The sequence below is a fragment of the Phyllobates terribilis genome, unplaced genomic scaffold (assembly GCF_046119375.1).
Source record: "Phyllobates terribilis strain yellow unplaced genomic scaffold, ASM4611937v1 Scaffold_12__6_contigs__length_324123572, whole genome shotgun sequence".
Lineage (NCBI taxonomy): Eukaryota > Metazoa > Chordata > Amphibia > Anura > Dendrobatidae > Phyllobates > Phyllobates terribilis.
Window position 1 is genome coordinate 12,225,189 of NW_027362772.1, and position 72,089 is coordinate 12,297,277.

General features: G+C 48.2%; 1 pseudogene; it reads right to left on the reverse strand.

The window, feature by feature from the left end:
• Positions 1-5,921: 5,921 nt before the first annotated feature.
• On the reverse strand, positions 5,922-36,005 carry LOC141171907 (uncharacterized; annotated as a pseudogene).
• Between the last annotated feature and the right edge of the window lie 36,084 nt (positions 36,006-72,089).

A 72,089-nucleotide genomic window follows, 5' to 3' on the forward strand; every position in this document is an offset into this window, starting at 1 on the left:
GTCTTACTGAATAGACTGTTAGAATTTGTATTATGGCAAGAAAAAAGCAGCTAAGTAAAGAAAAACGAGTGGCCAACATTGCTTTAAGAAATGAAGGTCAGTCAGTGCGAAAAATTGGGAAAACTTTGAAAGTGTCCCCAAGTGCAGTTGCAAAAACCATCAAGCGCTACAAAGAAACTGGCTCACATGAGGACCGCCCCAGGAAAGGAAGACCAAGAGTCACCTCTGCTTCTGAGGATAAGTTTATCCGAGTCACCAGCCTCAGAAATCGCAGGTTAACAACAGCTCAGATTAGAGACCAGGTCAATGCCACACAGAGTTCTAGCAGCAGACACATCTCTTCAACAACTGTTAAGAGGAAACTTTGTGCAGTTGGCCTTCATGGTAAAATAGCTGCTAGGAAACCACTGCTAATGACAGGCAACAAGCAGAAGAGACTTGTTTGGGCTAAAGAACACAAGGAATGGACATTTGACCAGTGGAAATCTGTGCTTTGGTCTGATGAGTCCAAATTTGAGATCTTTAGTTCCAACCACCGTGTCTTTGTGCGACGCAGAAAAGGTGAAGGGATGGACTCTACATGCCTGGTTCCCACCGTGAAGCATGGAGGAGGAGGTGTGATGGTGTGGGGGTGCTTTGCTGGTGACACTGTTGGGGATTTATTCAAAATTGAAGGCATACTAAACCAGCATGGCTACCACAGAATCTTGCAGCGGCATGCTATTCCATCCGGTTTGCATTTAGTTGGACCATCATTTATTTTTCAACTGGACAATGACCCCAAACACACCTCCTGGCTGTGTAAGGGCTATTTGACCAAGAAGGAGAGTGATGGGGTGCTACGCCAGATGACCTGGCCTCCACAGTCACCAGACCTGAACCCAATCGAGATGGTTTGGGGTGAGCTGGACCGCAGAGTGAAGGCAAAAGGGCCAACAAGTGCTAAGCATCTCTGGGAACGCCTTCAAGATTGTTGGAAGACCATTTCCGGTGACTACCTCTTGAAGCTCATCAAGAGAATGCCAAGAGTGTGCAAAGCAGTCATCAAAGCAAAAGGTGGCTACTTTGAAGAAACTAGAATATAAGACATATTTTCAGTTGTTTCACACTTTTTTTGTTAAGTATATAATTCAACATGTGTTAATTCATAGTTTTGATGCCTTCAGTGTGAATGAACAATTTTCATTGTCATGAAAATACAGAAAAATCTTTAAATGAAGTGTGTCCAAACTTTTGGTCTGTACTGTACATATGAAATAGAAGTTGTATTTTTATTAATCACAAGATACCCCTTTATATCCCCTTCAATTTTCCCCTTAAGATCTATAACTTGTAACCAAAAGGGTTTTAATTTCCCTGTGGGTCTGTTCTGCATTGGGAAATTAAGTTTAGGAAGACACAGAGGAGAATGATGGGATAGCGCTCTGGGCAGGAGCTGATGTCAGATATAAGACCCTGCATCAGTTCATTTCCAAGAGCCAAATCCATTCTTGACAAAGAGGAGAATGTGGACGAAAAGCAGGAGTATTGGTATACATTAGGATGACGGGCTCTCCAAAGATCAATTATGACTGTCTTCTTAAGTGACCAAAAGGGATACAATTGCCTATTACCCTCTTAGCTTCATGTCTCCCTCTATCCCAGTGATAAAACCCCAAGCATAAGGCAGATATAAAACACCTTTTTCCGGGTGGGAGACTGGGCGGAGTATTTCCATAGCGGTCGCTTTTAAAGTAGAAAAAATGGCGGCTCAGTCACTGTTGAACATATGGGAGAATTCTGCCTAGAATTTAAGTCTCCTTGGGGGATAATTCAACCCCAATTAGGCAAATATGATACATTTAATGTGAGAAAAACATAATTCGGTTCCCATTGTATCTCTTGAATTAGATGTGTAGAATCTTTTAGATGGCTAGGTAATTTTGACACATGATCCTGCATTATTTTGTCAATATATTCTGTCAGATTGCTAGTCAGAGATCCAATGCCTGATATTTTAGGTCTTCCAGGGGGATTGCTAAGATTCTTATGGATTTTTGGAAGGTAATAAAAAAAGGGAGTAGTAGGATTTTTGATTGAGAAACTTTTTTTATGTTAGATTTAGTATATTTCACTCCATTGCTCTATTGATCAAACTATTATATATTGGTATCACTTTATGTAAAGGGTCTGAAGAAATTTGTATGCTTCCTTGCAATAATGAATATATATATATATATATATATATATATATATATATATATATATATATATATATATATATATAGTACAGACCAAAAGTTTGGACACACCTTCTCATTTAAAGATTTTTCTGTACTTTCATGACTTTGAAAATTGTACATTCACACTGAAGGCATCAAAACTAAGAATTAACACGTGGAATTATATACTCAACAAAAAAGTGTGAAACAACTGAAAATATGTCTGATATTCTAGGTTCTTCAAAGTAGCCACCTTTTGCTTTGATGACTGCTTTGCACACTCTTGGCATTCTCTTGATGAGCTTCAAGAGGTAGTCACTGGAAATGGTCTTCCAACAATCTTGAAGGAGTTCCCAGAGATGTTTAGCACTTGTTGGCCCTTTTGCCTTCACTCTGCGGTCCAGCTCACCCCAAACCATCTCGACTGGGTTCAGGTCTGGTGACTGTGGAGGCCAGGTCATCTGGCGTAGCACCCCATCACTCTCCTTGGTCAAATAGCCCTTACACAGCCTGGAGGTGTGTTTGGGGTCATTGTCCAGTTGAAAAATAAATGATGGTTCAACTAAACGCAAACCGGATGGAATAGCATGCCGCTGCAAGATGCTGTGGTAGCCATGCTGGTTCAGTATGCCTTCAATTTTGAATAAATCCCCAACAGTGTCACCAGCAAAGCACCCCCACACCATCACACCTCCTCCTCCATGCATCACGGTGGGAACCAGGCATGTAGAGTCCATCCGTTCACCTTTTCTGCATTGCACAAAGACACAGTGGTTGGAACCAAAGATCTCAAATTTGGACTCATCAGACCAAAGCACAGATTTCCACTGGTCTAATGTCCATTCCTTGTGTTCTTTAGCCCAAACAAGTCTCTTCTGCTTGTTGCCTGTCCTTAGCAGTGGTTTCCTAGCAGCTATTTTACCATGAAGGCCTGCTGCACAACAGTTGTTGAAGAGATGTGTCTGCTGCTAGAACTCTGTGTGGCATTGACCTGGTCTCTAATCTGAGCTGCTGTTAACCTGCGATTTCTGAGGCTGGTGACTCGGATAAACTTATCCTCAGAAGCAGAGGTGACACTTGGTCTTCTTTCCTGGGGCGGTCCTCATGTGAGCCAGTTTCTTAGTAGTGCTTGATGGTTTTTGCAACTGCACTTGGGGACACTTTCAAAGTTTGCCCAATTTTTCGGACTGACTGACCTTCATTTCTTAAAGTAATGATGGCCACTCGTTTTTCTTTACTTAGAATTTGTATTATGGCAAGAAAAAAGCAGCTAACAGTCTATTCAGTAGGACTATCAGGTGTGTATCCACCAGACTTCTGCACAACACAACTGATGGTACCAACCCCATTTATGAGGCAAGAAATCCCACTTATTAAACCTGACAGGGCACACCTGTGAAGTGAAAACCATTTCCGGTGACTACCTCTTGAAGCTCATCAAGAGAATGCCAAGAGTGTGCAAAGCAGTCATCAAAGCAAGGGTGGCTAATTTGAAGAACCTAGAATATAAGACATATTTTCAGTTGTTTCACACTTTTTTGTTAAGTATATAATTCCACATGTGTTAATTCATAGTTTTGATGCCTTCAGTGTGAATGTACAATTTTCATAGTAAAGAAAATACAGAAAAATCTTTAAATGAGGTGTGTCCAAACTTTTGGTCTGTACTGTAATTGTGTTCTCTTTTTATGTAAACATATTACATATTACAGATGTCAATTCAGAAAGGTTTATTAAATATAATTGAATATGGAACGTGCAGAGCTCTCAGATTTTTTATATCAATGAATCTGGCTCTTTGTTTCTGCACCTCTATAGAATAATCTGGAAAGATCGAGATTTTGGATCCATTGATTATTACATCTGGGTGATCCCTAGCCTGTCGCAGGATAATATCTCTGTCCCGGTAGTGTAAAATTTTAGCCAGTACAGGTCTTTGTGGAAGCCCAGGAGGAAGAGGACGGGTCGGCACCCTATGAGCTCGTTCTACAGCCTATTCAGGGTTTAGGTTTTAAGCCCAATTACTAATTTAAGACAGTTTTCAAAGAATTTAGTAGGAAAGGAGCCTTCTATTTTTTTCAGGCATACTAATAAGTGGTATATCATGGAGCCTTGACCTAGTTTCAAGATCATCTGTTTCTGCCAGCAGTGCTGATATTTGCTGTGCTGCAAGCCTGTTCTCATTGCTTGTATCGGCTATCTGATCCTTAATGGCGCTGACTCTGCCTTCCACTGACCCTGCTATGTTTTCTGCAGTATGTGTTGTATACCTGCTATCTGATCTTTAAGACCACCAAAATGGACATTTAAAGCAGATAGAGAGGATTTACAATGTACCACTGCAATGAAAGTCTTTTAAAGTAGGTTCCTCAGGTACTGTATGTACCATTGGTGCAGATTAGGCCATGGGGCAGCGAGTACTGTCACATGCAGTTTTGTGGTGTTTTCACCTCCTTCAATGCGGCAACCTCTCCCATCTCCTGCTCACCAAACTCTTCCGCTCTGGAGCTTGTGCACAGGTGCGGGGTAGCCGCTATAAGAAGGCCATGGTCACCTCCTGAGACCTGTGTTTCTGTGCAGGCAAATTGCTCCAGCCTGGCCACCACTTCCCTCCCCCTCGTCTCCCCTGCTCAATCTGTCTCCAGCGTGACGACCGTGGTGTCATCCTGGAGCTGAGAGCCTGCTTCTCCCACCATCTTTCTGTAGCTTTTCCTAGTAATTTTTTTCCTTTGAGCAAAGTACCTCCAGACTCAGAAATGTATCCGGAAGATATATAGCGATTTTCAGGATGATCGTCAGGTCCTATATCGGATAAATAGCTAAACAGCTAGATGCTCAGGAAGAGCTCCTACATCTGCTTGTTCACACAAGCCGTCAAGGTTGTTGCCCTCTTATTTGGTCTTCAGGGTGGATACACAAAAGTACTGCTGCTTTCTGTGTGAGTGGTATAGTCGTGCAAGAGAATATCATTACAATAAAAGAGACTGGCCTCTCCAACATTCACTTCAGCAAGGGAGTAAAACTGTCCTGCATGCAGAAGTTGTTGACCCACTTAAGAAATGATGGTAAGAAAATCTTATCAAGTTGGGCCTAATGAAGAACTTTGCAAAGGCAATGGATAAAAATGTAAAAGCATTCATGTAGCTCATTGATACCTTTCCAAGGTTAAGTGAAGCAAATATAAAAGGAGGAATCTTTATTGGACCTCAGATTTGTAAGCTTCTTCAAGATGAGGAGTTTCTTCGTTTGTTGCAGGGCAAGGAAAAGCCTGCTTTTGCATTTGCAGTAACTAATTTTTGGGGAAACTCAAGAGCAGATACAGTAACCATGAAGAGTTGGTGTTATTTCTCCTCAAAAGATATAAGGATCTTGGCTGCAACATATCCTTAACAATTAATTTCTTACATTCTACACTTTTCTTCCACCAAACTGCGGAGCAGTGAGAGATGAGGATGGTGAGAGATTTAACCAAGATATTGCAGCTATGGAGAAAAGATATCAAGGAAAATGGAATCCATCAATGCTTGCAGATTACTGTTGCAAATTGCAAGAGATGATCTGATGCAGGATTACAAGAAACAAGCAAAAAAGAGTTTTTGGACCAAGTTTTGTAGTGCAATTTCTGTAACTGTTTATAATTCGGAATAGTGTTTAGGCAGGTTTTCGTTATTTGAATTCTAGCTAAGTTTTCTCTAAATAAATATCAGAAAATTGGCATGATAAAATATTATGCATCTGTATATTTACAAAAATAATAATGTTTAAAAGTACTGAAACTTTTATGCATTAATTACATGTAGCAGTAAACTCTTTGGCATCATAGAAACAAGAGACAACTAAATATTTTCATTGTCCAATTTGAATTCAGGTCAAACTCATTAATAAATGGCTCCATACATAACTGAACCTGACAATTTTTGAAAATATGTAAAACAGTGTTACAGGATCTGAAAGGTCCTTGAGCTAGTCGGGTGGAAGGTTCTTCACCTGCTCAGTCAGGACGTGCAGCCTCTGTACAAGTCCCCGTACCTTCCTCTCCTGCTCTGCACCAGTTAGATACAGTAAGTGTGGGGGTGGAGGAGAGAGCAGTTCTCTCACTCATCAGGAAGGACACTGCCTCATTGTTCGCAGTCACAGGAAGCTGCCTCCAGTCTATAGAATGTACTCACTTATTAGCAAGATTTTTTCTTGCGAAAAGTGTGTCTTTCCATGTAAAACATTTTCCACATTAAGGATATAATGAAGGCTTTGCCCCTGTGTGATTTCTCTGATGTCTATAAAGACTTGTTTTCTGGTTAAAACATTTCCCACATTCTGAACATGAAAAAGGCTTCTCCCCTGTGTGAGTTCTCTGGTGTATAACAAGACTCCATTTTCGGTTAAAACATTTCCCACATTCTGAACATGAAAACGGCTTCTCCCCTTTGTGAGTTCGAAGATGAATAATAAGAGCCGATTTCACTGTAAAACATTTCTCACATTCTGAACAGGAAAAAGGTTTCTCCCCCGTGTGAGTTCTCTGATGTGTAACAAGAGCAGATTTCTGTTTAAAACATTTCCCACATTCTGAACATGAAAATGGCTTCACCCCTGTGTGAGTTCTCTGATGTGTAGCAAGAGATGATTTCTCTGTAAAACATTTTCCACATTCTGAACAGGAAAAAGGCTTCTCCCCTGTGTGGGTTCTCTGGTGCTTAATCAAATCTGATTTCTGGTTAAAACATTTCCCACATTCTAAACATGAAAATGGCTTCACCCCTGTGTGAGTTCTCTGATGTGTAACAAGAGATGATTTCTGTGTAAAACATTTCGCACATTTTGAACATGAAAAAGGCTTATCCCCAGTGTGAGTTCTTTGGTGCTTAACAAATTGTGATTTCTGGTTAAAACATTTTCCACATTCTGAACACGAAAATGGCTTCACCCCTGTGTGAGTTCTGTGATGTGTAGCAAGAGATGATTTCTCTGTAAAACATTTTCCACATTCTGAACAGGAAAAAGGTTTCTCCCCTGTGTGGGTTCTCTGGTGCTTAATCAAATCTGATTTCTGGTTAAAACATTTCCCACATTCTAAACATGAAAATGGCTTTACCCCTGTGTGAGTTCTCTGATGTGTAACAAGAGATGATTTCTGTGTAAAACATTTTGCACATTTTGAACATGAAAAAGGCTTCTCCCCTATGTGAGTTCTCTGGTGACTAAGAATATTTGATTTCTTGTTATAACATTTTGTACACTTGGAACAAGCAAATCTATTCTTTGCTTTGTGAATTTTTTTATGTTTAAGAAAAGACTTTTTGAGGGGAAAACTTTTTCCATATTCTGACTGTGAAAATGGCTTCTTAGCTTTAGGAGCAGTTTGTTTTTTAATGCTTATTTTGAGACTTTGATTTTCCTTAGCAGTCTGTAATGAATCAGAAGATAGGACCCGTTTCAAAGGATCAGATGACAGGTCTTTCCTGTGAAGGGATGATGGCAGATCTGGAGTAATGGCATTCCCTTCAATTGTATCCTGTGGGATCTCAAGCTCATCTGATTTGAAAATTGAAGATGTCAGCTGTCCCTCTGATCGCCTGGTAGAGTCATCTGCTAAGTAAAAAAAAAATATTATATTTGAATAAAATATTTTCGTAATTTATATTTTTGAACATTTCTACTTAAACTGTCAGTAAAAATGGCAAGTTATGTAAAAATATTGACTATTCACCAAGACAATGACCGTTCACAGTCTAAAGGGCAGAACAGTGGCTCAGTGGTCAGCACTGCAGCCTTGCAGCGCTGAGGTCCTGGGTTCGAATCCCACCAATGACAACATCTGCAAGGAGTTTGTATGTTCTCCCTGTGTTTGCGTGGGTTTCCTCCCACATTCCAAAGACATGGGGACAGTGCCCATAATGTCTGTAAAGCACTATGGACTTAATGGCGCTATATAAGTGAGTAAAATAAATAAATAATAGAAAACCTCATATCATGAACAAGTAGAGCGTGGTGTTTAACTGTTTGTTCATTCTCCTCCCAAATATGGAATAAAAATGCACCACACAATATTATGTAAGCAAAAATAATACCATAAAAACTTCTACTCATCTCACAAAAAAACAAGCCACCACTCAGGTCCATCATCTGTCAATGGAAAAACAGAGGTTTCCACATCATTAGTGTCTCAAAGGCTCTTGATAAGCAACATGGCTTTCATAAACCAATCCAGCAAAATACGCTCTTTTCAGAGTTAAATATGCTCCCTAATTAATCCAAATGGAAAGCATCACACCGTACTAAAGCTGGAAGCATATTGCCAGAAGCTGCCAGATACAGCCTTGTTCTCCTCTGGTTCAGTCCTCTGTGCTCAGCTCCCGGCTTGTGCATTTGTTTCCTATTGTGGCCTCGTCCCGTTTACTGACTACTCTTGTGTCTTCTGATTTTGTATTTTCTCTGCCCTCCTGGTTCTGATCCGGCTACCTGACTATTCTTCTTCCCATCTCACTCCACAGAACAGCAGGTAACACCGTGGCCCAAGCCTAGGGGTCTCTGTGTAAAGTCCAGATCCATGTAGAGGGGTTAAAGGGTGATGGGCAAAACTTGGACTATAAACAATAACACATCTAATGAAAAGATAAAAAAAAAAAACTGTGGTGAAATCTCTCTGGGCTAATTATAGTATGTTTCTTGGTAGCTCCTGGTAATTTAAACAACTATAGTAAGGGCCAATATTTTCTGTCAGATGAGTTTCAAGAAGAAATATACATTTAATGAGAACTTTTTATAATAGTGCAGATCTGAGGTGTCTTAAATTAAGATATCGGGCATTTGGAAGAAGCAATGGAGACTTTTTTTTTAATTTATTTTTTACTACCAGACTACCAGGGAGTTACAGACTCACATAAGTGAGGCCGGCCGATCCCACCACACTTAAACTATCATACAGAATGAACCTGTAAAAAAAGACAGAATAAAAAAATAAAATTAGACTTTCCGGTAATTCGGTTTCTAATAACCCACCACGACAGCACACCGGAGGATGTAACCCCACCCTAATAGGGACAGGAAATATGAAGAGGTTTAAATAGCCCCTCCAACATCCTCCCTCCAGTGTTATTATAAAGGACCACAAGAGTATAGATGCTTCAAATTAATTTTTATTTCTACTGATCCGACTGTCGTAGAAACAATAAGCAAATGGGAGGGAATTACTCGTGTTGTTGTGGTGGGTTATTAGAAACAGAATTACCGGTAAGTCTAATTCTATTTTCTCTAATAACCCCCTACGACAGCACACCGGAGGTATACCAAAGATATACTAGGGGGGGACAACAGCCTGAAGGACCTTCCTTCCGAAGGCCAAATCTCCAACGGACATTAGATCTAGTCTGTAGTGTTTGGAGAAAGTATGAATTGAGGACCACGTAGCAGCTCTGCAAATCTGTTCGATGGATGCACTGGCTTTCTCAGCCCAGGAGACAGATATCGCCCTTGTAGAATGGGCCTTGAGCTTTTCCGGGGGAGGCAGATCTTGGATTTGGTAAGCCTCCGTAATTGCCCTCTTAATCCAGTTGGCTACTGTGGATTTTGCTGCTTTCTTTCCTCTGTTTGGACCTTGTGTATGGACAAATAGGTTCTTGTCTTTCCTTCCTTCTTCTGTTTCCTGAAGATAGTGCAGTACTATTCTCCAAACATCCAGAATGTGGAACTCCATTTCTTTCTCGTTTTTTGGGTTGTCACAAAACGATGGAATAATTATTTCCTGAGATCTGTGGAAATTCAAGACCACTTTAGGTAGAAATGAAGGGTCAAGAAAATTAGAAGATCTTCCAGGATTCTCAGGTAGGGTTCGTTGACCGAAAGGGCCTGTAGTTCACACGCTCTCCTGGCTGTAGTTATTGCTACCTGGAAAGCCGTTTTCCAGGCCAGCCTGTCAAGTCTTAGGCTGATAAGGGCTCAAAGGGTGGAAGGGTTAACAACTTGAGGATAATGTTAAGGTCCCAGGGGGGAATCAAGTCTGTTACTCTAGGGTGGATGCGGGTGGCTGCTGTCATAAATCTCTTCACCCACTGATGTTCAGCTAGGCTTTGATCAAAGTACGAGCTTAGCGCTGCTACCTGGACCTTAAGGGTACTAGGTCTGAGGCCTTTGTCCAGACATTCTTGTAGGAAATCTAGAATTTGTGCTACATCAGCCCTATGAGGGTCTGGGTGAGTAGGCGCACACCACTTTAAGAAGGTCTTCCAGATCTTATGGTAAATGGTGTTCGTTACAGGTTTCCAGCTCTTCTGGAGAGTTTTGATGACTTTGTCTGAGAGGCCTCTTGTTTTTAAAATCAGGAATTCAGAAGCCAGGCACCCAGGTGTAGTCTCTCGGGGTCCGGATGGTGAATCGGTCCTGGAGAAGATGATCTCTGATGGGAGGAAGGATTAGAGGGCCCTCCACACTCAGTCTGGTTAACGTACCGAACCAACTTCTTTTTAGCCAGAGAGGAACCACTAGGATTACTCTGGTCCCTTCGGTCCTTCTCTTTTGCAAGGTTTTTGAAAGGAGAGGCAGCGGGAAGGAAGGGGGGGGGGGGGGGAGAGGCATACGCTAGTTTGAATTCCCATTGGTGAGCGAATGCGTTTACGCCCATGCAAGGGCCGTTTGGATCCAGGGAGAAATATTGAGGTACCTTCGCTTTCTGGTGTCCGACGAAGATATCTACCTCTGGATAGCCTCATCTTTCGATTAACATCTGGAAGATGTCTGGGTTTAGACTCCACTCTCCTGGATGGATCTTTGTTCTGCTTAAGAAATCGGCCTGGACGTTTACTGAACCTTTGATATGAAGAGCCAACAGGGATAGATGTTCTTCTGCCCAGGAAAATATTCTCGCAGCTTTTGTGTCTTGTGCCCCCCTGATGACGAAGGTGGGCTACTGTGGTGATATTGTCTGAAAATATCTGTATGTTGGTTTTCTGGACCAGAGGCTCTGCTGCTTCCTCTACGGCCTTTAATTCTCTGAAATTTTCCAAGCGCTGGCTCACCTCTTTGGACCATATACCCTGGAATAGCTCCTGGGAGACTATGGCTCCCCATCTCTTCCCGCTGGCATCCACTCTTATGGTTACTAGTGGATTCTGGATCCATGGTACTCCTCTGTTAAGATTCTTCATGCTCAGCCACCAGAATAGATAGGTTTTTACCTGTGATGGTATAGGAATTCTCCTGTTCAGAGACCGTGGAGATCCCAATTCATGAGGATGTGGGTCTGTAATGTTCGGGTATGTGCCTGAGCCCAGGCCACCATCTGGATACAGGATGTCATAGATCCGAGAACCAACATGGCATTTCTCAATGATACCAATCTCCGGCTTCTTAGGACATTGATCTTTGCTGTTAGCATGACCTGTTTTTGTTTGGGCAGAAACGACATCTGGCTCTGGGAATCCAATAGTACTCCTAGAAACGTTTTTGCCATGGAGGGAACCATATCCGAATTTTTGTGGTTCACTAACCAGCCCAGAGAAGATAGGATCTAAGTGGTCAACTGTATATGGTCTTGGAGCAATGGTACTGAGGGGCCGATTAATAACAGGTCATCAAAGTATGGTACTATTGAAACATTCTGACCCCTGATATAAGCCATGACTTCTGCCATGACCTTTGTAAATATTCGTGGGGCTGATGATATACCGAAAGGGAGAACATTGAACTGGTAGTGGACTATCTGTTCCCCTTGAGCCACTGCGAATCTTAAGAACTTTTTGTAAAGTGGATGTATTGGGATGTGGTAGTATGCATCCTGGAGATCGATTGTGGCCATGACATGGTCCTGTCCTATCAGAGGGACGGTCGATCTGATGGATTCCATCTTGAATCTCTGGTAGTGGATATACTGATTCAGTGGTTTTTAGACTGATTATAATCCAGTGCGAGCCAATTGTTTTTTTTTTATTAGGAAGAGATTGGAATAATGTCCTCTGCTATCTCCCCTGTAAGAACCAGGGATATCACCCCTGAGGATAATAGGTCTGTTAGACCGGATATCATGGTGGCCAGCAGACTTTGAGAAGAGAGCAGCGTTATCTTTACTCTCTGTGGAGGATAGCAGGAGAATTCTATTTTTACTCCAAACTCGACTGCCCTCAGGACCCGTGGGTCTGAGCAGATTTCTCTCCACTGAGGGAGAAAGTTCGAGATGCGGCCCCCGACTGTCCTGATGTCATGGTTTATTCTACGTTGATTTTGGGAGAGAAAAAGATTTTTGCCGCCTCTTCCTTTTGCGTAGGCTCCACCAACCTGTTTTCCCTTTACCCCTATATTGAGGGGTCTGCTCCTGGGAAGGACGAAAGGGCCTTTTCCTTACATTTCTAGGTTCTGGGAGGGCTTTCTTCTTGTCTGAGGCTTTCTTGAGAAGATCATCTAGGGCTGGCCCGAACATGTATTTCCCTTTAAAGGGGATGGAACACAATTCCATCATTGATGCCACATCACCGCTCCAGGATTTTAACCATAGGCCACGTCTCACAGAGTTTGATAACCCAGATACTCTAGCTCCCATGCTCACCGATTCTGCAGAAGCATCTGCTAAAAACCCCTTATCTTTCTGGAGAAGCGGTAGGGATGCTAAGATGTCTTCTCTGGGGGTGCCCAAGACTAGGTGTTCCTCCAGTTTATCTAGCCAACGAGCCATTGATCGAGCTACGCCCGTAGAGACTGCGTTGGTGCTTAATAGCGCTGCCGAGGTTTCCCAGGACTTCCTGAGTAGTCCCTCCATCTTGCATTCCAAGGGGTCCTTTAGCTGAGAGGAATCTTCAAAGGGCAATGTAGTCTTCTTTGCCACTCGTGCAATCTGGATATCCACTCTTGGGACTTCGGACCACCATTCTGCTCTCTTGTTGACTACAGGAAATCTATCCTTTAACTCCGTAGGGGTATTCAACCTCTTTTCCGGAGACTCCCATTCCTCAAGGACTAAGTCCCGAATACTCTGGTGTATAGGGAACACCAATTTCTTCCTGGAACGAGGGTAAGGAGGATTTGTTTTCTTTACGTACAGTCCCCTTTATTTCTTCCATTAAGGAAGGCTGTTCCTGCCTGATAATTTTCTCCATACAGTCCTTGCATAGGGGCTTTCTATCGGAGGACGATAGCTGTTTTGTACAGATGGGACATCTGCGTGACGGTCTAGCTTTGTCTCCAGATGCAGGTTCCTTGTCCCCCTACAAGAGAGGGGAGAAGGGAAGGGGAGCTATAATCACTACTACCTTCATCTGGGAGATGGACTACTAGTGCCATACTTACTGGGACCAGACCGGGGCTGGGCTCTACAGATGCAGAGTGAGAAGACGCTTCAACAGACATGGTTTTGTCCTACCTGCAGATGTCTTCCTGTCCAGGGCTCCTTTATGGGCGACTGGACCTGCGCCTCTCTCTGATTAGAGGGCTCCTCCCCCGGTGTCCAGGTGAAGATAGGTGTGATCATCGGCGGCTATCGCCGTTTTTTTCCCCCACTGAGCCTGCTGCGTTCCACTGTGGAACGCATGACCGCCGGAAGGGACGTCATCATCCACCGACCGACGTCACCTCTGGCGCAGCGGCGCCCGCTCCACATCCCGGAGACTGGCACCGCCCGCGCATCCAGCAGGGGAGAGAGAAGGAGGAGGAGTTGGGCCGAAGAGCTCAGAGAGGCCTCCGGCCAGAACATCATGCAGACTTTGACTGACGGCGCGGACTGAAGGAGGGGGTCCCGAATCCAGAGGAGACGGGAGCAGCGCATGTGAGGAGAAGTAAACCGCTCGATCCTCCGCTGCCTGGCTTGTAGTTTTCTCCCCAGTGCATGTCGCCGGCCCAGCACACCGGGGATGACCTCTTCATCCCTGACAGGGACAGGAAATACCACTGCAGGGAGGATGTTGGAGGGGCTATTTAAACCTCTTCATATTTCCTGCCCTTATTAGGGTGGGGTTACAACCTCCGGTGTGCTGTCGTGGGGGGTTATTAGAAAAAACATGTTACATCCCCAACAACAATGTATGTTTGGGGGAGAACTCCAACACTAAACCAGTGTTGCACTTATTTATGGTAGACCTGAACAGAAGAGTAGAGAAAGTATTAGTGCCCCCATTTCAGGACAGATTTTACCTGAATTCTTTAGGATCGATAATATAATGTATTTTAGGACGTGGAGTGAATCCATGAAACCAGGGCTCAAGACATGCCACCACATCTCCTGCAGACGTGAATAAATGTATATTACAGCCATCAGCCACGCACAGCTTAGAGATATGTCATGGCACAGGTGTAATGTTTTTAGTATAGTTTATCGTGATCCTGTTTGAAGTTATTTGGTTTAAAAAGAAATTGAAAAGTCAGGATAAAAGGAAACTGTTGTTATTGTACAGAAATTCACACTTGGCCCTCACTGCACATTTAATGTTGTCGATCATAAAAGCGAGGTTTGGTCATAAAGACTGGACCTGGTCTTGTAGAAACCATATGAGCACATTTAGCCGCACAGAAGGGAGAGAAGGTAGATTCATCTAATAAGATATCAGGGATCTAGGAAGCCAACAGCATCATTACCCTCCACTTTCTCTTACAGGCTCATCAGAATATTTTTCTTTAAGTGATTTTCTAACTTGTCAGCACTTTCTACGTACGCTGTCATTTGGATTGGTAGTTTACAGACCTGGGCAGGTAAAAGTCAGGATCTTCTAATTTCAGTTGGTAGGTGGATCTTCCAGGTTGTAAGTTGTACAGAAAAGGACTTTCAATGCCCAAAGTAATTTGAACAGTTTTTGGTGGAGAGAAGGTTTTGGTCTAGATGCAAAATGGTGGTCACACGATTGTGTTATGGCCAGCCTACATGACCGGTAAACCATCCACAGCCTGTGACTGAGAAGAATCTGTGACTTCTCTGCATTTAGTGGTTACTACTCACCTGGGTAGTCATATGTAGGAATCTCCTCTTTATATCGCTCATCACCCCTCATATATGTCTCTGTAGTATTAATATGGGTCAGATCTTCACCCTGAAAAAAATATTGTACAAGTCACAGACAGAAGGAGAAGTCACATCTATGATCAGCTCTAATCCTGCCATCTCCACAGTTCTCATTACACAAGTATAAACCATATAATACTGGTGGATAAAACAAGACCAATAGGGGAGATCTCATGACACCTTCTCTCCATCTACCTGATGATCCTGAGGAACATTGGGATATTCTTGTTTACAGTCTTGTGGAAGAAGAGCACGGGGACATCTCTCAGGTGTTGTCCTCTTACTGGATAGATCTGGAGGAAACACATACAGTGACTGAATTCATTCTTTACATACAGATAATTATAGGCCATGTGTACTCAGTCCTGTCTATTACCTGGTGATGTGAGGGGCTGGGGAACATCCATCATGGTGTCCTTGTACAGATCTTTGTGACCTTGTAAATACTCCCACTCCTCCATGGAGAAATAGACGGTGATGTCCTGACACCTTATAGGAATCTGACACATACAATGATAGAGTCATCCCCCAGATCCCTTCATAGCTTTACTATAAAATGTCCCAGCATTCCCAGCAGTGTCACCTCTCCAGTCAGCAGCTCAATCATCTTGTAGGCCAGATCTAGGATCTTCTGGTCATTAATGTCCTCATGTATCAGGTGATGAGGTGGAAGCCCTGTGCTCAGGGGTCTTTCCCATCCCTCAGACACAGGGTCCTGGCAGTGCTCACTAGAGGTCTTCTTCACTACTGTGTAATCCTGGTTATGGAGAGACACATTAATAAATCTCAGTACAGACATTTCCAGAGTACTCACCTCTCCAGTTCTGTCCATCTGTTATTCCCATAGATAAGAATGATGTAATGTGACGTCATCAGAATCTCTCACCTCTCCAGTAAGCCGGAAGAGGATCTCTAGGGTGAGGTGTAATATTTTCTCTGGTGTCTTGTCTCTGTCGATATCCATCTTTGATGGGTAACTCAGGAAAATTCTCTTATATAGAAGATCTTCACTGAAAGGATCTGATATTGTAGAGACCTGAACAAGAAGATGAGCCAATGTAACGTCATAAAAATATTGTGTAATAATACAATTACTGGAGCTAATAAGGGAAACATTTGAGATTTATTATTTTACAGTATTTAGCTTTCTTCTTTACATCTACTAATAAAACCTATATATTTTAGGCCACAGACAACAAGCAGTTTCTTCCTCGGAGTCTGCAGCTGAATACGTTTCTCAGACTCACCTTCCATAACGCTAATTCTCGTCTCATTTACTGACACTGGAATCGGCATTAGCAATACTGCAGGAGATATTCATTACACGTGACATGAGAAATAACTACTTCATGGGGAGGACCAAATCTTCATCTTCTACTACGGCTCTATAAACATATTTATCTAGAGTTTGTCACAAACTACATCACCACAGGCCGTCTATATGTTTCCCATCCTCACCGGACTGTAATCTTCTAACACATTAGAGCTCAGGTCTGATTCATACACATAAGTTTGAGGCATTTATAAAAGCTTGTTTCTTTAAACAAACACCATGGACAGAAATTATTTGATAGCAGTCTCACCAAGACATGAGTTATTTGATGCCAAAGTCTCCATGAACAGTGTTTTATGGAGTCTATTTCTGGCCTTAGGCTTTCCTATATTACAAGAAAAACTCAATAAAAAAACAGATATTAACATTTTGTTAATTATTTTAAAACCAATGTTTAACATGTTAAAAAGTAACTCTTTGGGGCACCAGAACATAGAAGTGCACCGCAGGGATGGGACAGGTACGGCTGCTACACCAACCCTGGCAGTTTAACCACCTGCTGCTGTCAAGAGCAAACATGGCATCTAAGATGGTTTGACATAGTTCGGCTCAGTGCTCCTCCTCTCCCAAGTACTTGATGGTATGGGGCTTCCTAGTTACTACGATACTTAAATAACCAATAATGGTGTCTGGGCCTGCAATGTAGAAAAGTCTATTAGGCCGGGCCAGAGGCAGCGTCCAATAAGTTACTTATTAATGCCCCCATACATATTAGACTAAAGTTGCATGAAAGCACTGATTTCCGGGATTTGGTCGACTATAATTTATATATGTATTTGGGGGATCTAGCATCCTTAATTTCAGAGGCTAATCAGTTTGTTTTGCCTGTAGATAATCCTCCGATAGAGGAGTCTGGAGGCGACTCTCTCATACAGACCACAGGAAAGCAGGAATATTTGTGTGTATGGAGGAGTCGGAAGAGATGTTTATTTTTTCGTATGTGTGCAGCGTGATATGGATGAGGGGTGCCATGCATACCAGCATTGGGGGGTGAGGGGTCCCATACATACCAAGATTGGGGGGTGAGGGGGTACCATGCATACCAGGATTGGGGGGTGAGGGGTGCCATACATACCAAGATTGGGGGGTGAGGGGTGCCATGCATACCAGGATTGGGGGGTGAGGGGTGCCATGCATACCAGGATTGAGGGGTGACTGGTGCCATGCATACCAGGATTGGGGGGTGAGGGGTGCCATGCATACCAGGATTGGGGGGGTGAGGGGTGCCATGCATACCAGGATTGGGATGAGGGGGTACCATGCATACCAGGATTGGGGCGTGAGGGGTGCCATGCATACCAGGATTGGGGGATGAGGGGGCCATACATACAAGGATTGAGGGATGAGGGGTACCATGCATACCAGGATGAGGGATGGTGTGCCATGCATACTAGGATTGGGGGATGAGGGATGCCATACATACCAGAATTTGGATGAAGGGTGCCATGTTTACCAGGATGAGAGGTACCATACATACCAGAATAGGGATGAGGGGTACCATGCATACCAGGATGATGTATGGGGTGCCATACATACCAGGATAGGGATGAGGGGTACCATACATAACAGGATGAAGGATGGGGTGCCATACATAACAGGATGAAGGATTGGGTGCCATGCATACCAGGATGAGGGATTGGGTACCATACATACCAGGACTGGGATGAGGGGTGCCATGTATACCAAATTTGGGATGAGGGGGCCATGTATACCAGGATGAGAGGTACCTTACGTACCAGAATAGGGATGCGGGGTACCATGCATACCAGGATGAGGGATGGGGTGTCATCCATACCAGGATGGGGTACCATACATACCAGGATGGGGATGAGGGGTACCATACATACCAGGATAGGGATGAGGGATGGGGTGCCATGCATACCAGAATTGGGGGATGAGGAAGCCATGCATACCAGGATGAGGGATTGGGTACCATACATACCAGGATTGGGGGATGAGGGGTGCCATGTATACCAGGACTGGGGATGAGGAAGCCATGCATACCAGGATTAGGGATTGGGTACCATACATATCAGGATTGGGATGAGGGGTGCCATGTATACCAAATTTGGGATGAGGGGGCCATGTATATCAGGATGAGAGGTACCATGCATACCAGGATTGGGGAATGAGGGGGACCATGCATATAAGGATTGGGGGGTGAGGGGGTACCATGCATAACTGGATTGGGGGGTGAGGGGAGCCATGCATACCAGGATTGGGGGGTGAGGGGTGCCATGCATACCAGGATTGGGGGGTGAGGGGTGCCATGCATACCAGGATTGGGGGGTGAGCGGTGCCATGCATACTAGCATTGCAGGGTGAGGGGTCCCATACATACCAAGATTGGGGGGTGAGGGGGTACAATGCATACCAGGATTGGGATGAGGGGGTACCATGCATACCAGGATTGGGGCGTGAGGGGTGCCATGCATACCAGGATTGGGGGGGTGAGGGGTGCCATGCATACCAGGATTGGGGGGTGAGGGGTGCCATACATATCAGGATTGGGGGATGAGGGGTACCATGCATACCAGGATTGGGGGGTGAGGGGACCATGCATACCAGGATTTGGGGGTGAGGGGTGCCATGCATACCAGGATTGGGGGGTGAGGGGTGCCATGCATACCAGGATTGGGGGGTGAGGGGTGTCATGCATACCAGCATTGGGGGGTGAGGGGTGCCATGCATACCAGCATTGCGGGGTGAGGGGTCCCATACATACCAAGATTGGGGGGTGAGGGGGTACAATGCATACCAGGATTGGGGGTGAGGGGTGCCATACATATCAGGATTGGGGGGTGAGGGGTGCCATGCATACCAGGATTGGGGGGTGAGGGGTGCCATGCATACCAGGATTGGGGGGGTGCCATGCATACCAGGATTGGGGGGTGACGGGTGCCATGCATACCAGGATTGGGGGGTGACGGGTGCCATGCATACCAGGATAGGGGGGTGAGGGGTGCTATGCATACCAGGATTGGGGGGTGAGGGGTGCCATGCATACCAGGATTGGGGGGTGAGGGGTGCCATGCATACCAGGATTGGGGGGTGAGGGGTGCCATGCATACCGGCATTGGGGGGTGAGGGGTGCCATGCATACCAAGATTGGGGGGTGAGGGGTCCCATACATACCAAGATTGGGGGGTGAGGGGGTACCATGCATACCAGGATTGGGGGGTGAGGGGTGCCATGCATACTAGGTTTGGGGGGTGAGGGGTGCCATGCATACCAGGATTGGGGGTGAGGGGTGCCATGCATACCAGGATTGGGGGGTGAGGGGTGCCATGCATACCAGGATTGGGGGGTGAGGGGTGCCATGCATACCAGGATTGGGGGGTGAGGGGTGCCTTGCATACCAGGATAGGGGGGTGAGGGGTGCCATGCATACCAGGATAGGGGGGTGAGGGGTGCCATGCATACCAGGATAGGGGGGTGAGGGGTGCCATGCATACCAGGATTGGGGGGTGAGGGGTGCCATGCATACCAGGATTGAGGGTGAGGGGGTACCATGCATACCAGGATTGGGGGGTGAGGGGTGGCATGCATACCAGGATTGGGGGGGTGAGGGGTGGCATGCATACCAGGATTGGGGGGGTGAGGGGTGCAATGCATACCAGGATTGGGGGGTGAGGGGTGCCATGCATACCAGGATTGTGATGAGGGGGTACCATGCATACCAGGATAGGGATGAGGGAGTACCATGCATACCAGGATAGGGATGAGGGGGTACCATGCATACCAGGATAGGGATGAGGGGGTACCATGCATACCAGGATTGGAGCGTGAGGGGACCATGCATACCAGGACTGGGGGTGAGGGGGGAACCATGCATACCAGGACTGGGGGGTGAGGGGGGAACCATGCATACCAGGGTGAGGATGGGGTGCCATGCTTACCAGGATTGGGGGGTGAGGGGACCATGCATACCAGGATTGAGGGGTGAGGGGACCATGCATACCAGGATTGAGGGGTGAGGGGACCATGCATACCAGGATAGGGATGAGAGATGCCATACATACCAGAATTGGGATGAGGGGTGCCATGTATACCAAGATGAGGGGTACCATACATACCAGGATAGGAATGAGGGGTACCATGCATACCAGGATCAGGGATGGGGTGCCATGCATGCCAGGATAAGGGATGGGGTGCCATGCATACCAGGATTAGGGGATGAGGAGTGCCATGCATACCAGGATAGGGATGAGGGGGCCATACATACCAGGATAGGGGATGAGGAAGCCATGTATACCAGGATGAGGGATTGGATCCCATGCATACCAGGATTGGGGGATGAGGGGGCCATACATACAAGGATTGGGGGATGAGGGGTGCCAGGATGAGGGGTACCATGCATACCAGGATGAGGGATGGTGTGGCATGCATACTAGGATTGGGGGATGAGGGATGCCATACATACCAGATTTTGGATGAAGGGTGCCATGTATACCAGGATGAGAGGTACCATACATACCAGAATAGGGATGAGGGGTACCATACATACAAGGATGTAGGATGGGGTGCCATACATACCAGGATTGGGGATGAGGAAGCCATGCATACCAGGATGAGGGATTGGGTACCATACATACCAGGATTGGGGGATGAGGGGTGCCATACATACCAGGATTGGGATGAGGGGTGCCATGTATACCAGGATGAGAGGTACCTTACATACCAGAAAAGGGATGCGAGGTACAATGCATACCAGGATAGGGATGAGGGGTACCATACATATCAGGATAGGGATGAGGGATGGGGTGCCATGCATACCAGAATTGGGGGATGAGGAAGCCGTGCATACCAGGATGAGGGATTGGGTACCATACATACCAGGATTGGGGGATGAGGGGTGCCATGTATACCAGGATTGGGGGGTGAGGGGTGCCATACATACCAGCATTGGGGGGTGAGGGGTGCCATACATACCAGCATTGGGGGGTGAGGGGTGCCATACACACCAGGATTGGGGGGTGAGGGGTGCCATACATACCAGGATTGGGGGATGAGGGGGACCATGCATACCAGAATTGGGGGATGAGGGGGTACCATGCATACCAGGAGTGGGGGATGAGGGGGACCATGCATATCAGGATTGGGGGGTGAGGGGTGCCATGCATACCAGGATTGGGGGGTGAGGGGTGCCATGTATAACAGGATTGGGGGGTGAGGGGTGCCATGCATACCAGGATTCGGGGGTGAGGGGTGCCATGCATACCAGGATTGGGGGACGAGGGGTGCCATGCATACCAGGAATGGGGGGTGAGGGGTGCCATGCATACCAGGATTGGGGGGTGAGGGGTGCCATGCATACCAGGATTGAGATGAGGGGGTACCATGCATACCAGGATAGGGATGAGGGGGTACCATGCATACCAGGATTGGGGCGTGAGGGGTGCCATGCATACCAGGATTGGGGCGTGAGGGGTGCCATGCATACCAGGATAGGGGGGTGAGGGGTGCCATGCATACCAGGATAGGGGGGTGAAGGGTGCCATACATAACAGGATTGGGGGGTGAGGGGTGGCCATGCATACCAGGATTGTGGGGTGAGGGGTGCCATGCATACCAGGATTGGGGGGTGAGGGGTGCCATGCATACCAGGATTGGGATGAGGGGGTACCACGCATACCAGGATAGGGATGAGGGGATACCATGCATACCAGGATTGGGGCGTGAGGGGACCATGCATACCAGGATTGGGGGGTGAGGGGTACCATGCATACATGGACTGGCGGGTGAAGGGACCATGCATACCAGGACTGGGGGGTGAGGGGAGGAACCATGCATACCAGGGTGAGGATGGGGTGCCATGCTTACCAGGATTGGGGGGGTGAGGGGTGCCATGTATACCAGGATTGAGGGGTGAGGGGACCATGCATACCAGGATAGGGATGAGGGGTACCATGCATACTAGGATGAGGGATGGGGTGTCATGCATACCAGGATAAGGGATGGGGTGCCATGCATACCTGGATTAGGGGATGAGAAGTGCCATGCATACCAGGATAGGGATGAGGGGGCCATACATAACAGGATAGGTGATGAGGGAGCCATGCATACCAGAATGAGGGATTGGATGACATGCATACCAGGATTGGGGGATGAGGGGGCCATACATACAAGGATTGGGGGATGAGGGGTGCCAGGATGAGGGGTACCATGCATACCAGGATGAGGGATGGGGTGACATGCATACCAGGATTGGGGGATGAGGGATGCCATACATACCAGAATAGGGATGAGGGGTACCATGCATACCAGGATGATGGATGGGGTGCCATGCATACCAGGATGAGGGGTACTATACATACCAGGATAGGGATGAGGGGTACCACACATACCAGGATGAGGGATAGGGTGCCATGAATACAAGGATGACGGGTACCATACATACCAGGATAGGGATGAGGGGTACCAGACATACCAGGATGAGGGATGGGGTGCCATGCATATCAGGATTGGGGGATGAGGGATGCCATGCATACCAGAATTGGGATGAGGGGTGCCATGTATACCAGGATGAGGGGTACCATACATACCAGGAAAGTAATGAGGGGTACCATGCATACCAGGATGAGGGATGGGGTGCCATGCATGCCAGGATAAGGGATGGGGTGCCATACATACCAGGATTAGGGGATGAGCAGTGCCATGCATACCAGGATAGGGATGAGGGGGCCATACATACCAGGATAGGGGATGAGGGAGCCATGCATACCAGGATGAGGGATTGGATGCCATGCATACCAGGATTGGGGGATGAGGGGGCAATACATACAAGGACTGGGGGATGAGGGGTGCCAGGATGAGGGGTACCATGCATACCAGGATGAGGGATGGTGTTGTCACACTGTCACAGAATACTGGAGGTAGGGGGCCTAAGCTGACCCTAAGCTGGGACCCTGACTAACCCCTCAACCTGGAGGTACTGTTAAAGGTACAGAGGTCCAGGCCGCCAGCGTAACCCCTACCTCCTGAGGATCCCTGCACCTAAGTAATCTAGTCCTGAGAAGGACCCCGATCACAACAATAGGGAACCAGAAATAATATGCCCACACACAGTATTTAGACGAACGAGACAGTACAAGGGAAAAACCAAAACCACCTTGCATACAACTTCTACACAACTACAACAGAGGGAACACCAACGGGAAAGGAGATAAATGATAAAGCGAGGAAAGGGAAAAAACACTTCCAAATGCACTTATCTCAGCAACTCCAAACACCACGATCCGCTCTGTAAGTCAGAATGAAAAGCTTTCACCGACACCTCCCAAACAGACCTGCAGGAATATAAAGGAGTCTCACTAAAGAAGCATTGATTGCAGCTGGGCGAGGCTGGACCTCAGCTAGCCCAGAGAGAGAGAGAATTAACTCCTACACTGCCGAAAAAACACAAAGCACCAACAAGTCAGCTGCGAGAAGTCAGGCTGTGTACTCGTGACGATCTTCGTGGCAACACACCCGTGACAGTACCCCTCCTTCTACGAGGGGCCTCCGGACCCTCAGGGCCAGGTTTATCCGGGTGAGTCGAGTGGAAGGCCCGAACTAATCGGTCTGCGTTAATATCCGACGCAGGAACCCACATCCTCTCCTCAGGACCATACCCCTTCCAATGAACCAAGTACTGAAGGGACCGGCGATTAAAGCGTGAATCAATGACCCTCGATACCTGGAACTCCAAGTTACCATTGACAACCACAGGAGGGGGAGGTAAAGGTGACGGTACCACCGGCGCCACATACCTCTTAAGCAATGATCTGTGAAACACGTTGTGAATTTTAAACGTAGGGGGGAGGTCAAGACGGAATGCCACCGGATTAATAACAGAACTGATTCTGTACGGCCCGATGAACCTGGGACCCAGTTTCCAGGAGGGAACCTTAAGTTTAATATTCCTGGTAGACAACCATACCCGATCGTTCACACTTAGGTCCGGACCAGACACTCTCCTCCTATCAGCCATACGTTTGTATCGGTTCCCCATAGTATTCAGATTCTTCAGCACCCCTCTCCATACTGAAGCGAGAGATGAGGAAAATCGTTCCTCCTCCGGAACCCCCGAAGAGCCCCCCCTACTGAAAGTACAAAACTGGGGGTGAAAACCATATGCCCCAAAAAACGGGGACTTACCAGTGGACTCGCTCCGCCTATTATTGAGAGCAAACTCTGCCAGAGGTAGGAAAGAAGCCCAGTCCTCCTGGTTCTCTGACACAAAACACCGAAGATATGTCTCCAAGCTCTGGTTCATACGTTCCGTCTGACCATTGGTCTGAGGATGAAAAGCCGACGAGAATGACAAATGCATCCCCCGCCGAGCACAAAACGCCTTCCAGAACTTGGACACAAACTGAGACCCCCGATCAGACACCACCTCGGAGGGTACCCCGTGAAGCCTCACAATCTCCCCAATGAATACCTGCGCAAGAGTTTTAGCATTAGGAAGAGCCGGAAGAGCGATAAAATGTGCCATCTTGCTGAACCTGTCCACTACAACGAGTATGACCGTTTTACCCGAAGACGGAGGGAGGTCCGTAATAAAGTCCATAGACAGATGAGTCCAAGGACGCTCCGGGATCTTCAAAGGTAAGAGGGCCCCAGACGGACGGGTATGTGAGGTCTTAGAGTGCGCACAAACCCCACAGGATGCGACAAAAGTTACCACCTCTTTATGTAAGTTAGGCCACCAAAACCGACGCGAGAGGAGATCCACAGTTGCTTTACTCCCCGGGTGTCCTGCAAAAACTGAGTTATGGTGTGCCTCGATCACCTTTTGTCGCAACTGATCTGGAACGAACAGTCTCCCCGAAGGTCCAACAGGGGCGTCCCCCTGAGCCTCCAATATCTCCTCCTCCAGCTCAGAGCATACTGCCGAAACCACCACCCCCTCCTGAAGAATAGGAATCGGGTCGTCCGTATTCCCGGCCCCAGGGAAACTGCGAGATAAGGCATCCGCCTTTACATTTTTAGACCCAGGACGATATGTAACGACGAAATTAAACCTGGTAAAAAACAATGACCACCTAGCTTGTCTGGGATTCAGACGTTTAGCGGACTCCAGATATAGCAGGTTCTTGTGATCGGTGATGACGGTGACCGGATGAACTGCCCCCTCCAAAAAATGGCGCCACTCCTCAAAAGCTAACTTAATGGCCAAGAGTTCCCTATTGCCGACATCGTAATTCCTCTCAGCGGACGACAACTTTTTAGAGAAAAAGGCGCATGGATGCCACTTACCAGGGGACGAACCCTGTGACAATACTGCTCCCACCCCTACCTCGGAAGCGTCTACCTCTACAAAGAATGGCTGAGACGCATCAGGTTGAATGAGAATGGGTGCCGAGGCAAAACATTTTTTCAAGGAGGAGAATGCTTGACAAGCCTTGTCAGACCACCTAGAAAAATCCGTCCCCTTTTTAGTCATGTCTGTGAGAGGCTTAACCATGGACGAGAAATTACGAATGAACTTCCGGTAATAGTTAGCAAACCCCAGGAAACGTTGTAGTGCCTTAAGATTCTCCGGCCGATCCCACTCAAGAACTGCCCGCACTTTCCCAGGGTCCATACGAAAACCGGACGCTGAAACCAGGAAGCCTAAAAACTGGAGTTCCTGTACGGCGAACACACACTTTTCCCACTTGGCATACAGTTTATTATCCCGCAAGATCTGTAACACCTGTCTAACGTGCTCCTGATGAGACACCAGATCCGGCGAGTAAATTAAGATATCATCCAGATATATGACAACAAACTGTCCCACCAGGTGGCGAAAAATATCATTAACAAAGTGTTGAAACACCGCCGGGGCATTAGTCAGACCGAATGGCATGACAAGGTTCTCATAATGCCCCTCCGGAGTGTTAAAAGCCGTCTTCCACTCATCCCCCTCCTTCATCCTAATCAGATTGTACGCCCCCCTGAGATCCAACTTAGAGAACCATTTGGCGCCCACGATCTGATTAAAGAGATCGGGAATAAGTGGGAGCGGATACGGATCTCGGACCGTAATCCGATTAAGTTCACGGAAATCCAGGCAAGGGCGTAGGCCTCCATCTTTCTTCTTAACAAAGAAGAACCCCGCGGCCACCGGTGAAGATGAAGGTCTAATATGCCCCTTAGCCAGACTTTCAGAAATATAATCCTTCATGGCCTGCCTCTCAGGACCAGAAAGGTTATACAACCTAGCTTTAGGTAACTTGGCCTCAGGGAGCAGTTTTACAGAACAGTCATACTCGCGATGAGGAGGTAGTTCCTGACACCCATTCTCCGAGAATACATCCTCAAAGTCCGCCAGAAATGGAGGTAAGACCCAAGGAGTAACTGCACCGATGACCGTGTTCATGCAGTTTTTATTACAGAATTTACTCCATTGGCTTATCTCTCTGGTTTGCCAATTAATAACCGGGTTATGCTTAGCTAACCAAGGAAGGCCCAACACTATAGGAGTGGGAAGACCCTCCAACACGTAGCAAGACAACAGTTCTTTATGTATTGCCCCCACTTGAAGTTTTACACCATGCACAGCTTGCAAAAAACTTCCCTGACCGAGAGGCCTGGCATCGATCGAGAATATGGGGATGGGTTTAGCCAACTCACTCAATCGCATACCTTGAACCCGGGCAAACCGAGCATCAACCAGATTAGCCCCGGCCCCACTATCCAGAAGAACAGATATCCTCTCAGTTCTCGTACCCACCACCACCTCCGCCGGTACGAGAAACTGAGACGAACCTAGGGACGAAATACCTACTCCCAGATTGCCGTCCACCACACAACCTGGGATCAACAGTTTTTTCGACGACTCTTTACTCTGCAAGGGACGGGATGGACACCCCCCAATAAAATGTCCCTTTTTCCCGCAGAGGAAACACCTTCCTGTCTTATGGCGCACCACCGGTCCCCTTCCCCGAAATGATGTCCCTCCTAATTGCATAGGCTCCTCCGGACTGACCAGGGGAACCACCATATGAGGGGACCTTGTAGGAGGTGGAGACATTACAGGGGGTAGAGTTATCCCGCACCTCTCCCGAAGCCGTCTGTCAACACGAATAGCAAGGGCCATAGCGGCTTCCAGTGACGCGGGAGAGTCATACTGTGCCAACACATCCTGTAATTTGTCGGATAAACCATGACAAAACTGGCTCCTAAGAGCCGGGTCATTCCACTGGGTGTCCGTGGCCCACCTACGGAACTCCGAACAGAATTCCTCCGCCGGACGATCTCCCTGCTGAATCCTACGTAACTTAGACTCAGCAAGGGAGATCCGATCTGGGTCATCATATACGAGTCCCAGAGCAGCGAAAAACCTATCCACTGACTGGAGAACCGGGGAGCTTGGGGGAAGAGAGAACGCCCAAGATTGAGGGTCCCCTTGTAGGAGCGAGATGACAATTCCCACCCTTTGTTCTTCACTGCCCGATGACCGAGGCCGCAGCCGAAAGTACAATTTGCATGCCTCCCGGAAAACAAAAAACTTGTCCCGCCCCCCAGTGAACCTGTCAGGGAGAGCTACTTTAGGTTCTGGTCCGGCTTGCTCCGGAGGATGCAAAACCTTGGACTTAACGTCCGCCAGCCCCATGGACAAACTCTGCAACTGCCGAGCTAGACCGGCTACTGGATCCATGGTAGCTGGAGAAAACTAAGATGGTCGGTGAAAATGTCACACTGTCACAGAATACTGGAGGTAGGGGGCCTAAGCTGACCCTAAGCTGGGACCCTGACTAACCCCTCAACCTGGAGGTACTGTTAAAGGTACAGAGGTCCAGGCCGCCAGCGTAACCCCTACCTCCTGAGGATCCCTGCACCTAAGTAATCTAGTCCTGAGAAGGACCCCGATCACAACAATAGGGAACCAGAAATAATATGCCCACACACAGTATTTAGACGAACGAGACAGTACAAGGGAAAAACCAAAACCACCTTGCATACAACTTCTACACAACTACAACAGAGGGAACACCAACGGGAAAGGAGATAAATGATAAAGCGAGGAAAGGGAAAAAACACTTCCAAATGCACTTATCTCAGCAACTCCAAACACCACGATCCGCTCTGTAAGTCAGAATGAAAAGCTTTCACCGACACCTCCCAAACAGACCTGCAGGAATATAAAGGAGTCTCACTAAAGAAGCATTGATTGCAGCTGGGCGAGGCTGGACCTCAGCTAGCCCAGAGAGAGAGAGAATTAACTCCTACACTGCCGAAAAAACACAAAGCACCAACAAGTCAGCTGCGAGAAGTCAGGCTGTGTACTCGTGACGATCTTCGTGGCAACACACCCGTGACAGGTGTGCCATGCATACTAGGATTGGGGGATGAGGGATGCCATACATACCAGAATTTGGATGAAGGGTGCCATGTTTACCAGGATGAGAGGCACCATACATACCAGAATAGGGATGAGGGGTACCATTTATACCAGGATGAGGGATTGGGTGCCATGCATACCAGGATGAGGGGTACCATACATACCAGGATAGGGATGAGGTGTACCATACATACCAGGATGAAGGATGGGGTGCCATACATACCAGGATGAGGGATTGGGTGCCATGCATACCATGATTGGGGGATGAGGAAGCCATGCATACCAGGATGAGGGACTGGGTACCATACATACCAGGATTGGGGGATGAAGGGTGCCATACATACCAGGATTGGGATGAGGGGTGCCATGTATACCAAATTTGGGATGAGGGGGCCATGTATACCAGGATGAGAGGTACCTTACAAACTAGAATAGGGATGCGGGGTACCATGCATACCAGGATTGGGGGATGAGGGGTGCCATGTATACCAGGATTGGGGATGAGGAAGCCATGCATACCAGGATGAGGGATTGGGTGCCATGCATACCAGGATTGGGGGATGAGGAAGCCATGCATACCAGGATGAGGGATTGGGTACCATACATACCAGGATTGGGGGATGAGGGGTGCCATACATACCAGGATTGGGATGAGGGGTGCCATGTATACCAAATTTGGGATGAGGGGGCCATGTATACCAGGATGAGAGGTACCTCACATACCAGAATAGGGATGCGGGGTACCATGCATACCAGGATTGGGGGATGAGGGGGACCATGCATATCAGGATTGGGGGGTGAGGTGGTACCATGCATACCTGGATTGGGGGGTGAGGGGTGCCATGCATACCAGGATTGGGGGTGAGGGGTGCCATGCATACCAGGATTGGGGGGTGAGGGGTGCCATGCATACCAGGATTGGGGGGTGAGGGGTGCCATGCAAACCAGGATTGGGATGAGAGGGTACCATGCATACCAGGATTGGGGCGTGAGGGGACCATGCATACCAGGATTGGGGGGTGAGGGGTACCATGCATACAAGGACTGGCGGGTGAAGGGACCATGCATACCAGGACTGGGGGGTGAGGGGAGGAACCATGCATACCAGGGTGAGGATGGGGTGCCATGCTTACCAGGATTGGCGGGTAAGGGGTGCCATGTATACCGGGATTGAGGGGTGAGGGGACCATGCATACCAGGATAGGGATGAGGGGTACCATGCATACCAGGATAGGGATGAGGGGTACCATGCATACTAGGATGAGGGATGGGGTGTCATGCATACCAGGATAAGGGATGGGGTGCCATGCATACCGGGATTAGGGGATGAGGAGTGCCATGCATACCAGCATAGGGATGAGGGGGCCATACATACCAGGATAGGTGATGAGGGAGCCATGCATACCAGAATGAGGGATTGGATGACATGCATACCAGGATTGGGGGATGAGGGGCCATACATACAAGGATTGGGGGATGAGGGGTGCCAGGATGAGGGGTACCATGCATACCAGGATGAGGGATGGGGTGACATGCATACCAGGATTGGGGGATGAGGGATGCCATACATACCAGAATTGGGATGAGGGGTGCCATGTATACCAGGATGAGAGGTACCATACATACCAGAATAGGGATGAGGGGTACCATGCATACCAGGATGATGGATGGGGTGCCATGCATACCAGGATGAGGGATAGGGTGCCATGAATACCAGGATGAGGGGTACCATACATACCAGGATAGGGATGAGGGGTACCACACATACCAGGATGAGGGATGCCATACATACCAGAATTGGGATGAGGGGTGCCATGTATACCAGGATGAGGAGTACCATACATACCAGGATAGGAATGAGGGGTACCATGTATACCAGGATGAGGGATGGGGTGCCACGCATGCCAGGATAAGGGATGTGGTGCCATACATACCAGGATTAGGGGATGAGGAGTGCCATGCATACCAGGATAGGGATGAGGGGGCCATACATACCAGGATAGGGGATGAGGGAGCCATGCATACCAGGATGAGGGATTGGATGCCATGCATACCAGGATTGGGGGATGAGGGAGCCATACATACAAGGATTGGGGGATGAGGGGTGCCAGGATGAGGGGTACCATGCATACCAGGATGAGGGATGGTGTGCCATGTATACCAGGATTGGGGGATGAGGGAAGCCATACATACCAGAATTTGGATGAAGGGTGCCATGTTTACCAGGATGAGAGGTACCATACATACCAGAATAGGGATGAGGGGTACCATGCATACCAGGATGATGTATGGGGTGCCATGCATATCAGGATGAGGGGTACCATACATACAAGGATAGGGATGAGGGGTACCATACATAACAGGATGAAGGATGGGGTGCCATACATACCAGGATGAGGGATTGGGTGCCATGCATACCAGGATTGGGGGATGAGGAAGCCATGCATACCAGGATGAGGGATTGGGTACCATACATACCAGGATTGGGGGATGAAGGGTGACATACATACCAGGTTTGGGATGAGGGGTGCCATGTATACCAAATTTGGGATGAGGGGGCCATGTATACCAGGATGAGAGGTACCTTAGATACCAGAATAGGGATGCGGGGTACCATGCATACCAGGATGGGGTGCCATGCATACCAGGATGGGGTACCATACATACCAGGATAGGTATGAGGGGTACCATACATACCAGGATAGGGATGAGGGATGGGGTGCCATGCATACCAGAATTGGGGGATGAGGAAGCCATGCATACCAGGATGAGGGATTGGGTACCATACATACCAGGATTGGGGGATGAGGGGTGCCATGTATACCAGGATTGGGGATGAGGAAGCCATGCATACCAGGATGAGGGATTGGGTGCCATGCATACCAGGATTGGGGGATGAGGAAGCCATGCATACCAGGATGATGGATTGGGTACCATACATACCAGGATTGGGGGATGAGGGGTGCCATACATATCAGGATTGGGATGAGGGTTGCCATGTATACAAATTTAGGATGAGGGGGCCATGTATACCATGATGAGAGGTACCATACATACCAGAATAGGGATGCGGGCAGGGCCGTCGTCAGCACCTGGTGTACCCGGGCAAGTGCCGGGGCCCTGGACCATCAGGGGGGCCCACTCGTTATCGGGGCCCGGGCCGCTTCCCCAGCATTACTACCAGACACAGCCGCACAGCGCGCGGCCATGTCTGGAAAGTGACAGCACTGGGCCGGATTGGTGGAGCAGCAGCACACTGACCGCACACTGCTGCGGCTGCATGTAGCAGAGCAGGGCTTGAACAGCACCGGTGGCCCTGCACAGATGCCGGGGAAGCGGCCCGGGCCCTGACAGCGAGTGGGCCCCCCTGATGGTCCAGGGCCATGTGACACGCCTGAGGCCCTACACTGCCACATGACTGAGGAGCTGGATGGGACACAGGCCAGGGGGCAGGTGAGCGAGCTTCCCCAATCCCCATATAAAAAATATTTCTTATGTGTGTGTGCATGTATGATGTGAATGTCTGTGTATGTCAGTGTGTATGACTGTGTATATATATTTATGTCTGTTTTATATGTGTTTTTAAGAATGTGTTCAAATATGTATGTGTATGTATCTGTGAGTGTCTGCATATTGTGTGTGTATATCTGTGTACCATGTTCATGTGTGTATATGTGTGCATGCCTACGTACCGTATGGATGCGCGTGTCTGCGTATTGTGTGCATGTGTGTGCGTGCATGTCTGCATATTGTGTGTGCGTGTCTGCGTATTGTGTGTCGGCGTATAGTGTGTGTGTGTCTGAGTATTGTGTGTGTGTGTGTCTAAGTATTGTGTGTGCGCGCGTGTCTGCGTATTGTGTGTGTGTGCGCGTGTAGGGGTATTGTGTGTGTGTCAGGGTATTGTGTGTGTGCGCGCGTCTGCGTATTGTGTGTGTGCGCGTGTGTGTCTGCGTATTGTGTGTGCGCGTCTGCGTATTGTGTGTGCGCGTCTGCGTATTGTGTGTGCGCGTCTGCGTATTGTGTGTGTGTCTGTGTATTGTGTGTGTGTGCGCGCGTCGGAGTATTGTGTGTGTGTCAGGGTATTGTGTGTGTGCGCGCGTCTGCGTATTGTGTGTGCGCGTCTGCGTATTGTGTGTGTGCGCGTGTGTCTGCGTATTGTGTGTGTGCGCGCGCGCGCGCGAGTCTGCGTGTGTCTGCGCGTGTCGGGGTATTGTGTGTGTGTCAGGGTATTGTGTGTGCGCGCGCGTCTGCGTATTGTGTGTGTGTGCGCGCGCGCGCGTCTGCGTATTGTGTGTGTGCGCGCGTCTGCGTATTGTGTGTGTGTGTGTGCGCGTGTCGGGGTATTGTGTGTGTCGGGGTATTGTGTGTGTGTGCGCGTGTCTGCCTATTGTGTGTGTGTCTGCGTATTGTGTGTGTGTGTGTGTGTGTCTGCGTATTGTGTGTGTGTGTGATTGTCTGAGTACTTTGTGTGTGTGTGCATGTCTGTGCACTGTGTGTGTGTGCGTGCATGTCTGCATATGTGAAGGATGAGGTGGCAGGCTGGGCCCTGTGTTGTATACCTATATTTCTCCGCCGTATCTGTGCATCATCAATTGTGGTATGTGCTAAAGGGGCCCACTGAGACTCTTTCGCCCGGGGCCCACAAAAACCTGGAGCCGGCCCTGGATGCGGGGTACCATGCATACCAGGATGAGGGATGGGGTGCCATGCATACCAGGATGAGGGGTACCATACATACCAGGATAGGGATGAGGGGTACCATACATACCAGGATAGGGACGAGGGATGGGATGCCATGCATACCAGGATAGGGGGATGAGGAAGCCATGCATACCAGGATGAGGGATTGGGTACCAGGATTGGGGGATGAGGGGTGCCATGTATACCAAATTTGGGATGAGGGGGCCATGCATACCAGGATGAGAGATGGGGTGCCATGCATACTAGGATTGGGATGAGGGGTTCCATGTATACCAGATTTGGAAATGAGGGATGCCATGCATGCCAGGATTAGGGATGAGCGGTGCCATGCATACCAGGATGGGGATGAGGGGTACCATGCATACCAGGATTGGGGGTGAGGGGTGCCATGCATACCAGGATTGGGGGTGAGGGGTGCCATGCATACCAGGATTGGGGGTGAGGGGTGCCATGCATACCAGGATTGGGGGTGAGGGGTGCCATGCATACCAGGATTGGGGGTGAGGGGTGCCATGCATACCAGGATAGGATGGGGGCAGCACATAACAGGATGGGGGTACAGGATTGGGGAGCACAAATACCGGGATGGGAGACGATATGCCAATAAAAATGCTCACCACCCGGGCGTAGAACGGGTTCAATAGCTTATATACTGTATATATATTTGGCAGAGTCATATCTCCCAACTCTGCATACCACATGCTGCTTTTGTACTTGGCAGGTCCACACCAGATGGTATGGAGATGAATGAGGGAGACCAAAGTTCAAAACTAAACTTTTCAACACTTTATGAATGCTTCTTCTGCATTATGCAGAGTCAGAAACTTTCCGCTTACATGTAGCGGTATATAACTTTTGTTACAAGCTACAACAGTCCAGTAAACTATTATGGGAAGGCCCATCATCCCCTGTGGGGACCCTATCCCGCACCGAAACAAAGCGGATACTGCCTAGCCACGCAGGTTAAGCACCCTAAGGAACGACAATGGTGCCCCCGCTCACCGGTGGCTGTCCCTCAGAAGTCCTAGTTAATTCTGATATATCAAAAAAATACACTGATACATTAAATAGCACCAGATATATGTCTCAAGGTATAAAGGAAAGGGTATGGTCCTCATCAGAGAATGTTTCAATAATCCGCCTCAACAGCTTCATCAGGAGGCTTGATACAGGAATGATAATTCATGATGTTCAGCATAGTAATAGCCAGGTGTCCATGTATAAATATCCCACTTCATCCAAACCCCTCCCCAGACTAGGAGACCCATTCTCATTCCTAGAGGTGAATTGTCATATAGAATAGTCTATATATAGAATAGAGTATGTCTACAGTAATGTACTGCGCTACTTCTCATGCGCTAGAGGTCCGATAATGTCTGTCCCACGGAGTACATGTCCAAAAGTGACGCGCTTTACACTGAAACCCCAGTTAAACTGATTGCCACTGCACAACTCGTACCCGTGACTGCCCATGTCCGTAGTTATATGTTCCACGCCGGAGCGTATAATGGCCTATATGTGTCCGGACCATCACCCTTGTCAGTAGACAAAGTAACACACGGTTAATGGGTTTCTGTGTGCCTGTGTGTTGTATCCGGACACCTGTTTACAGGGGCATCATACATACTGCATAAGGGGCATAATGGGGGCATTACACTGTCTGGGGGCATCATACATACTGCATAAGGGGCATAACACTGTGGGAGGCATCACACATACTACATAAGGGGCATAATGGGGGCATTACACTGTGTGGGGGCATCATACATCCTGCATAAGGAGCATAATGGGGGCATTACACTGTGTGGGAGCATCATACATATAGCATAAGGGGCATAATGGGGGCATTACACTGCGTGGGGGCATCATACATACTGCATAAGGGGCATAATGGGGGCATTACACTGCGTGGGGGCATCATACATACTGCATAAGGGGCATAATGGGGGCATTACACTGTGTGGGGGCATCATACATCCTGCATAAAGGGCATAATGGGGCATTACACTGTGTGGGTGCATCATACATCCTGCATATGGGGCATAATGGGGGCATCATACATCCTGCATAAGGGGCATAATGGGGGCATTATACTGTGTGGGGGCATCATACATCCTGCATAAGGGGCATAATGAGGGCATTACATTGTGAGGGGGCATCATACATCCTGCATAAGGGGCATAATGGGGGCATTACACTGTGTGGGGGCATCATACATACTGCATAAGGGGCATAATGGGGGCATTACACTGTGGGGGTCCTGTACTCTGAGAACAATACGTTTCCTCCCTTCCTGTCTCCATAGTTGGGTCGTATGTATCTATTACAGGAAACAGAACAGAAACCTTATGATTCTTATAAAGGGGCAACACAAGACCCCAAAAGAGCCTCCGTGCTGAAGGGGTTAATGCCCCCTGTGCCCAGTAATGGGGTCTCCACATACCTCCACCTGCAGAGCCGCCACCACATATATGGCTGTTGTGTGCGCACAGGAGCTGTGATGAGGTCACAGGAGGGGAGGAGTCAGGGGTCACATGATCAGGGGCCTCAGTGGATGCAGGACTCTGCTGTGCTGGTTGTCATGGTGCTGGATGAGCTGAAGTTTATGTGTGGGGTCAGGAGGGGTTTACAGTGTGGATGTAGCAGAGCCGCGTGTGTACGAGGTGTACGGAGCGGAGCCGCGCGTGTACGAGGTGTACGGAGCGGAGCCGCGCGTGTACGAGGTGTACGGAGCAGAGCCGCGCGTGTACGAGGTGTACGGAGCAGAGCCGCGCGTGTACGAGGTGTACGGAGAGGAGCCGTGTGTGTACGAGGTATACGGAGCAGAGCCGCGCGTGTACAAGGTGTATGGAGCGGAGCCATGTGTGTACGAGGTGTACGGAGCGGAGCCATGTGTGTACGAGGTGTACGGAGCGGAGTCGTGTGTGTACGAGGTGAGTAGAGCTGTGTATACGAGGTGTACGGAGCAGAGCCGCGTGTGTACGAGGTGTGCGGAGCCGCGGCAAAGTTTAGTCACGCCCCTGGCCACACCCCCCCAATACACGCCCATTTACCATTTCTTTCTCCCCTGGCAGGAGGAGTTGTCAGAGGGGCGCTGGTTTGAGGGGCATTCAGCAGACGACCCCATTCCTGGTATGCGTGGCTTCCTCATCCCCATTTCTGGTATGCGTGGCCTCCTCATCCCCATTCCTGGTATGTATGGCACTCCTCATCCCCAATCCTGGTATGTATGGCCCCCTCAGACCCAATCCTGGTATGCATGGCCACCTCAGACCCAATCCTGGTATGCATGGCCCCCTCAGACCCAATCCTGGTATGCATGGCCCCCGCAGACCCAATCCTGGTATGCATGGCCACCTCAGATTCAATCCTGGTATGCATGGCCCCCTCAGCCCCAATCCTGGTATGCATGGCCCCCTCAGACCCAATCCTGGCATATATAGCCCCCTCAGACCCAATCTTGGCATATATAGCCCCCTCAGAGCCAATCCTGGTATGCATGGCCTCCTCAGACTCAATCCTGGTATGGGTGGCCCCCTCTGCCACAATCCTGGTGTGCGTGGCCCCCTCAGCCCCAATCCTGGTATGCGTGACCCCCTCACACCCAATCCTGGTATGCGTGGCCCCCTCACACCCAATCCTGGTATGCATGGCCCCCTCACACCCAATCATGGTATGCGTGGCCCCCTCACACCCAATCCTGGTATGCATGGCCCCCTCAGACCCAATCCTGGTACGTGTGGCCCCTCAGACCCAATCCTGGTATGCGTGGCCCCCTCAGACCCAATCCTGGTATGCATGGCCCCCTCAGACCCAATCCTGTTATGCATGGCCCCCTCAGACCCAATCCTGGTATGCATGGCACCCTCAGACTCAATCCTGGTATGCATGGCACCCTCATCCCCAATCCTGGTATGCATGTCTCCCTCATCCTCAATCCTGGTATGCATGGCCCCCTCAGACCCAATCCTAGTATGCAAGGCCCCCTCAGACCTAATCCTAGTATGCATGGCTTCCCCAGACCCAATCCTGGCATACATGGCTCGCTGTCACGCAAGGTGTGGGAAAGACTTGGTGCAACACAAATGGAAGAGGGGAAGGAGCCCAGACTCTAGGGAAAGGGGTGGAGTGGAGACCTCCTAGGCTGGTCTAGTGTCACCCTGTCTCCCCTAACGAACCTATATTGGCTCTTCACCAATCGCCACATGCGTTCCTCGCCCTGACTTTCCCTGGCGTATGGCTAAGGCTAGGGAGGGGAGGAGATGAGCACTAGTGGATCCCCACTGAACACTAAAGACAACAAGGGAGGACAAACGGGAAAATAGCTTAGGTTTAGATGACTCCAGACAAATGCGCACACATCCTCAAGCTCCAGAGAGGACGAAGTACTGCTCTTGCTAAAGCCTTCACAAGGAGTAATGAAAATCGCTGGTACCTCCCTCTGGAACACAGCAGGTATTTATACACCCAGACCAGGGTGTTAATTAGCCAGAGGAAGGTAGCCGCTGGATCCTAGAGACAGCCTCTAAGAAGATGTCTGTAATGCCAAATGTAGAGATCTCCTGCAACCAACTGCAGGGCAACTGTCTGTCACTTTTGACACACCTGTGACACGCCCTCAGACCCAATCTTGGTATGCATGGCACCCTCAGACCCAATCTTGGTATGCCTGGCACCCTCAGACCCGATTTTTGTATGCATGGCCCCCCATCACTGCACACATGAAAAAAATAAACACTTCTACTCACCTTCCTTCCTCCCATCTGCTCCAGCGCTGCGTCTTGTCAGTAGCTAATCCCAGCATCTGAGCAGCGCATGACATCACTGCCATGCGCCCTCAGATGCCAAGGTGAGCTGCAGGGATATTCACTCCTCTCCACACCGGGACTATGGGCGTGGAGAGGAGTGAATAGTCATTCTCCGTAATAGCGGGCACTGTCAGCACGGCCTCGTGGTAGCTGCAACTGCCGGCTACTACCTCTGCCCGCTGCTCCACCGCCGCAACACCCCACCCTCCACAGCCGGGAGAACAGCTGAGCCATGACAGGACGTGGGACTGAGCCCTCAAAAGCGGGACCGTTGGGAGCTATGCGCTTGTGTACAAAGCGGAGCCGCATGTGTACAAGGTTTACGGAGTGGAGCCGCAAGTGTACAAGGTGTACGGAGCAGAGCTGCGTGTGTACGAGGCATACGGAGTGGAGCTGGGCGCGAACGAGGTATACAGAGCGGAGCCGCTTGTGTACGAGGTGTATGGAGCGGAGCTGCATGTGTACGAGGTGTATGGAGTGGAGCTGCATGTGTACAAGGTATACAGAGCCTCGCGTGTACAAGGCGTTCGGAGCGGAGCCGCGTGTGTACCAGGTGTACAGAGCAGAGCCGCATGTGTGTACGATGTGCTCAGAGCAGAACGTAGATAACGAAAGTAGTGTGTGGTGCACAGAGTGAAGCACTTGCTGTTCTTGATTGGTGTCAGAAGAAAATTGTCATAAGAAATGTCTAATGTCGGTGCAAATTTGCTCCGCTAGTCTGGAGGGTCGGCCGTGGTACCTGAAGGACTTCAGAGATGTGTTCTCGGAAAAAGAGGCGGAGATACTACCTCACCATCGTCCTTATGATTGTGCTATTAATCTTGTCTCTAATGCTAAATTACCTAAAGCTCATATCATATAGAAAATGTACTCATGAACCAAGATACATGAAATATAACAATGCTTTATTAAATACAAGATAAAATACACAAAATACATTACAATAAAAAAATACAGTGGGAAAGCACAAGATGGCGCCACAAACCCACAATATGGAATCATGTAAAAATAGATACTGTTATCTCTATATCGCCAGGGTTAATCATCAAGTGGGAACCTGGTGTCAAACACTATTATAGTAACCTGCAGAAGTCTCTGCTGTCCCAGCAAGTACATAGACACATGTTGTAGGTTATCAATAGAGTATATACATCACCTTCTTGTGGGTAGTATTGCCAGCCCCAAATAACTCAATGTTAGAACATAAAAGAAATATATTTATAACCATTTGTCCAAGAATCTACCACTTGGGTACTTCAAACCACCATGGAAGCGGTAGGTGGTTCCGTACAGAAAACACTCATCATATAGAAAATGTGCTCATCAACAAAATGACTGGAACCCGGATCATCAGAGAAAGGATTGAGGACAACTGGCTTGAGGAGTGATACATGGAAGGAGTTGGGGATCCGTAATGAGGCAGGAAGTTTCAACTTGTACGTCACCGGATTAATTTGACTCAGAATCTCGAACGGACCAATGAATTGAAGACCCAACTTGTAAGAAGGCATTTTGAGGCGAACATACTTAGAGGAAAGCCAGACCTTGAAAAAAGGCGGATCCAGACGTCTTTTATCAGCGTGTCTCTTCATCCGCTCAGAGGACTGTAGAAGCACAGATCTAGTGTCTTCCCAAATCACAGAAAAGTCACTGATGAGAGACTCTGCGGCAGGATTGTCCACTGAAGACGGGAAACGGAATTCGGGGGCGTTGACTGTAAACCACAAAAAACGGAGATTTAGCAGAGGACTCACTCACATGGTTGTTATAAGAAAACTCAGTCCAAGGCAGAAGTTCTACCCAATCGCTATGGTGAGTGTTGACAAAGTGCCGAAGAAAACTGGTGAGGATCTGATTAATACGTTCCACCTGACCATTGTACTGAGGATGATAGGCCGAAGAAAAGTCCAAAGTGACATCCAGCAACTTGCACATGGCTCTCCAGAACCGAGAAGTGAACTGAACTCCTCTATCTGAGACAATATGGAGGGGTAAGCCGTGGAGACGAAAGAAGTGACGGAAGAAGTCCTTAGCCAGCACAGGTGAGGACGGAAGGCCAGGCAAAGGAATGACGTGAGCCATCTTGGAGAAGCGACCACCCATATGACGGTAGAACCGGCAGATACCGGAAGATCAGTGATGAAGTCCATAGCAATGTGTTGCCAAGGAGCAGAAGGCACGGGGAGAGGAAGAAGACGACCAGCTGGGAGGTGCCTAGGTATCTTATTACGGGCACAGGAGGAACAAGCCGCGACAAAATCTGCAACATCCTTGCCCAGGGTGGGCCACCAATAATGTCGGGCAATAAGCAGAAGCGTCTTCCTCTGGTCGGCATGACCAGCCAGTTTGAACAAGTAAGACCCTCTTCCGATCCTGAGCCGCCACAAAGGTCTTACCAGGAGGAAGATGAGACAGGTCAAACGGAGCAACAGACATTATTCTGGAGGGGTCAATGATGTGTAGAGGCTCCTCCTCTTGGTCGGTAGACAGGAAAGAGCGGGATAGACGGGCAGCTTTAATATTCTTGTCTGCCAGGCGGTAATGGAGAGTAAAGCTGAAACGTGCAAAGAACAGAGACCATCTGGCCTGATGCGGATTTAGTCTTTGGGCGGTCTGCAAGTAAGCGAGGTTTTTATGGCCAGTGTAGATGACCACCGAATGCAGGGCCCCTTCAAGCTAGTAGCACCACTCCTCCAGCGCTAATTTGATGGCCAGCAGTTCTCAATCTCCTATGGAGTAATTGCACTCAGACGGAGAAAAGAGTTTGGAGAAGAAGCCACAGGTCACCCTTCGCCCGGACGAGGATTTCTGGGTGAGCACTGCTCCGGCCCTGGAGGAAGAGGCATCAACCTCCAAGAAGAATTGTTTATTGCAATCTGGACTATGTAGCACTGGAGCGGAGGAGAAGGCTTGTTTAAGAGAGACAAAGGCACTTTCCGCCTCGGAAGTCCATTCCTTGGGATTTGCCCCTTTAAGGGTGAGAGCAGAGATGGGAGCAGTCCGGAAGGAGAAATGAGGAATGAAGAGGCAGTAATAATTAGCAAATCCCAGAAACCGCTGAATAGCCTTCAACCCCTCAGGTCGGGGCCACTTTAAGACGGCAGACACCTTCTCGGGATCCATCCGCCGTCCGGTCTCAGAGATGATATACCCCAAAAATGGTAGGGAGGTCTGCTCAAAGACGCATTTCTCGTACTTAGCATACAGGCGATTCTTCCGGAGCCCCAGCAGTACCTGAAGAACATCCCTCCGATGAGAGGGCAGATCAGGAGAGAACACCTAGATATCGTCCAGATCCCACTTAGCATACAGGCGATTCTTCCGGAGCCCCAGCAGTACCTGACGAACATCCCTCCGATGAGAGGGCAGATCAGGAGAGAACACCAAGATATCGTCCAGATACACTACCACGCAGGAATACAGGAGATCTCAGAAGATGTCGTTCACTAACTCCTGGAAGATGGCTGGAGCATTACAGAGACTGAAGGGCTTCACGCAGTACTTGTAGTGACCATCCCGAGTGTTGAATGCCGTCTTCCACTCGTCTCCCTGGCAAATCTGGACCAGATTGTATGCCCCAGGAAGATCGAGCTTAGTGAAGATTTTTGTACCTTTTAGGCGGTCAAACAGCTCCGAGATGAGAGGCAAGGGGTACTGTCACGGGTGTGTTGCCACGAAGATCGTCACGAGTACACAGCCTGACTTCTCGCAGCTGACTTGTTGGTGCTTTGTGTTTTTCGGCAGTGAGGGAGTTAATTCTCTCTCTCTCTGTGCTAGACGAGGTCCAGCCTCGCCCAGCTGCAATCAATACTGCTGTAGTGAGACTCCTTCAAATGCCTGCTGGTCTGTTTGGGAAGTGTCGGTGAAAGCTTTTCATTCTGACTAACAGAGCGGATCGTGGTATTTGGAGTTTCTGAGATAAGTGTATTTGGAATGTTTTTTCCCTTCCTCGCTTTATCATTTATCTCCTTTCCCGTTGGTGTTCCCTCTGTTGTAGTTGTGTAGTTGTTGTATGCAAGGTGGTTTTGGTTTTTCCCTTGTACTGTCTCGTTCGTCTAAGTACTGTGTGTGGGCATATTATTACTTGTCCCCTTTTGTTGTGATCGGGGTCCTTCTCAGGACTAGATTACTTAGGTGCAGGGATCCTCAGGAGGTAGGGGTTACGCTGGCGGCCTGGACCTCTGTACCTTTAACAGTACCTCCAGGTTGAGGGATTAGTCAGGGCCCCAGCTTAGGGTCAGCTTAGGCCCCCTACCTCCAGTATACAGAGACAACGTGACATTTTCACCGACCCACTTAGTTTTTCTCCAGCTACCATGGATCCAGTAGCCGGTCTAGCTCGGCAGTTGCAGAGTTTGTCCATGGAGCTGGCGGACGTTAGGTCCAAGGTTTTGCATCCTCAGGAGCAAGCCGGACCAGAACCTAAAGTAGCTCTCCCTGACAGGTTCACTGGGGGGCGGGACAAGTTTTTTGTTTTCCGGGAGGCATGCAAGTTGTACTTTCGGCTGCGGCCTCGGTCATCGGGGAGTGAAGAACAAAGGGTGGGAATTGTCATCTCGCTCCTACAAGGGGACCCACAATCTTGGGCGTTCTCTCTTCCCCCGGGCTCCCCGGCTCTCCAGTCAGTGGATAGGTTTTTTGCTGCTCTGGGACTCGTATATGATGACCCAGATCGGATCTCCCTTGCTGAGTCTAAGTTACGTAGGATCCAGCAGGGAGATCGTCCGGCGGAGGAATTCTGTTCGGAGTTCCGTAGGTGGGCCACGGACACCCAGTGGAATGACCCGGCTCTTAGGAGCCAGTTTTGTCAAGGTTTATCCGACAAATTACAGGATGTGTTGGCACAGTATGACTCTCCCGCGTCACTGGAAGCCGCTATGGCCCTTGCTATTCGCGTTGACAGACGGCTTCGGGAGAGGTGCGGGATAACTCTACCCCCTGTGATGACTCCACCTCCTACAAGGTCCCCTCATATGGTGGTTCCCCTGGTCAGTCCAGAGGAGCCTATGAAATTAGGAGGGACATCATTTCGGGGGAGGGGACCGGTGGTGCGCCATAAGACAGGAAGGTGTTTCTTCTGCGGGAGAGAGGGACATTTTATTGGGGGGTGTCCATCCCGTCCCTTGCAGAGTGAAGAGTCGTCGGAAAACTGTTGATCCCAGGTTGTGTGGTGGACGGCAATCTGGGAGTAGGTATTTCGTCCCTAGGTTCGTCTCAGTTTCTCGTACCGGCGGAGGTGGTGGTGGGTACGAGAACTGAGAGGATATCTGTTCTTCTGGATAGTGGGGCCGGGGCTAATCTGGTTGATGCTCGGTTTGCCCGGGTTCAAGGTATGCGATTGAGTGAGTTGGCTAATCCCATCCCCATATTCTCGATCGATGCCGGGCCTCTAGGTCAGGGAAGTTTTTTGCAAGCTGTGCATGACGTAAAACTTCAAGTGGGGGCGATACATAAAGAACTGTTGTCTTGCTACGTGTTGGAGGGTCTTCCCACTCCTATAGTGTTGGGCCTTCCTTGGTTAGCAAAGCATAACCCGGTTATTAATTGGCAAACCAGAGAGATAAGCCAATGGAGTAAATTCTGTAATAAAAACTGCATGAACACGGTCATCGATGCGGTTACTCCTTGGGTCTTACCTCCATTTCTGGCGGACTTTGAGGATGTATTCTCGGAGAAAGGGTGTCAGGAACTACCTCCTCATCGCGAGTATGACTGTTCTGTAAAATTGCTCCCTGAGGCCAAGTTACCTAAAGCTAGGTTGTATAACCTTTCTGGTCCTGAGAGGCAGGCCATGAAGGATTATATTTCAGAAAGTCTGGCTAAGGGGCATATTAGACCTTCATCTTCACCGGTGGCTGCGGGGTTCTTCTTTGTTAAGAAGAAAGATGGAGGCCTACGCCCTTGCCTGGATTTCCGTGAACTTAATCGGATTACGGTCCGAGATCCGTATCCGCTCCCACTTATTCCCGATCTCTTTAATCAGATCGTGGGCGCCAAATGGTTCTCTAAGTTGGATCTCAGGGGGGCGTACAATCTGATTAGGATGAAGGAGGGGGATGAGTGGAAGACGGCGTTTAACACTCCGGAGGGGCATTATGAGAACCTTGTCATGCCATTCGGTCTGACTAATGCCCCGGCGGTGTTCCAACACTTTGTTAATGACATTTTTCGCCACCTGGTGGGACAGTTTGTTGTCATATATCTGGATGATATCTTAATTTACTCGCCGGATCTGGTGTCTCATCAGGAGCACGTTAGGCAGGTGTTACAGATCTTGCGGGATAATAAACTGTATGCCAAATGGGAAAAGTGTGTGTTCGCCGTACAGGAACTCCAGTTTTTAGGCTTCCTGGTTTCAGCGTCCGGTTTTCGTATGGACCCTGGGAAAGTGCGGGCAGTTCTTGAGTGGGATCGGCCAGAGAATCTTAAGGCACTACAACGTTTCCTGGGGTTTGCTAATTATTACCGGAAGTTCATTCGTAATTTCTCGTCCATGGTTAAGCCTCTCACAGACATGACTAAAAAGGGGACGGATTTTTCTAGGTGGTCTGACAAGGCTTGTCAAGCATTCTCCTCCTTGAAAAAATGTTTTGCCTCGGCACCCATACTCATTCAACCTGATGCGTCACAGCCATTCATTGTAGAGGTAGACGCTTCCGAGGTAGGGGTGGGAGCAGTATTGTCACAGGGTTGGTCCCCGTTTTTTGGGGCATATGGTTTTCACCCCCAGTTTTGTACTTTCAGTAGGGGGGGCTCTTCGGGGGTTCCTGAGGAGGAACGATTTTCCTCATCACTCGCTTCAGTATGGAGAGGGGTGCTGAAGAATCTGAATACTATGGGGAACCGATACAAACGTATGGCTGATAGGAGGAGAGTGTCTGGTCCGGACCTAAGTGTGAACGATCGGGTATGGTTGTCTACCAGGAATATTAAACTTAAGGTTCCCTCCTGGAAACTGGGTCCCAGGTTCATCGGGCCGTACAGAATCAGTTCTATTATTAATCCGGTGGCATTCCGTCTTGACCTCCCCCCTACGTTTAAAATTCACAACGTGTTCCACAGATCGTTGCTTAAGAGGTATGTGGCGCCGGTGGTACCGTCACCTTTACCTCCCCCTCCAGTGGTGGTCAATGGTAACTTGGAGTTCCAGGTATCGAGGGTCATCGATTCACGCTTTAATCGCCGGTCCCTTCAGTACCTGGTTCATTGGAAAGGGTATGGTCCTGAGGAGAGGATGTGGGTTCCTGCGTCGGATATTAACGCAGACCGATTAGTTCGGGCCTTCCACACGACTCACCCGGATAAACCTGGCCCTGAGGGTCCGGAGGCCCCTCGTAGAAGGGGGGGTACTGTCACGGGTGTGTCGCCACGAAGATCATCACGAGTACACAGCCTGACTTCTCGCAGCTGACTTGTTGGTGCTTTGTGTTTTTCGGCAGTGAGGGAGTTAATTCTCTCTCTCTCTGTGCTAGACGAGGTCCAGCCTCGCCCAGCTGCAATCAATACTGCTGTAGTGAGACTCCTTCAAATGCCTGCTGGTCTGTTTGGGAAGTGTCGGTGAAAGCTTTTCATTCTGACTAACAGAGCGGATCGTGGTATTTGGAGTTTCTGAGATAAGTGTATTTGGAATGTTTTTTCCCTTCCTCGCTTTATCATTTATCTCCTTTCCCGTTGGTGTTCCCTCTGTTGTAGTTGTGTAGTTGTTGTATGCAAGGTGGTTTTGGTTTTTCCCTTGTACTGTCTCGTTCGTCTAAGTACTGTGTGTGGGCATATTATTACTTGTCCCCTTTTGTTGTGATCGGGGTCCTTCTCAGGACTAGATTACTTAGGTGCAGGGATCCTCAGGAGGTAGGGGTTACGCTGGCGGCCTGGACCTCTGTACCTTTAACAGTACCTCCAGGTTGAGGGATTAGTCAGGGCCCCAGCTTAGGGTCAGCTTAGGCCCCCTACCTCCAGTATACAGAGACAACGTGACAGGTACTTATTTTTGATGGCAATCTGGTTTAGGCCCCTATAGTCGATACATGGACAAAGAGAGCCGTCTTTCTTTTTGATGAAGAAGAATCCTGCTCCAGCCGGAGAGGTGGATTTCTGGATAAATCCCCTAGCAAGATTCTCTTCTATGTACTCAGACATAGCACGGGTCTCGGCCAGCGACAAGGGGTAGATTCGCCCGCGAGGAGGTGAAGCACTAGGTATTAGGTCGATGGGGCAATGATACGGCCTATGAGGTGGTAGTGTCTCTGCCTCCTTTTTATCAAAGACGTCCGCATATGACCTGTAAGGTGCCGGCAGGCCAGGTAAATTAGCTGGAGTAGACTTAGGTCGAGCAGGACGAACAGGAACCAGACAGGACTTATGACATTCCTGACCCCAGCGGAGCACCTTACCCGAGCTCCAATTCAGGATGGGCTTGTGTCTCTGTAACCAAGGCAGGCCAAGCAAGAAGTAGTGAGAGAGATCGGACAGCACGTAGAAGGAGATCTTCTCCGAATGTAGCATTCCCAACTGAAGAGTTACAGGCTCAGTGACAAACAAGATGGTCTCAGAGAGAAGCTTTCCATCCATGGAGGAAACCGCTAAAGGATCAGCCAGACATATGGTAGGAATCTGATATCGCTTCACAACGGCCTGTTGAATGAGGTTCCCAGCAGCTCTGGAATCCAGATAGGCAGTCTCGAAGAAGCGGGTCTTATTTCTGGTAACCGACACGGACAGAGTCAAGGGCGGAGAGGAAGAACTTTTGCCTAGGACGACCTCTTCGAGCAGTCCTAGACACTGGAGTTTCCCGGTCTCACCGGACAGGAGCGGATTGGATGCTCTATATTGCCACAGTAGAAGCAACTCCCCTCGGCGTGGCGGGCCTCCTGGCGAGACTTGACCATCTTAACTTGATCTATTTGCATAGACTCTGGATAAGAAACCGGGGGGATTGTTGGTTGCGAGACTGGCCTTTGGAAGGTTGGTGCGAGGCATAGGGATCTTCTCTCATGGGTTGCCTCCTTAGAACGCTCCTGAAAACGGATGTCTATCTGTGTAGCTAATGACACCAGGTCGTCCAGAGAGGGATGTATGTCACGACCGGCTAGCTCATCCTTGATCCATCCGGAAAGGCCCTCCCAAAAGGTGGACACCAGAGCCTCATTGTTCCAGGCAAGTTCAGATGCGAGGGTGCGGAAATGCACGGCATACTGACCCACAGAGAGATTCACCTGGTGGAGTCGGAGAAGAGAGGAGGCAGAAGATTTTCGTCCGGGCTCATCGAACACCTTCCGGAAAGCCGCGAGGAAAGCCTGGAGGTCGGACACCAGAGGATCCCCTCTCTCACACAGAGGGTTAAGCCACGCCAACGCCTCTCTGGTGAGATGAGACATGACGAATGCCACCTTGGCCCGGTCGGAGGCGAACTGATGTGCCAGGAGCTTAAAGTGCAGCGTGCACTGATTAATGAAGCTACGACATAGGGCAGGATCACCACCAAAACGTGGAGGAGCAGATAACTGGGGTCCTAAGCCGGGTGCCACAGCGCCACTGGGTTGAGGTGCCGCTGGAGTGGTTAGAGGTGGACAGTCGGGGTGGATAGCGCATCCAAGCGGGAGTTGACTGTCCGCAGATAGAACAGGATAGTATCCTGTTGGGATCTCTGGCGAGAGACCTCTTGGTACAGGTCTGAGAGCGAAGGAGCCTGGGAGCCACCAGATTCCATGGCCTGTGCAAACTGTTACGGATCCGGGTGGTGGAACCTCTGTGCTGTGATACAAGGAGGGACCAGAGGGGCGTAACTAAGTGCCTACCCGGACCGACCCTGGCCACACGGCGGCTTAGTCGACTCTGTGAACCAAGGAAGAACTGGGAAGGTGAACCAGGTGCCACTCTGGGACCGACCTTGTATGAGAGCAGGCGACTCCCACGGGACTGATGGCCGAAGCCGACAGGCACAGCTGATGAGCACGGCTGGTAGACAGGCAGGCGGGCACGGCTGATAGACAGGCAGGAGGGCACGGCTGATAGACAGACTGGCGGGCACTGGAACCTGAGGGCTGGAGAGAGTGTTAGCACACAAAACAACAACTTTGCACAGGCACCTCCATTATGGAGGAGGTGCCTTAAGTAGGGGCAGTCCGCCAGCCATTGGTTGGAAACTTTTAGGATGGAACGCGCGCCCCCCTTAAGAGTAAGGGAACGCGCGTGCGCATGCCCTAAGTACAGAGACCGGGGATCTACGCGCGGTGCGCGCACCCCGGACAGACGCTACGATGAGGACAGGGGGAGGAGCGGGGAACGCCGGACCGGAGCCGCGGTGGTGAGTAGATCGGCGTCTCTGTAGGGCAGGAGGCAGAGACGCCGACGCTACATTATTAATAGTGATGGGCGATCCTGAACAGTAACTCTAAACACGGACTCTAAACACGGACTTCTTCGGGAAGTCCGTGTTACTGTTGAGGTCCAGGTTTGGGTGTTTCCCGGGCTGTCATCTGCGTAACAGTGCAGGAAACACAGGCTCTGATTGGCGGTAACATAGTTACCACGGTCAGAGTGCAGTGGGATCATGCTGACAGTTGTCAGCAAGATCCCACAGCCCTGACAGTGACCCGCGGTAAAAAGCTTACTGCGGGTCATAGGCGCCGGCTGATGGGACTGCTACCCCCATCAGCTGGCGCCTGCTGTCATAGAAAATAGGGAGCACAGGTGCCACTGGATGGAAGCAGTAGTCTTTTGTTAGCGGCGCCTGTGCTGAAAGTAAAAAAAACAAATGTTGAACTGAATAAAAAAATATTCAAATAAAAAAAACATATTATACTCACCTACACCTTGTCCCCGATGCCCTCGCCCCCTACAAAAAATAAAACCACACCATATACTCACCTTACACCTAATCCCTGAAGCCATTGTCTCCTGAAATAAAGATAAAATAATAAATTACCATAATCTTCATCTGTCTGCCATAGTCCATATAGCGAGTGTTCCACATCGATCTCATGAATAGAACGGCCACATCAGAGAACGTGACCGCTCTATTCTGTAGCATTTGATAGATGCCGAGATTTGGCGCTGGATTATATAATCCAATGGTGTGAGTCATTTAATCTTAGATTATTGAAAGCTACGCATCTGGTACTTGATTGCAATTAAATGTAATATGTGTTTTATGTAAATATGCAATCTGTGTATCACCAGCACTTTATTTATATCACAAATGTACAGTGAGGTTTGCACATGTCTTTTGTACTAGGCATTTTGGTACTGTAAAGCACTTATGCACTTTATACAATTGATTATCTGATGGATGTTGTGATGAACCTGTAGCCGCCATCTTGGTAATGATAAATCATATCCAGGGATGGCCACACTTCAGCAGCCCCCACCCTTGGGACCTTCTGTTAAAACGTCAACTAGATAGTTTCCCCCCATCCAGGCTCCTGTAAGATAAGAAGCCCCGGGGCCTACTTAACACTTGAATGCTAGGAGCTTCAAAGACTTCGAGAGGAAACACAGCCAGCAGGGGGGGGGTGCTTCGTCTATCTGTACCTGACCATTTGTCCCATAGGACTAGTTTCTTTGTCTGTCACAAGCATGGAGGCATAAGATATAGAAACATGAAAAGTACACGCATGTTGCGTGGGATGGGCCAATAAAAAAATATCACGGCGTCCCGGAGCCATTGCGCACACAAGCCTCCGCGGTAGACGTTTGTACGTGCTCTGGAAGCCAAGATATAGCGCTGAGCCATTCCTGAGGACCGTATGGTATCAGAATTGATATCAAAAGGTCGGTTACGGCGGCCCGAATCCATGGGAACCCCTGGGGGTATCCTGAGACCATCCCAGAAGAAGTTATTGGGTTCCTTAGAATTTGGGCTTCTGATCGAAGTTAGACCTGAGGGTGGAGACTGAGCCAGCTGACCTCACCAGCAGTGGGTGGGACGGGGCAGGTAAGATAGCAGGACAGACAAGAGACAAGTCAGTCTTGACCCAAGAGTGGGGTGCTGAACATCTGAGCACCAGCTGAGGCCACCAAGGGGAGGAGCAGTTTGACCATGCGGTGGTAGGCCTCAGCCTGTAACAAAGAACCGTGCCTGCGACCGCAGAATCCTCTCCCTGCGTCACAAGAGAATCAAGAAACCGGTAACTGATATGCTGTGGTGATTCTGTGTGTTGTATTCCATTGTTGTATAGTTTAGCCTGACCTTATACCTGTGTATATTTAGTTGTATATCGTGTATCTAGTGTATTATTATAATCAATTACCTCAAGTAATTGTGGGCCTGCCTTTTATTCTGCATAACGAACGCACGTCCGTGTGAGCTCGGCTCAAGCCAAAAACGCTACCCAGGGTTGGTTCCTGACCCGATATAGGCCCATTCACGGACTGGGCGTATATCTAAAATAGGGACTGGTGGCAGCATACCAACTGGGGATTGGGGAAGGCTGGTAGTGACGGTCGGAGGTTCAGATATATATATTCCTGGCGCGGCCAAGGAAGATATATATACCGCCCTCCCTACAGAGGGCCCCGATACCCAGTAGGTTACAGGACAGTCTCCCTGGCGACCGCTTATCCTAGGTGCAGTTCCTTGACTGACCTGAGGCTAAGAGGGCGCTAGCGAGTTGTGCTGTGTAGTGACGTTACGGTTTAGTGACGTTGAAGGGAACACTTTACCGTGTTCCCTGCGCTGGTTGCAGCTTCCTGGCACTACTTTCTCTAGGTGCAGTACCTTGACTGACCTGAGAGGTAAGGGGGCGCCAGAGAGCTGCACCCACCGGCCGGCTTTCATCACAGATGTCTCTATTTATATGATGTAACTTCACTTATTCACTGCTTGAGAAAGGCTCACATAGGAGCCGAAATGTCGCCACTAGCCCTTATGGGCCATTAAACCACATTATTTTTTCTACAAGGAGTGCTGTCCTTTATTTTTGAGGTAGATAAATAGATAGATAGATAGATAGATAAATACATAGATACATAGACTGATAGATAATTAGACAGGTAGATAGATAATAGATATATTATCCCTCGCGGGCAGGTTCCTCTCTCCTCCTGTACCAGTCGCTGACTCGTTTTTGTTCAAATTATTGTACTTGTTGTTTGCTATGTATACCAACCAACCTTCAATATAATGCAAAAAATAGGCGAAAGCACACCATGGCCAGCCATGATGGGCCCTTAAACAACACTTTTTTCTTCACTCAATATGGTGTGCTGTCTCCTATTTTTTGCATTAGATACACACGTGGTCAAAATTGTTGGTACCCCTCGTTTAATGAAAGAAAAACCCACAATGGTCACAGAAACAACTTGAATCTGACAAAAGTAATAATAAATTAAAAATCTATGAATATGAACAAATGAAAGTCAGACATTGCTTTTCAACCCTGCTTCCACAGAATTTTTAAAAAAATTAAACTAATGAAATAGGCCTGAACAGAAATGTTGTGTCCACTAATTAGCATCAGAGGTGTCTACAATCTTGTAATCAGTCAGTGGGCCTGTATATAGGGCTACAGATACTCACTGTGCTGTTTGGTGACATGGTGTACCACACTCAACATGGACCAGAGGAAGCAACGGAAAGAGTTGTCTCAGGAGATTAGAAAGAAAATTTTGGACAAGCATGTTAAAGGTAAAGGTTATAAGACCATCTCCAAGCAGCTTGATGTTCCTGTGACTACAGTTGCACATATTATTTAGAAATTTAAGATCCATGGGACTGTAGCCAACCTCCCTGGACGTGGCCGCAGGAGGAAAATTGATGACAAATCAAAGAGACGGATAATACAAATGGTAACAAAAGAGCCCAGGATAACTTCTAAAGAGATTAAAGGTGAACTTCAAGCTCAAGGAACATCAGTGTCAGATCGCACCATCCGTCATTGTTTGATCCAAAGTGTACTTCATGGGAGACGACCAAGGAGAACACTATTGTTGAAAAAAAATCATAAAAAAGCCAGACTGGAATTTGGCAACTACATGTTGACAAGCCACAAAGCTTCTAGGAGAATGTCCTATGGACAGATGAGACAAAAATGGAAGTTTTTGGCAAGGCACATCACCTCTATATTCACAGATGGAAAAATTGAAGCATATCAAGAAAAGAACACTGTCCCTACTGTGAAACATAGAGGAGGCTCTGTTAAGTTCTGGGGCTGTTTTACTGCATCTGGCACAGGGTGTCTTGAATCTGTGCAGGGTACAATCAAATCTCAAGACTATCAAGGGATTCTAGAGAGAAATGTGCTGCCCAGTGTCAGAAAGCTTGGTCTCCGTCGCAGGTCATGGGTCTTGCAACAGGATAATGACCCAAAACACACAGCTAAAAACACCCAAGAATGGCTAAGAGGAAAACATTGGACTATTAAGTGGCCTTCTATGAGCCCTGACCTAAATCCTATTGAGCATCTTTGGAAAGAGCTGAAACATGCCGTCTAGAAAAGGCAACCTTCAAACACGAGACAACTGGAGCAGTTTGCTCATGAGGAGTGGCCCAAAATACCTGTCGAGAGGTGCAGAAGTCTCATTGACAGTTACAGGAATAGTTTGATTGCAGTGATAGCCTCAAAAGGTTGTTCAACAAAATATTAGGTTAAGAAGAACCTTCATTTCTGTCCAGGCCTATTCTGTGGAATAAGAAAAGCAATGTCTGACTTTCATTTGTTCATTATCATAGATTTTTAATTTATTACTACTTTTGTCAGATTCAAGTTATTTCTATGACCATTTTGGGTTTTTCTTCCATTAAACGAGGGGTACCAACAATTTTGAGCACGTGTGTAGATATATGCATTGATGCATAATAGATAGACTAATAGATAATTAGATAGATAATAGATAAATAGATATATGGATAGATAATAGATATATAGCTAATCTCCTCCATCTTATATGTATTATCATTATCTATCATAGCCAGCCAGCCTTCCATCCAGCGTTCCAATACCACCATCTAGAACATCTTCGATGAGAATGTCTGTGTAACATACCTGGCGGCGTCCTTGCATAGTGGTCCATCTCCCACTGTGCAAGAGCGCGCACTTGATCTCCAATCCAGAATGTCTCTCTGGCTTCCCTCCATGCTGTCTGTTTGCTTCTGTGTGCTGCTGCTTAAGGGCGGCGCCCGATCACTTCCTGCTTTTTGTACCTGCTGCAGGCACACCCCTTGTGCGTCCTCAGCCTATTGCTGTCTGTCACCTGGTATTTAAACCAGCTGCTCCAATTAACCCATGCCTGAGCATTGTGTTTCATTCAGTGTGTGCCTTCATGCTGAATGTGCCAGGTCCCTTTCTGTGTTTGCTTGCCTTTCTTGTAGGCTGTATTTCCAGTCCTGTCTGAACACGCTCCTTGCCTGTTTGTTCCGCCCTCTAGGGGCCGCATACCTAGACCCGCTCCCGTATCTTGTCTGTCCTGTCTGAACACGCTCCTAGCCTGTTCCTTCCGCCCTCTAGGGGGCTGCATACCTAGACCCGCTCCTGTATCTTGCTGCTGTGTCTGTTCTTGTCTGTATACTCTCCTAGCCTGTTTTCCTGTGTTTCTCTATGTCCGTTCCTTTCCTTTTTCTGCAGAGTCTGAACTCGTACCTAACTCCTGATTGTTGTCTCTGTACTCCCATTTGTGAGTTTGTGGTCCACTCGCTACTTCACTGCAAGTACCCTGTGGGTATCTGGCTCTGCCTTTCCCTTCCTGTCTGTTCCGTGTGAACAGAGCCCTGTCCCCCCTGCTCTGCCTTGCTCACCGCTCCGGCGGTTCTAGCCTGCTCTGCCTTGCTCACCGCTCCGGCGGTTCTAGCCTGCTCTGCCTTGCTCACCGCTCCGGCGGTTCTAGATTGCTCTGCCTTGCTCACCGCTCCGGCGGTTCTAGCCTGTTCTGCCTTGCTCACCGCTCCGGCGGTTCTAGCCTGCTCTGCCTTGCTCACCGCTCCGGCGGTTCTAGCCTGCTCTGCCTTGCTCACCGCTCCGGCGGTTCTAGCCTGCTCTGCCTTGCTCACCGCTCCGGCGGTTCTAGCCTGCTCTGCCTTGCTCACTGCTCCGGCAGCCTTGCTCCGCTCTGACCCTTTTGCTCACTGCTCCGGCAGCCTTGCTCCGCTCTGACCCTTTTGCTCACTGCTCCGGCAGTCTCGCTCCGCTCTTACCCTTTTGCTCACTGCTCCAGCAGTCTTGCTCTACTCTTGCTCACCGCTCCAGGCGGCCTCGTCCTGCTCTACTCTTGCTCACCGCTCCAGGCGGCCTCATCCTGCTCTACTCTTGCTCACCGCTCCAGGCGGCCTCGTCCTGCTCTACTCTTGCTCACCGCTCCAGGCGGCCTCGTCCTGCCCTACTCTTGCTCACCGCTCCGGCGGTTCTAGCCTGCTCTGCCTTGCTCACTGCTCCGGCAGCCTTGCTCCGCTCTGACCCTTTTGCTCACTGCTTCGGCACTCTCGCTCCGCTCTTACCCTTTTGCTCACTGCTCCAGCAGTCTTGCTCTACTCTTGCTCACCGCTCCAGGCGGCCTCGTCCTGCTCTACTCTTGCTCACCGCTCCAGGCGGCCTCGTCCTGCTCTACTCTTGCTCACCGCTCCAGGCGGCCTCGTCCTGCTCTACTCTTGCTCACCGCTCCAGGCGGCCTCGTCCTGCTCTACTCTTGCTCACCGCTCCAGGCGGCCTCGTCCTGCTCTACTCTTGCTCACGGCTCCAGGCGGCCTCGTCCTGCCCTGCTCTCGCTCACCTCTCTGGGCGGCCTCACTCTGCTGTGTTTGTCCGCCACATCTGTGGTTCTGTTCCTGTGTCCCAGTGTGTACTGGGTCCTATCCCGCCTGTGTTCCTACCTGCTAGTGCCTCCCTGTCTGCACTCTAGCCGTGCTTGCCTGTACTCCCCTGCCTGCATACCCGCCTGCCTGCATACCAGTCGTGCCTGCCTATACCCACCAGTCTGTGTGCCAGCCTAACCTGTCTGTTCCTGTATTCCCCTGTGTGGGTCAACAGCCGTGTCCGGGGTCTGTCCTGGAGTAGCACCTGGTCCCTCTGTTCGGTTCCTCCTTGGTGCACTGGCGTCGTATGCCGTCGTGCGACCCTGGTCGGATTGGGTGAATACCTAGTTACGCCCCTCCAGGCATTCACTCTCCGGCATGGTCCAGTGGAATCACATGCACACGCCGCTCAGCCCGGGCATGTGCATTACAGTCTGTTTCGGCTGTTTCCGTGTTTCCTCCGGTTACTCGTGTTTCCGTGTTTCCTCCGGTTACTCGTGTTTCCTTCCACACCACAGATAATAGAGAATGGAGATTGTTCCCCAATGGGGCCGTGATGAGATCTGTAAATGATCTACATGTATTACATGACTCTATTATCCTCTATCTATATCACATAGTCATTGAGCTTCTCGTCATTGGCTCAGTCACTGCTTCTGTCTGACAACAGGAAAAACGTGAATCTGTCCTGTGCGCTGACGGCTCCTTGTTATACGGCTGAGATGGAGTTACTGTGTCTCCTCGACGTCATTGTGTTCTGGATCCGCACTTCTGATTAGCTATAACACCTAGTCGGTCGCTGATAGAAATGCCTCAAATAACCTGAAAAGTCATCAGCATCTGTGTGAATAAAGTCCTATGTATCTGTGTGAATAAAGTCCTCTGTATTTGTGTCAATAATGTCCTCAGTATCTGTGTGAATAAAGTCCTATGTGTCTGTGTGAATAAAGTCCTCTATATCTGTGTGAATAAAGTCCTCTGTATCTGTGTGAATAAAGTTGACATGAGTGACTGTTTAAATATTCGGTTCAGATTACGATCGTCCAATCTGCAATATTCGCCAATTTATTTGTGGAATATTTGGCAAAAGCCATAGGATTCAATGGGGGCAAAAACAAATGAATATACAACACCTTCAAACGGGCCCAAAAGCTGCCAAAACACATCAAATTAGGGGTAGACACAAGGAAAGTGCCATCAATTGGCCCAGAGAACAAGTACTATTATTATTATTATAGCAACATTTATTCCGTGGCGCTTTACATGTGAAAAGGGTCACCGACTGGTACAAGAAGAGAGAGGACCCTGCCTGCGAGGGCGCACAGTCTACAAGGGATGGGTGAGGATACAGTAGGTCAGGGTACAGCTGGTCGTGCAGCGGTATGCTGGAGAGAGGGTTACATAGGACTTTATTCACACCGCAACATGTACATATATGACTGCGCGGCTCCGCTACGTAAACCTCATACACACGTTGCTCTGCCCCGTACACCTCGTATACACGAGCCTCCGCCCCATACACCTTGTACACACGCGCGGCTCCGCAACGCCTCGTACACGCGCGGCTCCGCTCCGCAAAGCCTCGTACCCGCGCGGCTCCGCTCCGTACGCCTCATACCCGCACGGCTCTGCAACGCCTCGTACCCGCGCGGCTCCGCTCCGTACGCCTCGTACACCCGCGGCTCCGCTCCGTACGCCTCGTACACCCGCGGCTCCGCTCCGTACGCCTCGTACACCCGCGGCTCCGCTCCGTACGCCTCGTACACCCGCGGCTCCGCTCCGTACGCCTCGTACACGCGCGGCTCCGCTCCGTACGCCTCGTACACGCGCGGCTCCGCTCCGTACGCCTCGTACACGCGCGGCTCCGCTCCGTACGCCTCGTACACGCGCGGCTCCGCTCCGTACGCCTCGTACACACACGGCTCTGCTACATCCACACTGTAAACCCCTCCTGACCCCACACATAAACTTCAGCTCATCCAGCACCATGACAACCAGCACAGCAGAGTCCTGCATCCACTGAGGCCCCTGATCATGTGACCCCTGACTCCTCCCCTCCTGTGACCTCATCACAGGTCCTGTGCGCTGGGTTTCCGCTTTCTCACAGGTGGCTGGTATTTATCCTGCTCTAAATAAAAATGCTAAATCCCAGTGGACAGAAGGACACTTCTTGTATATAGATATATATCACTCTTGTCATGTTATTTATATTATTGAGTAATATTGAGCCGTACATTAGATATGACATCTGATTACAGATATTTATTTTTAGGTGACGTTTATACCTAAGAATTTTCCCCTTAATTTCGATTTGTACAATCTCCTGCGCCGATCTCATCCGCGTCCCTTTTTTATTTACTGGTACTCATTTTTGTAGATCACACGACCACCTAGGAGTGTTTTAACCTTCGGGTGATTTTTCCATTTTTTTCCTTCCATAACTTTTTATTTTTCCATCCACATCGCTGTTGAGGGTTTTTTTTATTGTGGGGGGACGCCTTTATTGATAACATTTTTGCTCGTTTACCATGTTTTGATCACCTCTTATTTCATTTTATTGCAATGTTGCGGCGACCAAAAAAAACGTAATTATTGCTTTTTGATATTTTTCTCATTATGCCGTTTACCGATCAGATTATTTTATATTTTCATTGGTCAGACCTTTCTGAACACATTAATTCCAAACTTGTGTATTTTTTTTTAATGGAGCAAAAGGGATATTTTGTATTTTTTTTCTTATATTTTTATGATATAAGACGTAACTGCATCATGCGTTGTGAAGGGGTTAATACTATAATTATTGGCCAAATGGACCAGGTCCTTCTGCCATCTTGGGTTTTGCTTGCTCTCTGTGAGAAAGCTAAATCCTAGTTGTTTAAAGGACCAGGTCCCTGTGTTTTAATACTAGACCTGGAAAACAAAAACAGTTGGAGCGCCAATGGTGAAGAGCCTGAGGTTTGGGGGGGAGACAGAAGGGGGAGATGTTGTGACCACTCACCTGGTCCTGTTGTGCCAAGGAGCCCCGCACAACAAGGGAAAACGCTTCCTGGTGGGAGTTTGTATGATGACCGCAGCTTAACAGGGACTGCTGTAAGGGTAGCATCTAGATTGGAGATGATTTCTGGATGGGGAGGAGTGATTTTATGAAATCATGACATCACCGGAAGGGGCGGGGCCTTCTCAGTCCAGTGGACACTATTCCATCGTGCAGCTGCAGCAGTGCGCACATGGTGCCAGGACAGGAGGACTCTGCTGAGGAGCTTGTGTTCAGCGTTGTGCTGTGAGGACTGATGCTGATCCGGAGTGGACTGAGGTGGGGAGAATTGACCATGGGGTATGTAGCGGGGCATCCGGGGGGCTACATGGCTGGTGTGAGGGGGCATGGGGTATGTAGAGGGGCATCCGGGGGAGCTGTGTGGCTGGTGTGAGGGGGCATGGAGTATGTAGAGGGGCATCCAGAGGGGCTGTGTGGCTGGTGTGAGGGGGCACAGGGTATGTAGAGGGGCATCCAGGGGGCCTGCGTGGCTGGTGTGAGGGGGCATGGGGTATGTAGGGGGGGGGGCCGTGTGGCTGGTGTGAGGGGGCATCCGGGGGGGAATGCATGACTGGTGTGAAGGGGCATCCGGGGGGCTGCATGGCTGGTGTGAGGGGGCATCCTGGGGGGCTGCGTGGCTGGTGTGAGGGGGCTATATTCAGGGGCATCCACTCAGAAGGGATTACTGCAGAGGGCTTACACAGGTAAAGGGGTGATGGTGAATGTTGATGTGCTGATACTGCATGCACAGGGCTGCTTCTTGGGCGTGCTTGCACAGTGAAGGGGGTTATGCATGTATGTTGTTACAACATGTTGATGGGTTTGCACAGATGCTGCATGTTGTTGGCGGTTGCACAGGGAATTGGCTGTTGCAGCCTGCACAGGACTGCTCGCAGTGTGGATTGCATAGTCAAGGTGGTGATGCATGATGGTGCTGCATGTTGGAGATTGCACAGGGAAAGGGGCTGTGTTGCAACAGGCTAGTCTTAAAAAAAGGGGTTGATATATGGCATTGATCTTGCACAGAGATTGTTCTGATGATACATGCATAGGGCTGCACTCTGGGGGGCTTTCACAAGTAAGGTGGTGGTACATGTAAATGTCTGTGTGTAGGGGGGCTTGTGTGATGACTGACGACTCAGCATCTGGCCGTTTGTGTAGAGTGTGGAACTGTTCTTGATTAGGCCAGACTTCAAATATTGTTCCTTTGTTTTGTAAATCAAGATATGTTAGCCATTGTTTCATGTCAGATGGACCGGAGTCCTAATTGATTGTGTGTTCATTTGTAGATTGTCTGACACGTGGATTTCCTCAATCCCTCTGCCTTCGTGTTCACCTTCCATCTTTCTCTTCTAGAAGGCTGCGGATCTCCTCTGTGAAGCCTCCAGCAGTTGTTCCCCATCATTTTTACATTTCATCTCCTTAATATCCTGATGAAATCTTTCTCCTTGCTCTTCGCTAATAGCACCAATGTTTTCAGGAAAGTTGTCCAAATGGGAATGTAAAAAATGTAATGTGGTGGCAGGAGAACTCTTGTGGGATAAAGTAAACTTTTGGAAACTATGTTCTTGAGTCCAGGTTGCAAAGATGTTCTCATTGGTCAAACTTTTTTTTGGCTCCAGTGAATCCTATCCCGTCTGTCACATTCACACAAAAAGCATGGGTACTTCGTATATCCTCCTTGATACCAAAGGAGCAAAGAGAACTTACAGATCAACACACATTGGTCATCCTTTATCCTCTTGGTTAAATTTGTCACTAGGTTTTTCTCATTTAAGCTGCAGCCACCACCGTAAAGCCATATATACCTTATTCCATAAGGCTCTATACAAGTCCCCAGGCCGATCTGTATCACTTCAAAAATGGCATTTATTCTCACTGGGGGGGCAGTCTGGTCTGATGGGCCTTGCTGATCTTGGCACAACGCCTCCTATCTTGTGAATGGCGTCCTCCTCTGCTTCATTTGGATAACGCATCCTATGTCATACACACCGTCTCCTCCATTGCGCTCCTGCACAGGTGCACTTCTCTATTAGTCCCATACAGAATCCATGAATGGACGAACAGACCTGTGCTATGCATACGTGAAAATTACTTTATTAAACATGGACATAGTCTTTCCTAAGTAACATTGGGGTCCCTGGTGGTCCTAACCTCAGCAACTTATGTTTTATTCAATATGACTAACAGTGTGTCCCTCCCCCAGCCTCTGTTCATGGACTGTAATGTAATCAGGCCCTGGTCAACATCTCTTGTTGCACCTAGTGGGTGTGAACCCTTCCCCTATCCAGGGGCTGATCGCAGTAGCCAGAACAATAGATGAAGATGTCGGCGGTCGCGTGACCTGTCACATGACTAAATGACGTCATGGAAGGTCCTTTTACACAACCGCGAGACACCGGAAAGACCGGACGCAGCGGATAAGGAGACCGGGGGCCATGGGAAGTGAGTATATGTTTTTTTTTTTATTATTTTTTACCATTTTTATTTTTTAAACTAACTTGGTCACACTATATAAATCCATGGAAATGGTATTGATTTTATATAGTGTGACCTAGTTGTCAAGCACTTTCCAAGTGATGCTAAAATCGCTTGGCAAGCGCTTGACAACCTGCATGCAAAATTGCATGATCAAAACGCTTCACTTACACTTGTCCCTGGCAGGAAAAATGCATGTACAATCCGCATTCGGTTTTTCTGCCAGAGAGATGCAGAAACGCTCAGGAAAAATCCGGAGCATTTCTGCATCGTGGGCATTTAGCCTAAACAGAACAAAACCCATAGGACCCTATTCATCATTATTTTGATCGTGCGATTTCACATGCGGGTTGTCAAGCGATTTTAGCATCACTTGGAAAGTGCTTGACAACTTGGTCACACTATATAAATCCATGCAACCGGCATAAATTTTATATAGTGTGACCAAGTTAATTATATATAAAAAAAAAAAAAAAAAAAAAAAAAGGTAAAAAATAAAATAACATATACTGCTCCCTTCCTCACTTCTCCTTATCCGATGCGTCCGGTCTTCCCGGTGTCTCGCGGTTGTGTAAAAGTACCTTCCATGACGCCATTTAGTCATGTGATAGGTCACGCGACCTTCGACGTCAGCGGTCGCGTGACCCGTCACATGACTAAATGACATCATGGCAGGTCCTTTTAGACCATCGTGAGTTGCTGGGGAAGCCAGGACGCATCACTATGGAGACCAGGGGCCATCAGAAGGTAAGTATAATGTTTTGTTTTTATTTTAAATTCTTTTATTTTTTATAGGTACTATGGTACTCGGGTCTGGAGGAGAGTCTCCTCTTCTCCAGACCCGGGTACCATCCGCACATTGAATCGCTTAATATCCGCAGGTGCACATGTAGGGATGCGGATATTATGCGATTCAATGCAAGTCAATGGCGGCAAAAACACCGCGATTACGCAAAATAATTGGTAGTGCTGCAGATTTTTCCACAATGATATTCCGCAGCGGAAGTTTCTGCAGCATGTTCACAGCACATGCAGATTATCATTAGGGAACATGGCAGACCTTCTACCAAGCATTTTTTAAGTGTTTCTGCGGTGGAATTGCCGCTGCAGAAACACTTAAAAACCACATAGTGGGCACACAGCCTTAAGCTGAGTTGATGCAGGTCTGTGCTATGACATCAATTCAAGTTAAGAAACCCTTTTATCTACAGGTGCATCTCACTAAATTAGAATATCATCAAAAAGTTAATTTATGTCACTCCTCCAATACAAAAAGTGAAACTCATTATATAGAGTAATTACAAACAGAGTGATCTATTCCAAGTATTTATTTCTGTTAATGTTGATTATGGCTTACAGCCAATGAAAACACAAAAGTCACAAGCTCTTTGCTCAGCTATACCAATGCTAACTGTGGGTCAATCACAGGCCAGCAGCTAATGTCTACCGGGGACCAGGATGGGAACAGTACTAGAAGATGAGGATCAGGATCTTAACATTACTGCAAAGAGACATTACTACAAAAAGGGGACCAGGAAGGAACACGTTACTATGAGATAGGGAGCCGAATGGTGAGATTGCTACAAGAAGGGGACCAGGTTGGAGGATATTTCTACAAGATGGCCATGATGGGGGACAATAAAACAAGATGAGGACCATGATGGGGACATAAGCACAAGCTAGGGACACTACTACAAGATGTTGGCCAAAATTACTATATTGCACTAATAGTAAGATCGCATTACAAAAAGGGGCTAAAATGTAAAAGACAACAAAAATTCCAGATACTGGCTTAAAATTTTCAGTGGCAATAAAAATGCTTTTTTTTTTTTTTTTTTAATAAATAAACTAAAGTAAAGCCAAAAAAGTGCACACTTGTCATCTGTCATCATTGTTTAGATACGTCCGTTAGGCAAGCTATACTACTGTGCCCAGAAATCATGTATCTCACTGCAGTAACTCAGTTCTAGTCATCTCTCTAGTGAGACAGAATGGAGTTACTGTATAGAGAATATACTTATATTCCTTACAGTGCACAGAAATCACGAGCCTCCATATAGCAACTCCGATCTAGTCACCTCTGTACTGATACATCTAGATTGAAGTTACTGTACAGAGGACGTCCTTATACACAGTACAGTGCACACAAACCATGGACCTCAGTGCTGCAACTCCGATCTAGTCACCTCTGTACTGAGACATCTAAATTGAAGTTATCATACAGAGGATATCCTTATAGACATTACTGTGTGCTCAGATATTATGAACCTCAGGGCAGCAACTCTGATGTAGTCACCTCTGTAGTGAGCCGACTAGAATGGAGTTGCTGTACAGGGGGCGTCCTTATACACAGTAAAGAGCACAGAAATCATGAACCTCAGTGCAGCAACTCCGATCTAGTCACCTCTGTACTAAGACATCTAAATTGAAGTTATCATACAGAGGATGTCCTTATAGACATTAATCCAAGCAAAGTGGTATCAAAGTTTAGTTAAAATATAACCTTTACTTAGTGCAATTAAAAGGGTACAAAAATGTCACCCAGGAAGACAAAAACTAAAGGCCCCGTCACACTTAGCGACGCTACAGCGATGCCGACAACGATAAGACCTGTCAGGGATCGTTGCTGCGTCGCTATGTGATCGCTGGTGAGCTGTCAAACAGGCAGGCTCACCAGCGATCAGGGGAGCAGTGACATCGTGGAAAGAATCTTTCCATGATGTCCTGCTCCTGGTTACCAGCCTGCTGAAGCAGGAGCAGGCTGGTAACCATGATAAATAGCGTGTCACTAGGGGCACACGAGCACCTAGTAACCCGATGTTTATCATGGTTACCACTCTGCTACAGTGAGAGGGAGGTTACCGCTCACCGTAGCAGAGTGGTAACCATGATAAACAGCGGGTTACTAAGTGCGCGTGTGCCCCTAGTAACCCGCTGTTTATCATGGTTACCAGCCTGATCGCTGGTCACACACAGCGATGTGTGCTGACCAGCGGGAGGGCAAAGACCAAAAAATGGTCCAGGACATTTTGCAGCGATCAGCGACCTCACAGCAGGGGCCTGATCGCTGCAAAGTGTCACACAGAGACATCGCTGGTGAGGTCGCTGTTGCGTCACCAAAACCGTGACTCAGCAGCGATCTCGCTAGCGATCTCGCTATGTGAGAAGGGGGCTTAACAGCATACAAACAAACTCAGAGGGGATGATGAGTTGAACCCTCTCCTCCCTCTTATTATGTGTCTTCTTTCAAGGAATGTTTTCACAGTTTTTGCTCTATGGCAGGATGCATTATCATCTTAAAAAATGATGTCATCATCCCCAAACATCCTTTCAATTGATGGGATAAGAAAACTGTCCAAAATATCAATGTAAACTTGGGCATTTATTGAAGATGTAATGACGGCCATCTCCCCAGTGCTTTTACCTGACATGCAGCCCCATATCATCAATGACTGTGGAAATTTGCATGGTCTCTTCATGCAGTCATCTTTATAAATCTCATTGGAACAGCACCAAACAAAAATTCCAGCATCATCACCTTGCCCAATGCAGATTCTCGATTCATCACTGAATATGACTTTCATCCAGTCATCCACAGTCCACGATTGCTTTTCCTTAGCCCATTGTCACCTTGTTTTTTTCTGTTTAGGTGTTAATGATGGCTTATGTTTATCTTTTCTGTATGTAAATCCCATTTCCTTTAGGCGGTTTCTTACAGTTCGGTCACAGACATTGACTCCAGTTTCCTCCCATTCGTTCCTCATTTGTTTTGTTGTGCATTTCCTGTTTCGGAGACATATTGCTTTAAGTTTCCGGTCTTGACGCTTTGATGTCTTCCTTGGTCTACCAGTATGTTTGCCTTTAACAACCTTCCCATGTTGTTTGTATTTGGTCCAGATTTTAGACACAGCTGACTGAATAACCAACATCTTTTGCAACATTGCGTGACGATTTACCTTCTTTTAAGAGTTTGATAATCCTGTCCTTTGTTTCAATTGACAACTCTCGTGTTGGAGCCATGATTCATGTCAGTCCACTTTGTGCAACAGCTCTCCAAGGTGTAATCACTCCTTTTTAGATGCAGACAAACAAGCAGATCTAATTTGATGCAGGTGTTAGTTTTGGAAATGAAAATTTACAGGGTGATTCCATAATTTGTTCCCCTCTGCTTGGTCTGAAAAAAAATTACCCTTTCTGAGTACCACATTTTTTATCTTGATTTCTTTTAATGTTTCTTAAAGCCCTAAAGTTGCTATTTGAAATGACTTTAGTTTTATGCCATGTCTGTGATCTGCTTTTTTTCAACAACATTAAAACAACTGAATGAACAACCTCCGAGCCCGGTGATTCCATAATTTTTGCCAGGGGTTGTAGAATGGAGTTTCTGTACAGAGGACGTCCTTATACACAGTACATTGTGCCCACAAATCATGGACCTCAGTGCAGCAGGTCAATCTTGTCATCTCTGTACTGAGACATATAGATTGGGAGTTGCTGCAGGGTGTTTTATTATTTCTTGGCAGACATTATACAAGATTACAGCCACAATTCATGAAGAAACAAATTTTGCATGCCAGTATTAATAAAAGGTGAGACAGAAAGCTGGGCCACTTTTTTGTTAAATTAAAAAATTAGTTTTTTTAAAAACTTACACAAAGCTCTGATTGTTCATGTTTGACAAAATTTTACTTTTCTTGTCTGTCCACCAGTCCTGGTCAGAACCAGCATTTTGAAGAGCGGGTGGACATGATCATAATTTACATCACAAAAGTGGCAAAAATGATCACATAAATGTTGTCTAGCTCCGTCCACTGTTTAGAAATGTCGGTGCTGGGGCTGGTGGAAATACAGTAAAAGTCAAATTCGGGCAAAACTGAACAATCAGTGCTGTGTGTAATTATGTATGTCACAAAAATGACATGTCATGTATGTTACAAAAAGTAATAAATACACTCCAATACAATGTTGTAAATTATGAGGACTCTGTTGCTGCGCTCTGTCATGTTTCTACCTGCGAAGCTCCTCTCACTCTTTGAAAGAGATTAGTTACTTACCGGTAACGGGATTTCTCGGAGACCATGACAGCACCACGAGAGAGGGAATCCGCCCACCAAGGACAGGAAACCTACAGGCTTAAAAGGGGGTGGCCCTCCCTCTCGCCTCAGTTTGGATTACAGAGCATTGAGAGGACCGCCCGGTTAGTAGGCATAGCAACATAATCATGAAACAAACCGTATATACATTTTCTTACAACACCAATGTGTGAGAATAAAGAATGAAAACAGATAAGAAGTGCTCCCAAAAAGGGGTGAAGGGAGGGAATATAAGGGTGCTGTCATGGTCTCCGAGAAATCCCGTTACCGGTAAGTAACTAATCTCTTTATCGGTCGACCATGACAGCACCACGAGAGAATTGCAGAGATGAAGATTCTAGGGAGGGACCACCGCTTGGAGCACCCTTCTCCCAAATGTGAGGTCAGACAAAGCACCCATATCTAGTCTATAGTGCTTATAGAAGGTAGAGGGAGAAGACCAGGTAGCTGCCTTACATATGTCGTCCATCGAGACGCCAGACCTCTCTGCCCATGAGGTTGCCACCGCCCGGGTAGAGTGAGCTTTCAGGCCACGCGGTGCTTCCTCTCTGCTGGATACATAGGCTAGCGTAATGGTCTCCCTAATCCATCTAGCTATGGTGGATCTAGAGACCGTAAGCCCCTTCCTACCCCCCTGATAGGAGATAAATAAGCAACTCTCTCTCCTAAAGGGCTGAGTGACAGCAAGGTACCTAACCACACATCTTCTCACATCTAAAGCATGGAAATCTGCTTCTATCTGAGTACTAGGGTTCGGACAAAAAGAGGGTAATATTACTTCCTGAAGTCTATGAAACCGGGAAGCTACCTTAGGCAAGTATGCTGGATCTGCTCTAAGAATTATTCTGTCGTCCAGAACCTGGGTGAAGGGAGGGCCAGAGGACAGAGCCTGAATATCACCAATCCTCCTAGCAGATGTTAGGGCTACAAGAAGCGCTGTTTTGAGGGTAATAGATCTCAGGGATACAATCTATTGGCTCAAAGGGTGCCCCAGCTAACGCTTTCAGAACCAGGTTTAGGTCCCATGGAACGACATTAGTTTTGGTAACCGGCCTGGACCTACCTACTGCTTTTATAAAGCGGGAAATCCAATAGTTTTCTGCGAGGACACAGTTATAAAGGGCACCTAGTGCCGACACTTGGACCTTCAAGGTGCTCGTTGCTAACCCCAGCTCGAAGCCCCTTTGTAGGAACTCTAAAATCTTCCCAATTGGCGCTCCCTTATCCACTGAAGATTTAGAAAAAGATAAAAACTTGTTCCAAACTTTTGCATAAATTTTGGTAGTGACAGACTACTACGTAATAAAGTAGATACTATACTATGGGAAAAACCTTTTAGTTCTAGCAGGGACCTCTCAAATTCCACGCCGTCAAGTGGAGGCCCGGAGCTCGCGGATGGAGCACTGGACCCTGGCTGAGGAGATCCGGAACTTCAGGCAGGACCCAAGGGTCCGAGATGGACATGTTCCTCAGGCATGAGAACCAGGGTCTTTTGGGCCAAAAGGGGGCGATCAAGAGGACCCTTGCCTTGTCCTCTCTGATCTTTCTTAGCACCATAGGCAGAAGGTTTAACGGTGGGAAGGCATAGGCCAGACTGAAGTTCCAAGGGATTTGGAGAGCGTCTACTGTCAGGGGCCTTTCTCTCGGATCTAGGGAGCAAAAAACCTTTGTCTTCCGGTTTTGCTTTATGGCGAAGAGATCCACCCATTTCCGGACTAATAGGGAAAAAATGTCCTGTTTTAGTTCCCATTCGCCTTGCCTTAAAAAATGACGGCTTAAGAAGTGTGCCTTTGAATTTTCTTTCCCTTTGATGTGGAGGGCTGTCAAAGAGAGGAGATGGCGTTCCGAGATCTGAAAAAGATGATCCGCCACTCTCATTAGCGATCCAGCACGAGTACCCCCCTGATGGTTAATATAAGCTACTGCTATATTATCGGACAGGATCCTAATGTTCTTATTGTGAAGGAATGGTAAGAAATGATTAACAGCCCTATCAACTGCCAGTAGTTCCCTAGTATTAGAGGAAAGAGCTCTCTCAGCGTCTGACCAGAACCCCTGGGCAATCATATCCCCCAAGTGAGCTCCCCATCCATGTAGACTTGCGTCAGTTGTAATTATTTCAGATATTCTGACCACCCAGGGAACTCGAGACAAGTTTTCCAAATTCACCCACCACTGTAGAGAGTCAATAGACCGGGGAGATAGGAACATCCGTCTCTCCAAGTGCCCATGTAACGAGACCTCATTCTGTAGGAAGTCCCACTGTAAAACTCTGGAGTGGTATTGTACCCACATTACCCCCGGCAGACAAGATATCAGGGTACCAAGTAAGGACATTGCAGCCCTAAGGGACATGACCGGGTTCGCAAGAGCTCCTTCCACCAGCCTTTTGACCTTCTGTTTTTTGGCTTCTGGAAGGAAACACATCTGGAGGTCTGAGTCTAGCATGATACCTAGGAACTGCTGTACTCTCGAAGGGACTACCCTGGATTTCTCCAGATTTAGGATCCAGCCCAGGCCTTCCAGAATAGAGGAGACCAATTTAAGATGGGAGAGACATTGAGAGGCTGAGTCTCCAATGATCAAAAAATCATCTAAGTAAGGGATAATTAACACATTATGTTCCCGTACATGAGCCATCACCTTCGCTATCACCTTTGTAAATATTCTAGGGGCTATAGCGAGACCGAATGGCAAGGCCGCAAATTGGAAATGTCTGATTTCATCCCCTATTACCAAGGCCACTCTAAGGTATTTTTGGAAGCTTCTGTGTATAGGTATATGGTAATATGCGTCCTTTAGATCCAATACTACCATGTGACAGCCTGAGAACAATAGTTTTATAGTAGACTTAATGGACTCCATTTTAAAGGTGGGAATTAACAAAAGTTTATTCAGGGCCTTAAGGTTAACAATACACCTAAAGGATCCGTCAGGTTTAGTGACCAAAAACAACGGTGAGTAGAACCCCAGTCCCTTCTCTGCTATCGGGACCTCCACTAAGACGGCCTTATAGACCAGATTCAGGACCTCCACTTGTAGGGCCATCTGCTCCCGTGTTGAGGACCGGTTTGGGGTCAGGACGAACCTCCCACGAGGGACTCGCTGAAAGTCGAGTCTCAGGCCGGAACCTACCAGACCAAGGATCCAATTATTAGAAGAGATATTTGTCCAGGCAGGTAAGAAGCCCAATAACCTCCTCCCTACCTGGGCCACGAGTCATTGGCTCGGTTTTCAGGGGCCTTGGCTAGCCAAAGAGGATTCGAACAGGAGCCCTTTACCTTTCGGTCTACGGTCTTCCCATTTATCCTGACCCTTCTGGCGCTTATTACGTAGAAACCTTCTTTTCTGAAAAGGACGTTTGTACGTGGGGGCAGATAGGTAAGGAAAGTCCCTTTTTGTGTCACTTGCTCTATCCAGTAGCTCATCCAGAACCGACCCAAAGAGATGTCCCCCTTCACAAGGGATAGCGCAGAGTCTTGTCCTCGCATGAATGTCCCGCGGCCAACATTTTAGCCACAAGGCTCTCCGGGCCGAGTTAGACATGGCGGCCGACCTTGCTGCTAATCTGATGGAATCTGCTGATGCGTCCGCCAGAAAGGCTGCCGCCCCCTGAAGAAGAGACATGTCCGCCAAGATTTCCTTCCTGGGGGTATTGTTTTTAAGATGGGCTTCCAGCTGGTCCTGCCAGATCATTAGGGACATGGCGGTACAAGTAGCTGCCACCGCGGGTTTTAGGGCTCCCGCCGAAGTCTCCCAGGTCCCTCTAACGAAAGAATCAGCCTTTCTATCCAGGGGGTCTTTAAGAGCTCCCATATCATCAAACGGAAGGGAGGAACTCTTAGAGGCTTTGGAAATGGCCACATGAATCTTGGGGGCTTTTTCCCAGGAGGAAGAGGCCGATTCCTCAAATGGGTACTTCCTTTTGAAGAATGGAGGTAGAGCGCCCTTCCTTTCCGTTTTTTTCCATTCGCTAAGGATTAAGCCCTGGATTTTTTCGTTCAACGGAAAACTCCTTCTCTTCCTTTGACCCAGCCCCCCGAACATAACGTCCTGGACTGACTTCTCCTGCCTGGCCTCTGTGATGCCCATGGTGGACCGAACCATTTTAATCAATCTGTCCACTTCACCAAGGGGGAAGCAATTTTGTCCCACACCACTATCAGAAGAGGAAGCAGAGGAAAAGTCTGCACTATCTGAATCCGACTCATAGGGAGAGGATAGGGGGTCATCCAAGACTAAGGGGATCTCACAGTCAGAGTTCATTTTCTCTTTAACTCTCTTGGAGAGGACCTTGCGAATCTCTGTTTTAACTAAGGTTTTTAAACCAGAAGCTAGAGCAGGACCCTCTTCTGCCAGTGTCTGGTTTATGCACAACTGACATAGCTTTTTAGGGTATCCGTCAGGAAGAAGAGACTTGCATAGTGCACACTGTATATGCTTTGCCTTGGCGGTACATTTCTTCCCCTGATAAAATATGAAAGGGGAGAAGGGATACCATATTACTAAGTGAACTTACTCGAAGATCACGTACTCAGGCGGCTCAGGAAGAAATAACAGCTGGTACCAGATTGGAGGAAGGACCCTTTTCAGCCGGGGGACCTTCCCTAGAGGCTGCAGATTCGTCCGTTCTACCAGAGGTATGGTGACCAGTAGTGTTGAGCGAACATGCTCGACACTGCTCGGTACTCGCCCGAGCACCATTTCCGGGTTACTCGGGCGGGAGCTCGGGTCTCCGCCCTGCATGTTTGGCGCTCTTTACAGAGCCAATGAACATGCAGGGATTGCCAGCCAGTCACTGTAATGCCGCAGCCATGTTGTTTGTGGGCATTACAGTGATTGGCTGGCCGCACAGCGTCACCTCGAGTATTTAAAACCGGGCGCCGCCATCTTGGACACAGTCGCTCCGGATCAGACAGTGTAGGGACAGCGCTGCTGATTTAGGGAGAGATATATCCTGCAAAATAGTTAGTGTAGGGTCTGTAAAGGCTGCCAGATCAAACAAACAGTCCTTCTCAGGACTAATATCCATCCCAGGTATATCAGGCAGGCAGGCTGTATAGGAGACGCAGTGGTTATACCAGCAAACGCTGTATTACAGTCCTGTGTGCTGCTCCTGTTGCTGAAATTGCTGGACTTAGCTCCAGGTCCCGGGGGCCAGGAAAAATCCTTTTTTTTATCTAAATCCTCTTTTTTTTTTCCTCCTTCACAATGTACAAATACCCATCTTATTAACCTTTTGGTGTCCCCCCCCCAAAAAAAAAAAGTGTGCCTCTGATTTTTCAGACACAAATGTATCTGTTGAAAATAGTCTGGTGTAGGCCAGAGAAATAGAAGTGTGGTTTTGCAGTTCTATGGGCCATTTGTATCTAAAAAAAAAACAGTTTGAGTGTGTCGCTCACTGTTCAGCCGCAAATATATATATTTAAAAAAGTCTGGTATACACCAGTAAATTATTACCCTGGTTTTGATGTTCCACGGTAAAACATCTCTATTATCCTGTTTTTTGGCATTTTTTGCTGTATAAAAATAATAATAGTGTCTCCCTGATTTTTCAGACACAAATATATCTGTTGAAAATAGTCTGGTGTAGGCCCGAGAAATACAAGTGTGGCTTTGCAGTTTCACGGTTCAAACCTCTGTATTATCCACTTTTGGGCTATTTGTATCTAAAAAAAGCAGTTTGAGTGTGTCGCTCACTGTTCAGCCGCAAATATCTCTATTTAAAAAAGTGTGGTATACCCCAGTAAACAATAACTGTGGTTTTCCTCTTCCACGGTTCTAATCTACTCTTTATTACCCTTTTTCCATTGATAGTGCAAGTGTAAGCTATTTTACTTCATTTCCAATGGGCAAGGCGCGTGGCAAGGGACGTGGAAGTGGACATTCTGGTGATGGTTCGTGCAGAGGACGGGGCCGTGGCCAAGGTGAAAATGTGCCACAACCAACAGTCACATCTTCTCGCTCCAGCTTCTTGACCAAATTACTAGGGAAGCACAGAACAACACCAGTATTGAGAACTGATCAGTGTGAACAGGTTATTAATTGGATAGCAGACAATACTTCCAGTTACCTGGGCACCACCACCTCCGGTCTGTCTTCCACACGGTCAACTCTTAGTAGCCGTGAGTCTCGACCGCATACTCCTCCTCACCCTGATGCTCCTTCCTCCCACCATGCCGAGTGTCGTCAGACAGCAAGTGATCCCACACTTGGACACTCTGAAGAGCTGTTCACTGGTCCATTTCCATATTTGGGCCCCTCGCCTGATACGTTTGAAGTGGTGGAAGAGGAGATCCCATGTTGCGATGCCCAAATATTTGAACAGCCACGGCCACAGGAAGTCGACGTTGGCAATCTGTCACAAGAGGTGGACGATGACGAGACACAATTGCCAGGAAGTGAGGAGGAGGATCGTGGTGCGCAAGTGGAAGA